General features: G+C 43.6%; 2 protein-coding genes across 2 annotated transcripts; both read right to left on the bottom strand.

Annotated features, from left to right (window-relative positions):
- Positions 1-866: 866 nt before the first annotated feature.
- On the bottom strand, positions 867-1,904 carry MAGEB17 (MAGE family member B17). The gene has a single exon (XM_032840802.1). It carries the CDS (start codon positions 1,902-1,904, stop codon positions 867-869), a length of 1,038 nt encoding a protein of 345 aa, XP_032696693.1.
- Positions 1,905-16,975: 15,071 nt separating this feature from the next.
- On the bottom strand, positions 16,976-47,197 carry GRPR (gastrin releasing peptide receptor). The gene is made up of 3 exons (XM_032840832.1): positions 46,262-47,197; positions 19,232-19,583; positions 16,976-17,677 (listed from the first exon to the last, which is right to left on the bottom strand). The coding sequence occupies exons 1-3, from the start codon at positions 46,672-46,674 to the stop codon at positions 17,288-17,290; spliced, it is 1,155 nt and encodes a 384-aa protein (XP_032696723.1). The 5' UTR covers positions 46,675-47,197; the 3' UTR covers positions 16,976-17,287.
- Between the last annotated feature and the right edge of the window lie 24,892 nt (positions 47,198-72,089).

The following is a 72,089-nucleotide window of genomic DNA, read 5'->3' as shown; positions in this document are numbered from 1 at the left end:
CATTTCAACAGCTTCAGCTAACTCTTGGTGCAGACACACTTAAAATTCCCTCCCAGAGAGGGACTGGCAGCTTCCTGGGCTCCCAGATTGCCGTGTTTCGGGAGATTGACCCTGGACTGCTTTTATGTAGAATCACTGCCCTCCTTCTGCCTTCCGTTTACTGTCCTTCAGGATTAGGAGTGTTCTCACCCTGTTCCTTATCTGATAGCTTCTCGTGGACTCTAAAATGTTACTGGCAGGGGCTGGGTCTTTGTGTACACATCCTAGAACTAGCGCGAAGCGTTCCAAAGAGCAGATGCTCCATTCGTGTCTGGTGAACAAAAGAGATGGGGAACAAGAGTTCTAATTCATGACAATTTATTTTCTCCCACATTCTTGAAAAGTATATTTAATTCTACCAAAAGAAAGAGCAAAAGAAATAAGAAAAACCAAGAATTAACCACTTTTTACTTTTTTTTTTTTTCACGATCTTGTTATCTCAACATTCTCACTGTGCGGTTCTCTTACATTTTAATGAAAATCCCTTTTCTGGTGCTATGTTTTTCTTGTACTGGATCACAGTAAGAGATGCAAGGATTTTCAATTTGTTTTACAAAATACAGAAGCATTACTCTCAAATTTGATAACCAGCAATAAACATGTGAGCCACGTTATTCATAAACTTAGATTCTGAACTTAAATAAACCTTTTTAAAAAGAACACATTGGAAAGATAAGAAAAAAAGAGGTAAACCTGTACGTTATTTATGAATAACAAGAACACAAAGAAAAGATATATTCTGCTCTCTCTGGCTCCACCTGACTCCCTGCTACATTAGGAGGTTGGCAACCCTTTCCAAGGGCAAGGTGAAGGCCTTGTCTTTGACTTCACTGAGGCTGAAGGGGGCTGCTGGAGGTGGCCTTGGAGCAGGCGCTGGCTGGGGCATCTAGGGCAGCCTTGGCCGCCAGGCTGGCCTGGGCTCGTTCTTCCTCATCTCTCAACGCTTCTTCATACCGGCTGTGGAAGGCACTGGGGACAGTATCACTGATTTTGGCCAAAAACTCCAGGACTTTCATCTTGCTGGTTTCCGCGTGGGCTCTTGAACCCCACAGGAACTCATAGCGAGGAGGATCGCTGTTGGGCACCTGGCGGTACTCCAGGTACTTTTCCTGCACCAGATCTTCGGTGATGAGCTTCCTGGGCTCCCCAAAGAGGAGGTGTCTCCTCCCAGCGTAGACCCCCAACACATTCAGGAATTCCCAAATCTCCTCCTCCGTGGCGCGGTTGCCATTCATGAAGATCACACCCAAGAGAGGCATCAGGAGCCCATTCTTGGGAAAGCCCACGCCATCACTCAGACGCCCTTCGGTGGGAAGGCCCACTTTGCTAACAAAGGCGTAAGAGTGACTGCTGGGGTCAACTTCCTTCAGCTCAAGGCCAAAGACCAGCTCCAGGCGCTCAGTGGTTTTCCTGAGGATCTCAGGGAATTGCTCCTTGTACTGTTTGTTGATAACCTTCAGCATTTCTGCCTCTGTAATGGGCTCCTTCACTTTATACTTGTACAGCAGAAAATGCACCAGCATGCCTGCCTTCTCGGTCAGAGGATCTCTGTGAGAGCTCCCAGGGGAAGGCAGGAACTGGGGGAAGCTTGGACCTTCCTCCCCTTGGCTCTTGGCACCTTCGTCAGAACTTGAGCCTGAAAGGTTTGCATCAGGACTGCCGGTGGTTCGGGCCCTCTGAGACTTTTGGGGAGGGCCTGTCGCAGGGGAGCTCAGGGGCGCACCCTCGCGAACAGGCATGGGGGACGAGGGGGACTCTTCTTCCACTGCTGCAGTGGCCTGAGCTCCCCCGAGATCCTGGCTCTCACCTCGGGCCTGCTGGCGTTTCTCACGGGCACGGAGCCTGCTCTTCTGACCTCGAGGCATGACTGTGGTTAGGAACAGCAGGCAGGAGTGTGACAGGAAGGCACCTGGTGTGGGCACCTGGAAGAGGAGGATAAAGGGGTGTGAGTCCCTTCAGCAGGGAGATGTCTTTGTGGCTTTAAATTTGCCCCACTGGAGGTGTCCTTGAGGGTGCTGCCGTAGGACCCCACAGGGCTTCTGTCCTGTCAGTCAGTCTGTCTCCTGAGGACCTGGTGGAGGAAGTCAGAGCCTGTCTTAGGCTGCAGTCTGCCAGCCCCGGCTGGGACGAAGACCCTCGCTTCTCTGTTCCTCTCTGATCCAGCTCCACTGCCCCCTAAATGTCATCTTGCCCTAACAGCTCTGCGCGTGGCTTTCCCGGTTGACACCACAGGAAGACTTTCTGCAGCCTCTCTGTCCTGGAGTGGTTTCTCCCATTGCTCACACTGGATTTTTACCTTCATTCCCAACAGGGCCTGGGACTCCTCTCTCTGCTAAACTGGGGCAACCAGTCCTTAAACCAAGGCTCTCATTTATTGAAACCCTGCAAACTGAACTCAGGGGGCACCTGAATCTGTCAGCTCTGCCCTGGGCCTCCCAGGGGTGAGGCTGGGTGCATCCCTCTCCACTGGGGGCTTGACTGGTCCCCATTCCCTCCCTCAATATCCTCACCCTGACACCTGACCCGTCCTGGGGCTCCCCCTTCAGTGGACCTGAGCCCATGCCATTCACCCAAGGTCTTTGCTTAAATGGGACCTCAGAGTTGGAAGTTCAGGGTGAATTACATCCCACCAATGCTGCTTGGGTCCTACAAAGGATGAGAAGAGGATGGGGACTCTATGGGATCCCATAGCTCTCCACTGCATCACTAGCTCAGTCCTCACCCAGAATTCTGACCTTGGCTCAGGGTTGGACTTCTGAATCCCCATTCTACTGAGCTGAGTCAACCAGACTCAGATCAAGGTCTTCTCTTCTCTGAGTCACTGAAGAGGAAGCTGGGTCACACCACATCTGGATATACCTGCCTTGAGCCTCCTGGAGCTGAAAGCATGGGTTGCTTTATGGTCTGCCCCCTCTTTTGCGGGGAGGTCCTCTCATTAGCAGTCAGGGTCCTCAATCTGGAATCCTACTGCTGGAATCCTACTGGTGTCCTCCTGCTGAACTGGGGCCACGTAGACGAGGCCTTCCTCTCCCTGGGACATTTCAAGCAGGTCAGCCCCCACTCCCGGCTCTGCTGGGACCTCTCAGAGCTGGGGGGCAAGGGCACTGGGTGGTTGTGTCAGTACATATTCAGGATCTCCACCTTCATACCTGACCAGTCCTGGAACTCTACCCTCCACTTATTAGAGTTCATGCCCTTCAGAACAAGGTCCTCTCCTTCCGAGTTCCCAAACGTAGAAGTCAGGGCGAGCCTTGGTATATCCAAGGCTGTATGGGGCCTCCGAGGGCTGACAGCAGGGGCAGGACTGTTTGGGACCCCACTGATCTAACAAAACCTGGGCCTCCTCCTACGTCTGGGTCTCTCGGCCTCACACTCAAGTCCTCACCTCCCTCCGTCGCTAGACAGGGAGCGCGGACGCACTGCATCTATCCCTGCCTGTAGCTCTAGTGGCGGATGGCCCCTCCCCCCTTATGAGGGAAAGGTCCCTTCATTAGCACTCAAGGTCGTACCAGGACTCCAGTCAGGGCCCAGGATTCTCCATGTAGCAGAACTGTTGCCACGCCCACTTCGGCCTAGGCCCTCCCCTCCGTGGTGCGCCCCACAGAAAAGCCAAATAATTTTGCCGAGCCTCCCCGTGCTGAGGCTGGCGCGGGACTTCGTGGGGCTTCCTTGGTGCTGGGCAGAGTGGTTCCTTCAGTCCACGTCCAATGCCCTAACCTTGATACCTGAGCAGTCCTGAAATTTCGCTCTCCACTAACTCGAGGTCGCGTCTGTCAGGCTAAGTTCCTCACCTTCCAGAACTTTCAAAGCGGAAGTCAGAGAAAGCCACATCCGGCCAAGCCCCCTAGGAGGTCTCTGAGGGATGTCAGCTGGGGCAGTACTACGGCAACCCAGTGATATCAACCCGAGCCGGGGACTCCTTCCTCTACCCACTTGAGTCCACCAATCTCACACCGTCCCTGAGTCCCTAGAAGAGAAAGTCGGAGTGCACCACATCTGACTACCATTGCTACGGACTCCCAGACCTGGCAGCAGGCGTGGGACTCCGGGCACCCCCCACCTCTTTTGGGTAGAGGCCCTCTCTGTAGTATTTAGGGTCCTCACCTGAATTCCGATTAGGGCTAGAACTCTCCCTCGTCATGACTTGTCACCGCTGCCTTTCTACCAAGGCCTCTGGACAGGAACGAGGAGCTCCTGGGCTGAGCACTCAGCTTCCTGCTACAAAGAACAGGGCGCTGGGAATGTGTGACCCTCTCCGCCGGCGGGGATTATCTCGTATCACTAGGTCCTCGCATTGGCTCTTGTTAGTTCTTGGGTTTCCTCCCTCTGTAGGATTGGGGCCCAGTCCCCCTAGATTAAGGGCTTCCTCGTTCTGAGGCCCTGCAGGCGGAAATGAGGGGCTTCTTCGGCCGGACAACTCTGCCTCAACCTGGGCCTCGCAGGTTGCAGGGTGGAGGTGGGGGTAGGCTCTGTGGTGTCTCCTCCGTTAGCGTGGGGGTAATTCCCTCATTGCTCCTTAAATTTCATCACCTTGACACCTGGCTAATCCTGGGACTTCACTCTCAGGAAACTTGGGGCTCTCCCTCTCAGATCAAGACCCTTATCTCCTGGGACTACAGAATTAGAAGTTGGGGTTAGCCAGATCCAGGCTTCCCATGATGGACAGCCAGGGCAGAACTCCACGGGACCCCACTCTTCTGGCCGGGTCCTCTGCTTGAAGACTATTAGAAGCTCACGCTCCCCCTTCTGCTGACCTGAGGTTGCCCTCCTTAGACCAAGGGTCTCGTGTTCCTGACAGTGCTGTAGGGTAGCAGGATACTTAGCTGCACACGCCTGCCTGGGACCCTATAGGTCTTCAAGCAGCCGCATGCCAGTCTCTGTGCGTTGTCTGTATTCTGGAATGTTAGTCTCCCCAAGTCCTCCTACATAGGGATCCTCATTTCAGCTCCTGTCTCCTTGATTAAAGGCTTTCTGGGAAATGCCATATCCGTTCAAACTCCTGAGCAGTTTCCCAGCTGTAAATTTTGCAGAAAATAGTTCCTTGCCCCAGAGTTATGAGACCTGAAGAAGCTATAGCTGAAGATAAGAGTGCTAGGGCAGGTGATGTGCTCTCACCAGCCAGAGAACTTTGGCTGTGACTTTGACTCTCTTAACTTTCTACAGGGAAAGGTCAGAGCCTCAGGATTTTTGAGCCCCCGTTCTTTAGATGTGCTGTGACAGCGCATATGGAGATGATCACCTGATTGCCAGATATTATCTCTTTTTTCTTTGTTCACACTCTTCATTTATTTTAGAATTCTTATTGCTCTGGTAGTGTGCGCCAATGCAGCAGTTTGTACACAGCCTTTTCTTCTCATTGCCTGAGATATATTTATTATTTATTTATTTACTGTAAAGATTTTATTTATTTATTTGAGAGAGAGAGAGCGCACACAAGCAGGGGGAGCAGCAGAGGGAGAGGCAGAAGCAGGCTTCCTGCCGAGCAGGGAGCCCGATGCGGGGCTCGATCCCAGGACTCTGGGGTCATGACCTGAGCCAACGGCAGACGCTTTAACTGACTGAGCCCCCAGGCGCCCCACAGATACACTTTAGAGCAGGGAGAAGAAAAGTGAATTAGGAGATACAAGGCATATTTCCTTATTAAAATGAACCCCTAAGCCGTGGACTGAGTGTGTCTCTCCCAAATTCATGTGCTCTAGTTTTAGCCCCCAGGGTGATGGTATTAGGAGGTGGGGCCTTTGGGAGGGGTTTGGGCCGTGAGGGTGGAGCCCTCAGGGATGAGAGCGGCGCTGTCCTTCAGGCGCACTGCGAAAGATCCTCGGACCCCTTCCACTGTGTGCGACAAGCAAGAAGGAGCCATCTCTGAACCAGGAAGTGAGCTCTCACCAAACACCAGATCTGCGGGCCCCTTGATCCTGGACTTCCCACCCTTCAGAACTGGGAGAAATACATCGTTGTTGTTCATAAACTACTAGTCAATGGTATTTTTGTTATAGTAGCCCAAACGGCCTGAGACATCTTAAAACAAGTGTGAGCACCTACAGTGATGTACCTTAAGGAGCTCTCAAAGGCTCACCTGTCCAGGTGACAGGTTACAGGCCAGGGAGCTCCGGTTGCTTTCACTAGTGTCCGGAGCAGGCACAGTTGTTCAGTACTGGTGAGTTATGTCAACATTAGCTGGTGCTGCTAATCAGGGTGCTTTCTTACAGTTTGGGCTTGTGAACTGGACAGCTACCTCTTACAAACACTGACCTGTGTTCAGATGCTCACACCTCATGAATCTTCTCAAAGGTGCTGACCAGCCTAGAGCATGGTAGGAGGGATGCCGTGGGCCGCTGGAAAGTTAGTCCTGGCCCAGGAACGCATTTTCACTGGTTTTTTTTTTTTTTTAAAGATTTATTTATTTATTTGACAGAGCGAGATCACAAGTAGGCAGAGGCAAGCAGAGAGAGAGGAGGAAGCAGGCTTCCCACTGAGCAGGAAGCCCGATTTGGGGCTCGATCCCAGGACCCTGGGATCATGACCTGAACCGAAGGCAGAGGCTTTAACCCACTGAGCCATCCAGGCGCCCCCTTATTTTCACTGTTGATGAGCGCCTCTGTGCACTGCAAATGGAGACTATTGGACAGTTCCGCTGGGAACGATAAGTAAGGTAAATGTTAACATTTGCCTAAAAGGCAGAATCGACAGACTTTGACTCCTCCCGCCTCATTTTGCCTTACGCAGGCTTGGGCTTGGTTGTGAGAGACTAACCACATAGACCCTGACAAAGGGAGTTTTGTGGGTGTCTATCACTGATTCAGGCACTGTGATAGACACTAGGGCTAGAGAAGCAGGGAGGGAGAGCAGGAGAGAGTGAGAGAGACTGAACGATATTTGCCCCTAAAGCGCTATTTCAGTCTTGTGCTGGGAGGTCCGCAGCCGTAGCTTTCAAGCCAAATCTAGCCCACCGACGGGTTTTGCAAATACAGATTTGTTAAAACACAGCCATATTCATTCATTTACATGTTATCTATGGCTGATTTGATGCTACAAAGAGAGGGCTGAGCAGTCTTGACAGAGCCTGTAGATCTCACAAGGCCTAAAATATTTGCTACCTGGCCCTTTACAGAAAATGTTTGTCAATCCCTGATCTAGGGGGAGAGACCAGCATTCACACAAGTAAATATGATTCAAGGCAGCTTAGGATAAAAGCTAGGACCCCCGAAGAAAGTGCTGATTGAGCACAGGTGAGCAGGAAGGCCTCACAGACTGAGCTGAGCTTTGAGGAATGGGTTGGATTCAGGCCAGCCAAGATGTAAGAGGACGTCTCAGTTGACATGGCCTTTAACGTTGTCTGCTCATTGCAATCCCTTGGGGAGCTTTGACTAGGACTGCCTGGTTCTCCCTTCCCAGAGATTCTGATGCAGTTGTTCGGGCAGGATGCTGGGCATCAGGATTTTTCTTTCATTCTTTTTTTTTTTTTCTTAAAGAGCAGGAGAGCTAGAGGAGGGGAGGGGCAAAGGGAGATGGAGAGAGAATCTTAAGCAGGTTTTGAGTTTAGATGAATGGGAGAATTTTGACAGCCATTACAAGGCAAAGGGAACACAAAAAGAGGGGAAGGATATTGCGAGAGAGCGATTTTCGTTTTGAATATAAATGACCACTTAGCATGTAAGTGGGACTGGCTTTGATTATTAGGCACCTGCACAATTTGGAGTGACCTCTTTTCTGTATTCTCTTAAACTGTGCAGCAAGGCAGAAACGTTAAGACACCAACGTTCAGGTAGGACCTAACTGGTTTTCACCCTCCATTTACAAGAGATTTTCCTTTTTCATCTGTCCAAACAGAGCCACACCCTTCTGCTTTAAAGGGACAGCAAGCAAGATTTTGCCTGCAGTCTCCATCCTGCTTCTGAGAGGGCAGGTCCACTGGAGCTTTTAACAACCTCTCCCTGATACTTTTGTTATGCCATCTGGCGGTGTCCACACATTTCCTCCAACCTTCTGGAATCTCTTTCCTCATGTGGCCTGTTTATCACTTTAGTCATCTGGGCCAAACTCTGTCCATACAGAGTGGCCAAATCCCCCAGTGTCCCCTCCTTGCTCTCCAGGGCCTGGGAGGTTATCTAGGTCTTACAGGCCTGGAGTCATCGTAGAGCTCATCACGCAGGTGCCTGGGTGGCTCAGTCATTAAGCGTCTGCCTTTGGCCCAGTCCTGGGATTGAGCCCTGCGTCGGGCTTCCTGCTCAGCCTGCTTCTCCCTCTCCCACTCCTCTTGCTTGTGTTCCCTCTCTCTCTCTCTCTCTCTCTCAAATAAATAAATAAATAATTAAAAAAAAAAAGTTTAAGGACTCATCACACAACTGATTATTTTTCCTTTCTTGTGGTCTACCAAAGAGGTCAACTAACAGTGGCACTTGTCCGAATCTGTCAAAATTAAAATGCAGAAGGCTGAAGCAGGATCCAAGACCCTGCATTTGTTTAAAAGATTTTATTTATTTATTTGAGAAAGAGAGAGAGAGTGAGCCAACACTTGTGGGGGGAGGGGCAGATGGAGAGAGAGAGAGAGAGAGAGAATCTCAAGCAGACTGCACCCAGCGCGGAGCCTGATGCAGGGCTTGATCCTACATGTCTGATTTCATGAGCTGAGCCTAAATCAAGAGTCCGACACTTATCGCACTGAGCATCCAGGTGTCCCAAGAGCCTGCATTTTTTTTTTTAAGATTATTTATTTATTTATTTATTTGACAGACAGAGATCACAAGTAGGCAGAGAGGCAGGCAGAAAGAGAGGAAGGGAAGCAGGCTCCCTGCTGAGCAGAGAGCCCGATGAGGGGCTCGATCCCAGGACCCTGGGATCATGACCTGAGCCGAAGGCAGAGGCTTTAACCCACTGAGCGCCCCAGGTACTCCGAGCCTGCATTTTTTAACAGGTGATGTCAACACTGCCGGTCCACAGACAATACTTTAAGCAGCAATATCCTGGAAAACTCCTCAGGAGTGGACCCACGAACATAGACTGTTCTAGCAAACAGCACACTGGGGAGTCAGAGCTAGTCCAGACCCTCTGAGGGACATGGAGGAGCACTGGGCTGTCACAGAAGGTGGGAAGGGACACCGGGAAACATAAATGTCATAAATGTCAAGTGACCTAGAGAAAATGCTTGACTTGTCTGATTTTTATAATATTGAACATAGTTCAGTCCATGTTCAGGGGACAAGATGCCTACTTTTGTGTCATCTTCTTAATAAGATGTTATCTAATAAGATGTTATCTGATATCTTTTGTATTAGAAGCCAAAGTTTTTCAATATTGAGCCCAGTGAACAGGAAGGAAGGTTCTCTGCCTGATGTGTTACCAGATAGCTGTGCATAGATTTCCCTTCCCTCTAGCAGAAGGGCGTGATGAACCTCTCCTCATCCATGCCATCGCCAAGCCTGTTGTTTTCATTTCTCTGAAGTCTGATGACCATGTGGAAACCCAAATCATGATGCTCTCTTTAACTTCCTGCTTGGTGAGATGTGGGGTTGTGTCTGGGCATTCTCTGGGGTATCTTCCAACTTCAATAATCCAAGACTCGAAAGAGAATATTAAATTCTCAGTATTACAATCTGTGCATCAATGAAGCCGCTTTTCTGACATAGCAGGCAGTGTGCTTACAAAGAAGTTAGAGTTTCTGATAAGAAAATTCACCTGGGCTTTGGATAGAGCTCTCAGCTATTAACATGGACCAACCTTAAATGTCAACTAGATTTTTATACCCCAGGTGTCTCAGGGATACTCGTCTGCTCATCTTCCCGTGTAACCCAGGAAAATGAGAGATGCAGGGTCTCCTTTAGGCACAATCACGAGTCACCTCTTTTAGCTATTTAAAACATTGACACGTTCAGACAGCACTGACAATTTAACGGTGGGGGATCCATCCGGAGAGCCTTCTCCCAAGATGACCCCGTGGTCGTGATCATAGACACCCCTGCACTCTGGGGCCTCCTTGGCCTGGCTGTCAGTGTGCCCCTCCAGGAACTTGTTCACTGTATCTGATAGGCGTGCTCTCCTCACCTGGAACGCAGGGAGCTTCAACAGCCCCCATTTGCAACCAACTGTGTTATCTCTTTCGTGCTTTTCTGCCCTCTGATGGCTAGGGTTATCCCAGAAAGCAGAGGTTCTCAAACTTTGGTATTTAAGGCCTAAAAAGAGTGATTTAGAGTATCTGTCAAATAATAAAAGTATATGGTCTTTATTTCTGCAATTCCACATTTAAGATGTTTTCTACAGCCACACTTGCTCATGTGTGCGATTACGTGTTATTCTTTGCAACCCGGTTCATCATAGCTAAATACTGGAAACAACCTAAGTGTTCATCAAAGGGGGACTGAATAAAAAAGTAGGAGATGCTATGCAGATAGAAGAAAGAATGGGGAAGAATGTTGTATAATGATGTGGAAAGCTCTTCAAGATAGATAGAGTGTGTAGTGAAGCATACAAGGGGCAAAACAATGCATATAATATGCTACCATTTCTGTAAAATGGTGCTGGGCTACAGGAAAACATGTATTGTATTTACTGGCAGGTGCACAAGAAGTGGCCAGTAGCATACACATCTAACAGCATAGCCACAGTGATCACCCATGGAGGGGGAGTGCTGATGGAGGCTGGGAACGGTGAGTAGCCTTGGGACTTTTCCCTGAATATGCTCTCTTATGCTTTTGATTTTGAGTCATGAGAAAAGGTTACTTATTCAAAAGTTAAATATATATCTTAAAAGTTTAATGAAACAAAACCCTTGCGTTTTGAGGAATCACCTGGGGAGCTTGTTTTAAAATGCAGATTTTTAGGCCAAACCCTCAGATGTTCCATCAGTTGGGAATTGGAGAATCTGCATTTTCCAACAAGCAGCCTGGGTGATTCTAATGTAGACGGTTCTGGAACAGAAGAGCCCGGGAGCAGATGGCCACCGACTATATCCATGCAACAGCTTTATTTTTATTGAACACTGAATACATGCATCTGTCCATTTAATAAATTATGCTTTATTATATTAAGAAATAAAACACATTTCTTACCTTCTATGACTTAAATATTCAGCTACACTGATTTGACTTCATGTCACACAGATCACATACAATGTGATAGAAGCACTGGAAACATGTCTCAAAAAACTGGAGTACAGTCATTGAGCACACTTCAGAGAATTTCACATGGTCACACAGTTAAGTTTGCACATTTAAAAGAACCTGAATCATTCATATTAGTATTGTGAATTTCTTATAAATAATTCATTAGTCTAAGGAGTCTAGGCAAAGCCAAGCCATGACATTATTTATACAAAGTACCACACCTGGAACTTGTTCTGACTTATTGAACACAGAGCACATTTTTGATGCAATAAATATTTACAAAATTTACAAAATATGAGCCTAATATTTAAAACAAAACAGAAAATGACATAAAGAAGTTTGTGCCATGTATTTTTACAACTCAGGCCTTTTCAACAAATTTTATTACCCAAAATTCTGCTGACTTAGATGCAAGAAAGGTTGTGTTTGAATCTGTTAACCCCAGGTTATGGGGGTGAGGGGGAATTTTTTTTTTTTTATCACTTTTACTTTCATAATGTTACACATTATCAGTATCGATATATCAATAGCACTGGCTAAAACTTAAGCAAAGTGATGAAAAAATACGGATTCACAACAGTCCTAAATTATATAATGTACCTTGAACACTGAAATCCCGAGGTATACCAAAATTTTCAAGCTCATCTGGGAATTAATGAGGTGTTGAATGTGTGAAGTTTTACTGTCCATTAAAATGATCCTTTTAAAAGACCATAAAATTATGCGAGTCCTGCCATGTCATTATATGGCTCTGGGAATGAATTTTAAATTTGGAGGAAAAAAGGAAATAATCTTATCTTCTAGAATGTGAGCTCAGAACGGGCAGAGAGATGATGGTATCTATGTTTTTAACAGGGCACCTAGGGCTAGGCACTCAGATGCCTAAGTGCATACCTGAGCTCATAACTTAGTCCAGGAGATATCTTTCTGTTAAAGGCTATTCTTATAGCCTGGGTCTCCAGGCTTCCAGAAGACCATCTGCTGTCATATCTTACTGTTTGGTAGGGGAGGGTGGGAATGGGGAAGGGGTTCTACCCCTTCCTGACACCTGTTCTCCAAAGAATCCGAATTCAAAGAAGGATGTCTGGATTGACTGTTCTCACTTGGGTCTCTGTATATGGCTGTTTGCCAAGGTTTTTTTTCTCCTTGGTTAGTCACCGAACCAAGTGGGAAATTCTTCCCAGGGCTTCCAGTTGCAACTGCATTGTGTCTCTGGGGGCAACCAAACGGACAGACTTCCTCGCCCACCTGCTCTGTGCTACATTTCAGCCTCTGCCTGCAGCGAGTCCTTCACTTCCGTGCTCAGAAGCACCTTCCATGCCTTTGTGTGTATCCCTGAATCAGCCTCCTGGGTAGCTCATGCCTCTGGACAAAGCTAGAGTAGGGAATGGGGCTGTGAGTTACTGTGAGCTTAATTTCTCGCATGGGCTGGATTTGGGAAGCGATGCTGAGCAGTGGAATGGACAGGGTCTTAAGGGAGATCCAGGGCCCCGTTAATACTCTGCCATTCCACTGTGCCATGTGAGGGAGGGGGGACAGGATCTCCCTGAGCCTCAGCTTCGTCATCTGGACACTCTCCAGGGTGCTCGTGAGCGAGAATGGGAATGGGCTCACACCGCATTCGGCACATCACTGGTGCCTGGTGAAGTCGAGCCCCCTCCTTTCCAGCACTTCGTGAGCCACAGAGCTCCACTGAGGTTCCACACAGATACGGTGTGTGCTGTGGCTTGTGTTTTTACTCCCCAGGCTCCCGCCCTTCGTCTCTTAGACTTCTGCTTCAGTGTCATCAGCGCTGGTCTTCGGTATCACAGAATGGCCATGAACACAGATGAAATCACATGACGGCGGACCATGTGAAATCACCCTTTTGTAGGTGGAATATGGCTCAACATCTGTAGCCTCATCGTTCTGGGTCTTTTCATGTAATCTAGATGGTCACTAGTAAATGCTATTTACAGATTTCCATAGTGAGGGATGTTAAGCAACTCTTTGGTGAGCAGGGAAGGCTTGGATAAACGTGGACATGCAATATTTTAACCAGGGGCTCTTAAACTTCTAAAAGATCAGGTAAATTCCACTGAGTGCACTTCTAATGTGGTTTCAGAAAGGTCTGTTCCTGTGCGCGATTTGTGGACTGTGCTGGGTATATTCCGCTGGCATTCATGCTCGGCCCCTACCCAACAAAAGGGTGTCTTTGAAGAACAAAGTTATGGTGAGCGAGAATGGGAATTGATATTAAAGTTATTGTGTTTGTGTTGGGGGGTGGGGGCTGGGGGCTCTGTCAGGGTGGTGGCCAAGAGGAATGACAGTCACAGGCAGGATAAACTTGAGCTTGTTAGGGCTTGGTTTCTTTGAACAGCGGACACAAAACCTGGCCCCAGGAGAGTGACTGATTTCTTTGTTTTCAGCTGTTAATCCATTTTATGAAAATTCAGCTGAACTTGAGCCAACGTGCAAAATGTGCTCCACTCCTCCCAGCAACTCAGGGTTAGTTCAGAGCCACTGTCTAACAACAGCTCCTCTGGGACCTGGATGTGAAGGGCAGAAATGGCAAGAAAGTTTGCCACCATCAATTCCCCCACCCCGCTCAAACTCACCACCATAGAAGTGAGTACCGCTCATTCCGCTCTCATACGGTCCCGGTCCCGGGGCGATCATTTCTATCTGACTTTTAGGACTTAGCCACCTTTTAGTCCACAGATTGAAGATGTCATTCAACGTGTAGTCCACAAACAAAGCTACACTCTATTCCTAGAAGACATCTGGTACAGGATAGACTCTGAAACCACTAACCACCTCTACTTTGGGTGTAAATGAAAACTAAAACTTCAGTGTGCCCGTGTCCCATGGCCAAGTTCATTTACTTCTGTTCAGCGTGCGTTTTCATAACAAGCTGAGTTTGGGTCATCTGAAGCAGCCTCTAAACTGATTCTTTACCTAAGGGTTCTCCATCCTTCAGGATGAAACCAAATTGTGTGGCAAAGAGGGAAATCCAGGGCTCGTTAATGAGGCAGAAAACCAGGTGCAGTGGGGGGAGTGAAGGCAGCCAGAAGAAGAGGGTTTGGCCATCCACATTTACGGGGACTCATCAGATCGCCAGCAGGGAGGGGTCTCATCTGCGCTAAGCGGGGAGCATCATCTCGCTGTGGAATATCGCTCCTAAAAGCCGCAGCGCCTTCCCTGCCGGTAGCAGCCGTTGGTGGGAAGGCTGCCTTGTTTATTGCTTAATCTATCACTGTTGAGCTGCCTGCCTCAGGGAGGCTCAATTTAAGATAGATTGAAAGGTAGTGTCTGTCAATTGAATAAACACAGATGGTTTTCCACAGAAAAAATTGATTTTTTTTTTCCTCGCCAAAGACATAAGCGCTAAACCTGATTATCTTTGGAAGCCAGGCGTGAAATGTCTTAGCTCCAGCCCCTGCCATGCTCTGCCCTAACAGGGAGGTGATATCACTTGGGGGCCGGGGTGTCTCTCACCATAATTTCAGGTTCTTGAGGTGGAATAAGAAGTTGCTGTCCCTAGAGAAGGGCCCGGCTCAGTCCAACCCAGTAAAAAGGTTTGGGTCTATCCATCAGTTGATTCACAGAAGTTTTACCAGTCCTGGCTCACTGGCGGGCAGAGGCCTTCTCCGACCCTTTCATTTCGGAGTCCCAGAGAGGTGGTAAGATTTGTCTCGGGACACGGAACTTAACCTAGACTTCAGTCTCCTTGCTGTCTGTGCAGAAGCTCGGGAGGAGGCCGACCGACTCAGTCTATGCCACGGTGTTCCCTGAAGGAGACATTAAGACAAGTCCTACTCCCAAAATGCCTTTGAAAGCAGGTCGATCAGAGATGCTTGAACAAGTCACACTATGCACCCAGAATGCTAGACACTGCAGCCCCTAACTAGGTACGAATCTATGGATCTTGGCTTCATACTCAAGAGTTTTGAAGAAATCCAAGGGTAAAATCGTGGAGCGCTCATTTACGATGATGGGGGCATGGAGGTTGGAGGTGAGCGGGAAGACGACCCTTTGTGCAATGAGGAGATCGACCAATATGTTTTCTTATGTGTCTTTCAGCTTTAATTCCAAGATATAATGAGCTAATGGGAGATTTTTCACACAGATGGTTCCAGTGAGCTCCCGGAAGTGACGGAATAGTCGGTCTCCTTCCGTTCCACTAACGGAAACAAGACTGTGGCATGCAGGTTGAGGGATTTCCCAAGAGGAGTTGTTGCAAAGGTAACAGAAGCCGGGCAGCTGTGAGCGGGAGGGCTGTATAAAAGGCTTTAGAGACAGAGCTAGAAACGACAACAAGACCCAAGGATGTTGGCAACAGAGGGGCCTTAATACTGACCTCTCCTGCTAGAGATGAAAACATGAGTCGAGACAAGGGAAACTGATAGGTAAACTCATAGCTAGAGACAGAGTTGGGATGCCAAGCTAAGAATCTTGGTTCTTTTCAAACTGTCCAGTGTTGTTATGGAGTACCAGGAAAGCAGGTAGGTACAGAAGTGAAGAGGTCTCACTCCAACTGACAGTTCCTTCTCACTTGGACAGAGAAAACCAGAACTAAAATCATCTTTGGATGTGAGGGATACACCTTGGGGCACATTTGCAGAATTTGGATGTAAGGGATACACCTTAGGGCACATTTTGCAGAATGTGGGTTAACATGTTTGCCATCTATCAGAATCAGCCCTTTCCTGGAGTCAAGAAAAACTTGGTTCAGGGTTTCCAAAGTAAGATTGTCAAATTTCTTTGCTCAGAAAAATAATAAGATTTCAGTCCAGTATTTTTCTGCACATGACCTTTTCATAAATGCTCCTCTTAACTAGAAACTTAATGTATCTGTAGTGTTTTACAACTCTTTCTGAAAGCTAAGCCCTCTGTAAATTACTTAGACATATTCAAACAGAAATATATATTACATAAATTTTATTCATTTCCTCCCACAGATTTTAGGTAAGCATATGTTAAATGTAAACATGTTTCTGTTTCCACTGAGATGTGATCCCCCTTTTTTTTTTTACATAAGAAACTACTGCTTCAGTGTAGCAGACAAGGACAGCCAAATCTAAGTAAATACATTTGGCTGAAAACCTGTATACCAAAAGTGAATATTACACTTCATGTATTTGTAAATGATGCATTGAAAGCATGACCAAATTCTTCCCCACAAGGACTTCTCTTTTATGGTAGAACTAACTATACCATGGCTCTGAGTTAGAATTCAGAGTCTGAGATATCAATCCATAGCCTCGCGTGGATCTTGGTATATGTGTCTATATGTATGGTTGTGTTTTTGCCTTAAAATGATGTGTTGAGTGTTTCTCCGATGTCCCCAGTAACATCTTTTAAAAACAGTCAACACTCAGGGATTTGTTTTAAACTGGCTTCCAGTGTTACCAGTTTGGGAATGGTCCCTCCTACACGGGACTTTTTCACAGGGTTGGCTTTCATGTTAGGTGTGTAAAAAACAGTTCCTTGCTTTGTGATTATAAATATTCCTGAAAAATTACTCAAATCATATTTTTAAAGCACTAGTTTCTGCTTCAAAAAACGATAAGGTAGTCTTTCACTTCACTTTTAAAAGTGAACATTTAATACATAATTGTTCTGCTATATAAATCTGGTGGTTCATATAGTTTCTATGACTTAATTGGCCATACTCGTATATCAGGGCTTGATGCTTAAGATAATAATTTCTCGGGCGCCTGGGTGGCTCAGTGGGTTAATCTGGCTTCAGCTCAGGTCATGATCCCAGGGTCCTGGGATCGAGCCCCACATTGGGCTCTCTGCTCTGCAGAGAGCCTGCTTCCTCCTCTCTCTCTCTGCCTGCCTCTCTGCCTACTTGTGATCTCTGTCTGTCAAATAAATAAATAAAATCTTAAAAAAAAAAAAAGATAATTTCTTATTCCCTTTTCTAAAAAGGGACAGTTGGCTCAACATCAGAAGAACATTCAGAAGTTGAAATGGAAAATATAAGCCTTGATGGGCCTTTCAAACACCACAGCAATCCATTTGGGCTTCTCTGCAACTTGCCTACAAATTCATAGCCTTTCGAAGGGTCTTTGGAGGGTATAGAGACAACAACAGATGTAAGGGGTTCTTTACTAGCCATTAAGCAAAAGCAGGGCCCCCGGGTGCCATGGTCAAGGATCAGCCTAGACGTACCCTTCATGACAGATGTTTCCGTTGATGAGGCTGAAGGTGGCCACAGAGGGGTTGGTGCTCTTGAAGGAGGTCATGCACGTGGTACTTCTGCCAGTGCTGTGAGAGCGGGTCATCAGGCCAGGCCGACAGCAGAGGAGCTGGGTGTTGAATTGTTTCCTGAAACTCTTGCTCAGCATGTAGAGGGCGAAAGGGTTCACACAGGAGTTGGTGAAGGCCAGGAGGCGGGCGCAGATGCTGGTGATGAAGTGGAGCATGGAGGTGTCCACCTCAGAGTAGTGGTAGGAGCGGTACAGGTAGATGATGTGGTTGGGGAGCCAGCAGAAGGCAAAGAGGCCCACGAACACCAGCACTGTTTTGGCGAGGCGCTTCCGGGATTCAATCTAAGGAGTGAGTCACACACACGGAGACAGAGGGACCAAGGGACAGTGTGGGATGAATGCAGAGAGACAAAGATGCAGACAGAGAAAAAAATAGGGAAAAAGAATCGGGGGAATAGAAAGCCACAGAAAAAGAGTTCAGTGGGAGAAAGAGGACAGGAGAAAATCCGGTAAAATGAGAGAAAAGCAACAGAAACAGACGGAGAAAAGGGGGGAAAGTCAGAAACACAGAGATGGAAAAGCCAGGAAGTAGAAACCCATGAAGTAGAATATAGTTAGAATGTGCCACTGAGAACAGATCTTTAAACAAAGTTGATTACATGCTTGAATGGATTGCACAATGAAATTTTAGTAAGTGACCTCTTTTTCCTCAGGAGAGCCCTGGTACAGTTTATCAGCCATATGACTTCATGTCTTTCTTGGCTCCACAGTTAATCATTTCTTATTTCCTCTGATGCTCAAAAAAGCAGCCAGCTTTGTTCTTTCTCATTGGCCAAGCCAAAATAACTTCCTATTATTATTTTTTTCCTATTATTATTATTTTTTAATTTCAAGTTGTTTCTGGGCTATACGATATAGGAAGGTTCTTAGAACTTTTTGTTCCCAGCACCCTCTGCTAATTACTACAAGGGGAAACATCTTTCTCGTTTAAGCATTTGAGGTACAACGGATGTTCACTATTGAGAGGTCTTTCAAATATAGAGACAGTTTCACTGAGAACTGCCACTCTCTCCTCATAATGGAGGGGGAAAAAAAGAGGGGTACTTTAAAGGGTAAAGCCACCAGCTGAGTCAGCTGTACATTTAAACGGATGGGGAGTCTTTCTGCTTTTTCTATCATAAATACCACATGATCTACATTTTGACGAGAAAGCAAGAACTGACAAAGTGGAGAAAGCTGGAGCCCCTGGTTTCTGCTATTCATACCTCAAGTTTGACATTATGCGGTGTTACGGGGAATGGGGAGGGAGTCTAACATGTATGGAGGGCACTCTGCATTCTGTGCTCCAGGTCACACAGCCTCACAATCCAGGGGTTATCACCCTATATCATGGGTAAGAGAACTGAGGGCCAGAGTGTGTAAGCAAGTTAGTCATTAAGTTTGGATTTGAACCCAAATCGATGTGAGCCTATCTTAATCAAACTACTTCTGTTTCTTCAACCAGCCTCATTTTCCTGTTCCCTCTGATTTGTCCCCATGTGGTAACCGTCTTCCTATCCAAAGACATTGACTGGAGTTTAAAGAAGTCACATCCCTAGGAGTCTCAATATTTTATTTTGTTAACAATATTTATTCAGTTGTTTCTCAAAAAGAAGCCCACATTTCAACTCTTCCAGATTCTCAACACCTCCCTAGCTTAGGTCTTTAGTAAGAAAACAAGATTATAAAGAACGCCTGAATTCCTGGGCTTCTGTGACTAGGAGTTTCCATTTACCATCGCCCACCTCCTCTAATTACAGAATCAGGTGACGTGACCACCTAAATAATGTGGTTGTCCGTGGAGTGCAAAGGGGACCAAAGCCCTGAAGAGGAAGTGAATCAATCCTAAACACTCACCTGCTTCTTGACATGTATATTCCCTTCCACAGGCAGATTGTAAGCACTCTGGATCAGATTTCTAGCAATGAAGTAGTAGTAGACAGAGATAATCGACAGTGGGATGATGTAGAAGACCAAGAAGGAAGCCATGGAGTGAATTTTGGGGTGCAGCTCATTAGAGTGTGGGTATGGGGCACAGCTAATGAAGGTCTGGTTGGTGCTTTCCTCATGGAAGGGATGTAGATCAGAAAACACAGCCTCCGGGATGGCCAGAAGCATGGAGATAATCCAGATCAATGCAGCTTTGAGGCAGATCTTCATCAGAGCGTGAGAGGCCTGGATATCCATTGGTCGGACGATGGCTTTGTACCTGGGGCAGAAAAGAGCCAATGTCATGTATCAGTTGCCTAATATTATTGTGGATGCTGGGCCTGGGACTAGGGTGAGGCAAGCCAGGCAGCTGGGTGCAGTATTTAAGGGTGTGCTCGCTCTCAAGTTCATGCAAGTGCTGACTCTGTATTCATACAACCGTGACAACAAGTGCCTCCTTGGCAGAGGCAGAGAGTGAGTGAGGAATCAGGGTGCAGCAAAGAGTGGTAACCCAATGGAAGTTTAATCAACACAGAAGCAAGTAGAAACAAGTGTTCCCCCATCACTAAAGTCCATCACATAAAAGAGTATCAGTGGTAGAACCAGTTTTAACACAAGCTACCCATTAGGCTGGTATAGGGTGACCAGCTGTCCTGGTTTGCTGGGACTGAGAGATTTCCCAAGATGTAGGACTTTCAGTGCTAAACTTGGGAAATTTCCAGGCAAATTAAGGTGGTTGGTCACTTTCCCTGGTGTAGACCTTGTCAGGTCTGCATCAGAGTCTGAAAGCTCTCTACCATCCAATATTACTTCCTTCCCTTTGACTTTCACAGGTATTACTCCCCAATAAATTTTTGTCCGCCTGGTTCCATCTCAGTGTCTGCTTCCCTGAGCACTCAGTTTAAAATGGGGCACATATAGCACAGAACCCAGGAGGGACCTAAATACTCCAAGAGAAGATGAGACTGAAAGGAGAGCAGGGGAAGATTAATTTGACAATTACAGGGATGCTCCTGGTATAACTTTTTCCGTGGGCTGTTTGTTCTGCACCCTTTGAAAAAGCAAAGAGGTATATGTAAATACTCAGTGACTTCAGGTTTCCTAAACTGCGTTTGAATACTCAAAATGAAGGCTTTGCTGAAAACCAAACACAAACAAAACCCCCCAACCTTCTTGCCCCTGTGTCCTTCTTTATATTTTTAAAAGATTTTTATTTACTTATTTTAGAGAGAAAGAAAGAGTGCAAGCAGGGGGAGAGCATAAGGAGAGGAGAGGGAATCTCAAGCAGACTCCGTGCTGAGTGTAGAAACTGACTCAGGGTTTGATCCCTTGACTCTGAGATCATGACCTGCGCCAAAACCAAGGGTCAGATGCTTAACCCACTGAGCCACCCAGGTGCCAGGTGCCTGCTGTGTCCTTCATTAAACATGCTTGTTACTAATTTCTATGATTTAAGAAGAGAAATGAAAGGAGTGAGGCATCTGGGTGGCTCAGTCGGTTAAGCCTCTGCCTTCGGCTCAGGTCATGATCCTGGGGTCTGGGGATCAAGCCCCGCATCGGGCTCCTTGCTAAGCAGGGAACCTGCTTCCCCACTGCTTGTGCGCACACTCTCTCTTACAAATAAATAAATAAAACCTTAAAAAAAAAGAAAAGGAGCTTCAGCTTTCCTGAGAAGCATTCTTAAACTCAGGAGGGACCGTGGGAAGAAACGGGAACACATCCTTCAGAGCCAGGACTAGGATAAGGAGAGCAAGGTACTCCCTCCAGGGAACGGGGAGTGAGTTATTAAGAGGTTAGTTTGAGAAAAATAACGTGGCCTATACACTGGGCTCAGAGAGGCCTATGGTTGTCTAATTGTCCCTGACTAGGGGAGTGGCACATGTAATATAGGAGATCAGGTGTTTGCAATTCATTATCGCTGTAGACCTAAGTCACAGTCTCCAAATGGATTTATCAGACATAGAAGCAATTATTTGTATTCTCGATTTCTTTATCTAGCTCTCTGTTCCCAGCTCAGATAGAGAGGGCTCTTATTTCATGGGTACCCCCAGCACTCCTAAACAATACTATAGTCCTGCTTCAGTGTACCTCAGTTTGCTTTTTCCATTCACAGACTATATTAGTTCATTTTAAAAAAGATGTTATTTATTATTTTGAAAGAGAATGAGAGAGAGAGCCTGAGATGGGGGAGGGTCAGAGGGAGAAGCAGACTCCCTGCTGAGCAGGGAGCCTAATGCAGGACTGGATTCTGGAACTCCAGGATCATGACCGGAGCCAAAGGCAGTTGCTTAACCAACTGAGCCACCCAGGTGCCCCTGTATTAGTTCATCTAAAACAATTACAGAAAAACATAAAAATTTCAGAGGAAGTTTTATTTTCTTTTGGCACTTTCTCTACTCACTAGTCATCTCAAACATTTTTGTTTCTAGTTTAGAATGTAGGCAAGGAATTTATCTTTAATTAAAGGTATGTCAACATTTTTAGCCAAAGATGTATACGACCAAAGCTATCTCTGATAGATCAATTATAGATAAAGTAGTAATTATGACTTCTATCTGCATTTTCTGGCAGAAAGCAGTCATAAGTACTATTAGGTCTCCAAGTGAAGATGATTGACTTCTGCATGAGTGACTCACTTCTGCGTGAGGCAGAAACCAGGGTGAATGGCTTACCTCCTTTTCCCTTGGGAATCTTGTACTCCCAAGTGCAAATGCCATGGGAATTGTTGATCTGCTATTTCAAATTCACAACTTTTAAAACACAAAAGATGGTATAGGGATGCCTAGGTGGCTCAGTTGTTAAGTGTCTGCCTTCGGCTCGGATCATGATCCCGGGGTCCTGGGATGGGCCCCACATCTGGCTCCTTGCTCTGTGGGGAGCCTGCCTCTCCCTCTCCCTTTACTTGCTACTCCACCTGCTTGTGCTCGCTTGCTCTCTCTGTCCAAAAATAAATAAATAAATAAAAATTCTTTTTAAAAAAGATAGTATAAGAATATTACTTTTCTAGTTTTGCCATAAAAATAATTTGAATCTAAATAAGCCTCTATATCTGTGTACCAGTTTTCAGAAAATGTGGGGATAAAAGAATCTGCTAAATGATGAAGATACAGTCAAATCCCAAACTGGAAAATTCTACAGAAATGACTCCATTTTTTCCCCCAACAAATATATGGCATAAAAAAGGAGAAAAAGAATTTTTAAAAAGGAAGGAGGATGTTTATAGACCTACTGGGATGTGTAATACATACTAAGTGCAATGTGTAGGCTCCTGTTGGATTTTGATTCAAACCAAACAACCATATAAAAAGATATCTTTGAGATTATTGAAGAAAATCAAATATAGATTTACTACTGGTAATATCAAAAAGTTATTTTTAATGTACTGGGTGTGATAATGGTATTGTGCTTCTATGTTTTTTAAAAAGACATTATTTGTTGGGATGCCTGGGTGGCTCAGTGGGTTAAGCCTCTGCCTTCAGCTTAGGTCATGATCTCAGGGTCCTGGGATGGAGCTCCGCATCGGGCTCTCTGCTCAGCAGGGAGCCTGCTTCCCCCCCTCTCTCTCTTCCTGCCTCTCTGCCTACTTGTGATCTCTGTCTGTCAAATAAATAAATAAAATCTTAATTAAAAAAAGACATTATTTGTAAAAAGCACACCCTAAAATATTACCATGAATATATTTACAGTGAAATAATATAGTGTCTAGGAATTGCTTTTAAATATCCAGATACATTTCTGTATCACTTGTGCAATTAAAAAGCAAGTAAAAATGCACTGCAATTTTCTGTTAATGGCATATTCATAAAATATCAAAAGTAATTAAATAAATCTCATTTACTAAGCTCTTGCTTTATGCCAAGCAGAGAATAGCATCCACATTATCTCATTTATGTTTCAGACAACAGATGGGTGCCATGATCCCCATTGTCCACGTGACAAACTGAGGCTCACTTTCAGAAGTGGTAGAGTCAGCATTCAGTTGAGGACCAACTCCTTTCAGGATATCATAGCTCTTTCAGAAGAAAGCTCCGGGTAAATCCTTCTTAGAAGCGGAGAAACAAACCAGAAGTTTCCCAAATGGGTATGGAACACACCAAAGGTTCCCTGGAAGTCTTATGGTTCTACAGAGCATGGGACATGTCAGTCTGTTTCTTCTTCTGGTTTAGATAGCTCTCCCCAGAGCGCCCAATGCAGGGAGACACCACTGGGGTGGGGGCGGGGGTGGTGGTTCTTATTTAGGAGTGATGGCTGGTTGGACTGGGGTGGATACTTCATCTAAACCAGCCAGTGAACTGCCTGACCAGCTACTAAAGAGCCTTTCTCTTAAGCATTTAAACTGGAAAAAAAAAAAAAAAAAAAGAAAGAAAGAAAGAAAGGAAAAAAAAAGAGAGAGAGAGAGGATGTAGTTAGTCAATAACAGATGCTGGAAATAAAAGATTTTGATGTCAAGAAAGGGAGTGGGCATATTTTAACCATGTGCAAGATAATAAGCAGAGTAGGTAGATTGAGAGAAAGAGAAAGAATGAGGCACACTTGAAAGAAGCTGATGGGGAGCCTGGGTGGCTCAGTCGGTTAAGCGTCCAACTCTTGATTTCGACTCAGGACATGATCTCAGGGTTGTGAGGTTGAGCCCCAAATAAGGCTCCTTGCTGAGTGTGGAGTCTGCTTAAGATTCTTTCTCTCCCAAGGGGCACCTGGGTGGCACAGTCAGTTGAGCGTTTGACTTTTGGTTTTGGCTCAGGTCATGATCTCAGGATTGTGAGATTGAGTCCTGTGTTGGGCTCCGCACTCGGTGTGGAGTCCGTCTGAGACATTCTCCCTCCCTCTCACTCTGCTCCTCCTCCTCTCCCCAAAAAAGAAAAGAAAAAAGAAGCTGAGATGATGTGGCTCTAAGTCAAATGGAGGACCCCTGGTTCCTGGCCCATGAACTGCTTATGAATGTACAAGAGGTCTCCTGTTACAGTCTTAAACTCTACCATTTCCTTTTCACTTGAGTTAGTTTGAGTGGCTTCTGTTCTTTGTCAACGCAAGAGCCTTATCTAGAGCAGTTAGACATGATGGACATTTAAAGTTATCATCAGATTTATTTCCAGCATCATTTTGCATGCATTATCCCCCACTTGCTGCCCTCTGAAAGAATGAGCTATCAACCTTAATTGTACCCAAGAGATGAACTAGTCTATGGTCTGTTCCTAAATTGTCTGTCACTCTCCTGCCTTCCTCCTTTCTTTCTGCCCAGTCCCGGAGTCTTCATTCATCAGAATCCTATCCTTCCAGATTCCAGCTGATAAGTACCATCTTGATGAAGCTTTTGCTGCCCAATCTAGGCTTCCATAATTCCTTGTTCTTTCTCCTAACCTGTTTAATTTTATGACAGGATTATTGATTTTTTTTTTCATTTTATGTTTACTAGGCACCATCTTAAATTCTTTGCTAGCTTTCCATGGGTATGTCTTTTCTACCTGATTTCCTAATAAATGTCCTGAGCTTAGAAACTTAAACATCTGTTCCTCTACTTCTGTCACTAAAAATGCTCCAGGTTCCTTGTTCTACGTACCATTTAATTCAAAGTAGAGGCTCAGTGCATACTTGCTAATTAATTAATAATCTCTGTCTTGCAGGTGTGTCTCTTATTCCCAACTTCTCAAAAATAAGAGTAGATTCACTTTTACATATTGAGTAAGAATCATTCTTCTACAGACTGACAGATTCACTCCTCTGATACCATGGGGCTCGAGACAGTTGCTTCCACTCCTAAAAACAGCTGTGCTTCGTTTTTCTTACGCAAACATCAGAAAGGTCAGAAACTTTCCGTGTCATAAGATTAAAGTCTCAAAGAGATTTTTGGCAAGTAGCAGGAGTGGACTCCCACACCCAGGGTTAGAAACCTTTGCCCACAGAAGCATATGTCTTTTATTCAAATATGGGCAGTGTGTTTATTTTTAAGAATGTGGCATTTCAGCCCTCCTTTGTCCATAATTACCTACTGAAGTCTGTAGGAATTGTTGAACAACAATATTTTAAAATCTCCTGAGGAGCGGACTGAAGGGAAGAGAAAAGTAAAGGAATCAAATGGTCTGGGTCATTGGCACATTGTCAGCATTTAAATTAGAATCCTAACACTTAATCAGATTTGATGAGGCTATTGAACATCAGCTTTATTTTGTCCTGAGAATAACGTCAGGAAGTTTTCTGAAGAAATGTGAGGCGATTATTAGCTGACTTGTAAAATGACCATAATCCCGAGCAACGGCATCTTATCTCCCTTTGAGCTATTACTCTGCCAGTGCAGAACTTGCTGGTCCTTGGTGCACAGCCAACCATTATCTTTAAGTGTATAACACATTATAGTTATCCTTTTCTGTTCTCTCCAGGCCAAATAGCTCCAATGCTCTTTTTTCACTCCTTCTTGATATACGCTGGTTCTCTCTGGCCTCTAATGTGGACTTGGGAGCAGAGATCTGGTTCCTAATGGTGATACTACCAAGTAGCTTTACGGTCTTGGACAAATCATAGACTCTGCACTTTAGTATTCTCATCCCTCCACAGGAGACGGTGACGGTAGTCTTCAATGTAATAACTGATTCTGGCAAAAATGATAAAACCACTGAAGGAGAGGTTTTAGGGGAACGGGATATTCACATAGACTCGAAGAGTCTCCCCATGGACTACTAGCTAATTGCAACGAGGAAAATGTACCTTTATGTTGGGGAGATCCAGAAGTCACTCCTCTCACCAGGTGGCCAAACCCGGGGTGAACTTATCTACTAGTTAGAGTAGGCACAGGCCTATGGCCCACGATACGTTTAGGGGTTTAGGAAAGTGTTTCAATTTCTTTTGGAAGTAAAAGAAAGAAAGATGAATATAATCCATCTTGGATTATATTTATCTTTATGCCGAGACAATTAGAAAATATAGTTATTCATTTTTTTTTAATGGAGAAAGGGTCCTGTGAAGGTCAAAGTGCCAAGGGCCCATGAAATTCGTAATATGGCCTTGATTAAATTTAGCATCACCGATAATGGGACCATCTGAGATCATGTGCCTCCTCATAAAATGCAATGGGAGGAACACAACATTGCCTATGCAGTTATCTTGCCCCAAATTTTTAACCTGAATCTATATATGAGGAAATAATCAGACAAATCCAATTCTAGCACCTTCTACAAGATAAGTTGCTTAGATTCATCAAAACAGTCAACATCATTTTTTAGAAGAATATAGGGGAGCTACGGTTAACACCTTAAAGGAAATACAAGAGATATGACAAGTAATCCTTTTCATAATATGTACATACAGCGAATTATGCATCTTAAACGTATACAATGTTATGTGTCACTTGTATCTCAATAGGACTGGAAGAAAAGAAATATAACAAACAAATGCAATGCGTATGCCTTAATTTGATCCTGGATTTTTTAAAAAAAGTAGTAACTTCTGGGGCGCCTGGGTGGCTCAGAGGGTTAAAGCCTCTGCCTTCGGCTCAGGTCATGATCCCAGGGTCCAGGGATTGAGCCCCACATCGGGCTCTCTGCTCTGCGGAGAGCCTGCTTCCTCCTCTCTCTCTGCCTCCCTCCCTGCCTACTTGTGATCTCTCTCTCTGTCAACTAAATAAATAAAATCTTTTAAAAAGAAAAGAAAAAAGAAAAAAGTAGTAACCTCTTTTTTTTGAAAGTGGGGGAAATGTGATTACATATTACTTATGTAATGTTATGCATGTATGTATAACATTACTTATGTAATATTCTTTAATACATAGATCATATTAAGGAATTCATTGTTAATTTCGTTAGGTGTGATAATGGTATTGGGGCTCTGCAAAAGACTGTCTGTGTTCTTAGGGAATGTACACTAAAATACTCAGGATATCTGCACCTTACTTTCCAGAGTTCAACAAAATAAAACAAAACAAACAAATGTGTGTGCACATGCATGCATGCACACACACACGTACATACCACACACACTGGATTGCCAAGAACAAAGTCTAGGAAATGTTAATGGTTGAATTTGGGCGGCTATTATACAGAAGTTCATAAACAAGGGAGAAAACATGCTAAAATACAGAATTTTAAAATGATAAACTAGAAAAAAGAGATAAACTCACAGTAAAATAACAAATTCAAAATAATGTGTTAGGGGCACCTGGGTGGCTCAGCTCAGGTCTTATCTCAGGGTTGTGAGTTCAAGCCCGGTGCTGGGCTCCACGCTGGGCGTGAAACCTACTTACATAGAAAAAAAAATAATGGGTTATATAATTTATTCTGTTTTACTAACTGTCAACCTGTTTGTCGTCAGAAAAACTTTATTGTAATTCTAATGTGCTTGAATGTGTCATATCTGATTAGTGCCTGTACCAGGAAGGAGGGAACGATCTTCTTTGTTATATTCATATTGTTGTTTTGGGCTTGCAATTTTAGTATCGTTGACAATCTGTGGGGTTTTGTTTTGCTCTCTTTTGTTTTGCGGGAATATTTTAAAGCTGCTTATCCATTTGGGGATGTTAGTTTAATTAAAAGTAGATCATGCCAAAACCCAGCAATCTGGAAAGCCTCTCCAAAACCCGAAAGTGCGGGGGAGAAGAAGGTGCCATGGTTGACCCTTCTATATGCTGGGCCTTGTACTCCTGCTGCCTGAGCTGCGCGTGATAAGGGATCCTCTGATGTGGACTCAGGGAGACAGCCTCAATTTCAAGAGTACATATTTCTAATGTTTAATTCATCTTTGTTATTAAATAAAAATCAGTATAAATAGACGTTTTGATACCTTCCTCCCTTATCTGTTAAAGCAGGTTGCGCCTCTGCTGAAGGACATGAACCCCACTTTGCAGTCCTCACAGATGAGAGTTCCCTTATAAATGTCAGTGTCTCTTCCAAAAGGGTAACTTTAAGATTTTCAGAGCCTGTCCTGTGTCTGCTGTTTCTTAAAAAAATAATCAGCCTAAAATAAACCTAACGCCAAAAGGGCACATTTTGAAGTGGCAAATTCTGCCCTCCGGCTGGTATTGAAATTAAAAGAGAAGAGCAAAAAAATTATTAGAATGTCCATTCCCCACCTGCTCCATCCATGGTGAAAACATGGTGGTTCGAGGCAGAGACAAAATTCCTTTCTTCCTTGAGTCTGTTACACGGGCTCTCCGGCCGCTCTCACTGCCATGTGCACACCCTCAAGTTCGCTGTGGCCTGGGCCTAGAGTCAGGTCTGAGCTCGTTCATCAAGTCAGAGGCCGTTCAGATGAGACTTGGGAGCCAAGCTGAAAGTGGCATCAGGGAAACACTGAAATCCAGAGGCTGGCACGGGGCTAGAGAAAGGGGGGCTGACACGGAGAAAGTTCAGAACTGCAGGAGCTGTTTTTGGGCTACAAGGGATGCAGAGGCTGAGGTCTAACACGGAAAGAGAGCTGCAGATAATTGTTGGACATCTCATGGTGCCGTGGCAGAAGGAGTTGGGAAAATATGGACGCTTAGGGCCCAAATGAGTTTCAGCAGGATGACCTAATTCCAAAGCTCCGTGCTAATCCTATAAGGGAATTTGTCAGAAGGGGTATAAGCAGGATGAAACGTTACAGTTGCCGGGGGTTTGTTTCAAATGACAAAGGAGAACAGTCACCTAGTGCGGTTTCAGTCGCCGTACACACATCCTGGCACAAGCTGTTCGTAGGCCATTCCTTAAAAAGTGTTACGGAGGGAAGAACATATATTTATAACTTGTTAAACTGTTTCAGTAATTTATAAGCCCAAAAGTTTGAAGAACGTTTATAAATCCCACTTGCGAGTTGTAGTTAGACATGGCCTGCATTAGCTCAACTGAGTACAGAGAAGCTAGAGAACAGGGAGGACTCACAAAGAAGAGAAAAATTACCTGTGCTCTAAGGCAGAAGGTAAAATAGACTCGGGGCAATAAACTGTCTTCAAAAATGGTCATTCACGGCCCAATAGGCCCCGAGACAAGGATTTAGGGGGAAGTAGTTTGTTTGAGGGGGGGATCCCAGGAAGCACAGGGAGAGAATGGAAGGGACTAGAAGCCAATGAAGGGTGCCATTCTGGGCAGCTGGAGCACAGGCCTGCTGGGGACACCCTGAGAGACTGGCGGGCCCATTCCAGAACTGTGCCACCAAGGCATGAGGAGGCTGAGGTGTTTCTCACAGACTCCCTTCCCTCTTTGGTTGAGAATCGTCCTCCATTGTTCATTCTGGAGCACTCCCGCCTGCTTCAAACCCTCCCATGGCCAGGTATCACTCTTGGTCCGAGAAAAACAGCAAGTCCGGGTCTGTAAGGGACCTCCAGGGAGTGCGAGGGATATGGGTGGGCCACCAACAGCAACCACGATGCAAATTCTTCTCCCGGTCCCATCAGTTTACCAAATGCATACACAGAAAATGAAATATCAGAGAGAATGCTGGTTTTTTAATATATTTCAAATTATTGGAGATAAAAAAAGAATTTCTAAGTTATCTCAATAAAATGCATTATCTTTTTTTTTTTTTTCCAAAACAGGAATTATTATTAAAGCTCAAAAATAGCATCATGGGATATGACTCATTGTATCTAAGTATAAAAATTTAATGGCACTATATTTAAATAACCTTTTATGAGAGGCTTCATACAGGGTGAAATGTTGACCTAACTTTGTAGCTTCTTGGGTCCTCTGGCCCAGAAGGTTGATCCTGACGGTGTTAGCAAGGTACCCCTGGGTGGTAAAGGAGCCCGAGACAGTGAGACAGAGGGACCGGAGGGAGACTGGGAGGCCTGGCTTCTACACCCACTTCCATAATTTGCTATTTTTGCATAAGCATGCTGTCTCAGTTTCCTTTATTTTATTTTATACTATTTCTTTAACAAAAACTTGTATGAGACTATGTGCCTGATATCTCTCTTAACACTTTTCAGGAATTAACTTTCTGAATCCCTTATAATGACGCAAGGAAGTAGGTACTACAGTGGTCATCGTCTTCTTTACAGATGGAGAATCAGCTGCCCAAGATGAACTAGGTCACCGGAGCTCACACAGCCAGCAGGTGGCAGAGCGCAGGTTTCAACAGAGGTCCTGGGCCCAGACCTTAAACCATGAGACTTTCAGATCTCCATCTCCTAACTACTGATATCAACCTTACTTGCTATAACGAGGAACTAAATGAGGTGTTTCAAAAGCACTTTGGAAACTAGGAAGCACGATTTAAATAAAAGGCTATCGCATTCCATGAAAAGAAATGACTATCCCGGGACACCTGGTTGAGATTTCAACAACATCCCCTCAGCTCCGTTATGAACAGAAATAACAATCATGCTAATGGTACACTCACGTTTTTGACTAGGAATTCTAACATTTCATAAAGAAGTCAATACCTTACCTCATTTCATCATTATAAAAATTATATTTAATATATCACCGGAATCTGTGATATATTAAAAGTAAATATCCTTGTCCCCATTTTAAGATCAGAAAACCGAGACCGTAGAGTGATTTGCCCAAAGTCACACAGTTGACAATGAGAAGAGCCAGGACTCCCAGCTCAGACATCATTTCAAATTTAGTGCTTTTGAACTTGTCCTCACTATGAATAGTGCTACACTAAATGCGACCTCCAAAAATTAACAATAAAAGAAAGAGCAAAGAAAAAAATACAATGAAGGAAAGGACAGTGATTATTTAATAGGGCATTTCAGATTGGGAATATGAAAAAAATCCTGGGGGTGCATGGTGGTGATAGTTATACAACCATGTGAATGTACCACAGAATGCCACAGAACTGAGCACTTAAAAGTGATCAAAATAGTCAGTTTTATGTTATGTATATTTTACCACAATACACTTAGGAAGGAAGGAAGGAGGAGGGGAGGGAAGGCAGGAAGGAAGAAAAATTTAGAAGTTTGTCACCAGGCAACTTCGGGGGCATCTTAATTAAGAACCAATTGAAAAAGTTTGCTTTGAGTCAGCAAAGCTATCATCAAAGAAAATGGTCTAGACAGTGCATCTGAATGACTTTTTTCAGTTAAAAATTTTAGTATAAAAGTGCTAACAGCCTTCTCCCAAGACATCTGCCATGACCCAAACACTTCCTATTTCTCTAACCATTTCAAGCCCAGACACATCCCTGGATGTATTGAGGAAATTATTCTCCCTGAGAACAATTCTCCTTTTATATAATTTTAAAGGGCCTTGCTTACAAGAGAAGAATTTAGAGGAGGCAGCCCTGTGCATGAAGGTGAAACCATCTGGAGGAGGCTGGGAGAAGTGCAGCATCTGGTCACATCTTTACTTCTGCCAGGAGCAACAGGAACCCTCTGTCCCCCCACCCCCCGCCATGCCCACCAACCAAGCGAGCTGGGATCTGGGAAGCCTGGAGTTAAACTCTCTACTCAAAAAACCTCTCTACTTTTCTTCATTTAGACAACTGTTAGTATCCAGTGGACCCAGGGCATGCTGGAAAAGACACATATCTTAAAGACTTAAAGACTCTCAAGTTTTTTATTCGAAAGCAAATGCGCATGACTTGACAGTACCTCATACTTTAAAGCACCACAGAGCTGTGTGATTCATCTCGTATTGTTTTTTTCAGATCCCCTAGGATAGTCCATCCTGGCTAACTGGACAGGGGTCGTGGATTCCCCTAGGTTCTACTTTGATATTGTAACAGTGATTTAATGGGACGGGTAGGTAGCTGTCCTTGTGGTGAACATAGCATAATGTAGAAACATGCCAAATCACGAAGCTGTATGCCTGAAACTAATGTAACATTGTGTGTCAAGTCTACTCAGAAAACATATAGTAAAGACTCACTGCTTAATGACCACGTCAGCAAGCATGCACACACTTCTACATCAGGAGAGCAAACCAAGGATCTATGGGTCAACTCTGTCCCTCTGCCCATTTTCGTATGGCCCACGAGCTAAGAGTAGTTTCTGTTTTTGTTTTAAAGATTTTATTTATTTATTTATTTATTTATTTATTTATTTGACAGAGCTAGACACAGCGAGAGAGGGAACACAAGCAGGGGGAATGGGAGAGGGAGAGCCCAATGCGCTGAGCAGGGAGCCCGTCATGGGGCTTGATCCCAGGACCCCGGGATCATGACCTGAGCCGAAGGCAGATGCTTAACGACTGAGCCACCCAGGTACCCCAGGCTAAGACTAGTTTTTATATTTTAAATGGTTGGGAAATGGTCAAAAGAAGAATCACATTTTGTGACATGTGAAAAGTACATGAAATTCAAACTTCAGGGTCAGTTGGTAAGGTTTCACAGCAACACAGCTATGCCCATTTTCTTACATAACATCTAGAGCTGATTTCATGGTATAATGACAGTGTCGAGTGGTTGCGACAGAGACCTTATGGCCCACAAAGCTGAAAATATTATAGGGCCTCTTGACAAAAAATGTTTACTGGTCCCCAGCCTGTGTGCACTGAATGCGTGAACACGGCTAGCATTTCTATTGTTCTCTGCCTGTTTATACGAAAATTGCTGTTTCCTTCTTTAATGGAGGAGAGAATCTGTCTTCATTTTACACAGCACTCTGCCTGTTAGGCTTATTAGTTTGTGATAATAAGACAACAGGCCACTGACCTTTGCCGTTGGTCTTCCAGTGCTAAACGCTCATTGTCCAGGATGCTTCGTCAATTTATCGGCACAGGTAAGTGCTAATTTAGTACCTCGGGCTCTCCTTGGCACTATGGACATAAAAATCCTTGACCACAAAGGACTTAAAATCTGTTTGGGGAAGCAAGCTAGGCCCAGGTAAAGCCCTAAAAGAACAGAATGATATTTAACATATTACATTCCCCTTCGTGAGGCGCTCTTAGAACAGACGATGGTGGGGGGGGTCAGTCTGCGAAGTGCTTTTATCATGGTGCAGATATGTGAGTACATGTTTAATGACAAACCTGTTTTCTGTATAATTATGGAATTTAAAACTTACAAGTCATTAAGTCCCATTCCCTTCATATTACAGAATGGGAAACTAGTGCCCACAGAGGTCCCACGGTTGGTTAGCTGAGAACCAAGACTTGAACCTACGTCTCTGGATCCCCTAGTTAGTTATATTTGACTATCGCTCTTCAGTCTCAGGTCTTTTTAAAGCACCAGTAAAGAATACTTTAAATATTTACTATGCTTATCTTCATCCTGTGGTACTTGTTTCCCTCAAACCATCATTTCAACCTTCAATTGCACCTCTGCTGAAAAACGTAGGAAAGAAAAGATGTCAAATTCTGATTTTTCTATTCTTCTGTAGTGTTTCTGATCATTTAAAGTAGGAGGGGAGGCTTCTACTGCATGGCTCAGTCATTTGAGCGTCCGACTCTTGATTACAACTCAGGTAGTGATCTAACGGTCATGGGATCAAGTCCAACTTCGGGCTCCGCACTCGACAGGGAGTCTGCTTCTCTCCCTTTCCCGCTGCCCGTCTCCTGGCTTGACCACACATGCACACACACACGTGCTCTCTCTCTTTCTCCAATAAATAAATAAATCTTTTTATTTTATTTTATTTATTTATTTGACAGAGAGATCACAAGTAGGCAGAGAGGCAGGCGGGGGGTGGGGGGGAAGTGGGCTCCCTGCTGAGCAGAGAGCTGGATGCGGGGCTGGATCCCAGGACCCTGAAATCATGACCTGAGCCGAAGGCAGAGGCTTAACCCACTGAGCCACCCAGGTGCCCCTAAATAAATCTTAAAAAAAAAGTAGAAGGGGAAAAGAATAAATAATAATGAAATTCTTAAAAATCTGTTTTGATTGACATTTATTTAAAAAGAAGCATTTCCCATAGGCTCTCAAGGAGAAACTACTGTAATTTTGTTCTTACATAATTTTGTATTATTTTTTAATTGTGTCTAACATATTTCTCAGAGGCCCAACCCTGCTATAATGAAACTGTCTGATAATTAAACAAAACACAACAAACAAAAAATACCACCAAAGGGGGAAAAAAAGAAACCTTGAAAAGCTTGAAGTCGACCTGTAGTCATTCTATTTATATGTAGACAGCATAAAGAAATAAGTGAGTCACATGAACATATTATTATTGTCACAATACGTTCTTCTCACGCTGGAAATAACTTTCTTTCTGTGATGCACTTCGCATTTTCTTCCTGCTTTGTTCCTATGTACCTTTAGCTATTCCCACTGGCCAACTGGTCTGAGTACAATACAGAAAAAGAAAATAAAGAAGTAAAGTTTAAAGAAATGTACCTCAGGAACATTTTGGCTCTTTCCTTGCCGTGAAATTTTAGCTGTTACCAATCACTGCATAACTCAATGTCGGCTCTAGCTCTTGCTTATGGGGCCTAAGAGTCCTGACTTAGTTGAAAGGTCCCAGAGGTTTGGAGGTACCTCCACCACTTGGCAGTGTCCACTGCTGCGGGCCTCAGCCGAGAGTCCCGACTTACTCACTTTGAAGTTAGCCAGAGCTCACTTCTCCGAATCTAAACTGCTAAGACAATGTGAGGCTGTGGGTGCTGGTCCCACAGGCCCGACTGGGGAGTTCTGCACTCTTCTTTAGAGGATCTGGGATATGAATAGCTTCGAGGGCAGCAGATCAGGTCTTTAAGAGAGGTGGGATGGGATTTTCCACTTCTGATGATGGCAAAGCAGCTTGTTGCTGAGTAACTCTCCTAAAATGAAAAGTTAGAAGATCTCTTTGAAAACATCAGAAAAATACCAAGGCAGTGAGGATGTGAGGGGCCAAAATCCTGGAAAGAAGGGATGCATAAAGAGATGAAGCTATTAGTACCATTTTCCCCGTAAGGCATTTACCAAGTTGCAAACAGCAGCAGAGAAATAAAGTTGAGCAGAGCTTCTAGCATTTTTAGGAGGAAGGAGGACAGTCAATGGAGTTCAAGGCCCGCCAAGGAGAGGAGGCCAGGTAAACGCTCCAAGCACTCAGTTCGTATTCCCAAAAGGGGAACACCTTAGTAGGATGGGTGAACTAATTCTTGCAAAACCAAAGCCCGGCCTCTAATCTGCTCAGTCCCTGATTGGGTCAGATATACTGCCACCTCTGATGATCTGCAAGAAGCAAAAGCTAATCTTTTCTGGAAGATGATAATATCCAGAGCCTCAAATTATTTACAGTTCTTCATCTACAAAAATCAGGTAGTCAAACAAAATTGCCTTGTATACCAGGAGGCAAAACAAAATGGCCAATAAACAAGAGAAGAAAATTTGTAATAGAAACCGGCTTATAGAGCTTCTGCATGTTAGAATTAACCAGATAGGGATTTTAAAATATATTGGGACTCGTTCAAGAAATTAGATGACAAAATGGAACCAAATGGAAAGACTAGACACAGCTGAAGAGAGGATTCATGAGTGAAAATGGCCACAGTGAAGAACAATGAGAAAAGAAGAAAGGAAAATGCAGTAAAACATAGGAAATTTATGGGACATGGTGAAGGAGATTGTGTTTAAAACAGTTTCTAGAAACAGAGGCCTGACCCTAGGATGACATTTTCTGCCTCAGTAAAAGCAAAAAACAAGCAAAGGAGGAAGAAAATTTGAAAAGCTTAAAGTTCACCTGTAGTAGTCTGTTAATACCTAGACAGCATAAAAAAGGAGAGGAAAAAGAGAATGTGACAGAAGCAATATTTGAAGTTGTAATGGTTGAGAGCTTGACAATACTGGCTAAAATCTGCAAATCACAGATTTAAGAAAGGCTATGACTCTCAAGCAGGAAAAATACAAAGAAAACCACAGCTAAGTGCATCATGGTAATGCTGCTGAAAACCAAAGATAAAAAAATCTTAAAATCATTCAAAGAGCAGCAAGTCTATAATTCTAAAGAAGCACCAACAAAACTGACATCTGTCATCATAGTGGAAGTCCACGTACAATAAATGCAGTGTCAAAGCGTGAAGGCTCAGAAGTACTGGCCTAGAATTCTATGCCCAGTGAAAATCTCCTCCCCAACTGACATCAAAGAAAGGCATTCTCATACACACCAAACCAGAAAATGTATCCCCATTAGATTTACACTCAGTAAAATACTGAAGGGCATTCTTTGGGCAGAAGTAAAATGATCTCAGGTGAAGTCAGAGTTGCAGGAAGAAACAGAGAACAGCAGGAAAGGTAAATACAGGAATAAATTAAAATCTAAAGGTAAATATGTGAGTAAATGTAAAGTATGTGTAAACAATGAACACAATGAGTTGTGGGTTTTAAAATACAAAGAGAATTAAAATATAAAAAACCATAACTCCCTCCACCCTACCTCCCACAAAAGGCAAGAGGGAATTAAAGTGTCCTGGGGTGCCCGGGTGGCTCAGTGGGTTAAAGCCTCTGCCTTCCGCTTGGGTCATGATCCCAGGGTCCTGGGATCGAGCCCCGCATCGGGCTCTCTGCTCTGCGGGGAGCCTGCTTCCCTTCCTCTCTCTGCCTGCCTCTCTGCCTACTTGTGATCTCTCTCTGTCAAGTAAATAAATAAAATCTTAAAAAAAAAAAAAAAAGAATTAAAGTGTCCTTCCACTGCAATCTTTGAATTGTCCTGAAAGTAGGAAAGTACTAATTTATAGCAAATTCTAGTAAGTGAAGGATACATGTTTGTAAACTCTAGGGTAGCCCCTGAAAGAATACTAAGAAGAGAATATATAATTAAATTCATGGGGAGGTGTAGAATAATTAAAATATTTCACTAATTTAAAAGAAGGCAAGAAGAAAGGGAGGATAATGAGACAGGTGAGACCAATAACAATCAAATAATACAACATGGAAGATTTAAATCCAAATATATCAGCAAAGTCGAATCTACCAGAGTGTCTGTGTTTATAGGACAGAAACCTGTAGCCAAGTTACAAAGAGCAAAGACATTTGTGTGAAATGACTCATGTTATGCATATCCTCAAAATGCCAACATTGATGAGGAAAACTTAAAACTTATAATGCAATGGCATTCATGGCAAACAGGTTAATGGATATTAATTAAATGAGCTCTTAAGATTACTCAAGGCACAAAATTTTAAATACTGTGAAACTGTATAGCCCATATAGGAAAGAAATTTGATAGTGGGTTTCTCAAATAATCTTAATCATTATACAATAATCCTAAATAATACTAAACATATATGACATAACCAGTAATGACTTATGGAGCTGAAAGAAACTTTTCTAACTTCTTAATAATAAGCCCATTTTAATCAACCATGCTACAAGTCTGACTCATCTTTCTCATGTCTCTACAGAAAAGGATATCACCAAACCATTGCCATTTTAAGAGGAGACAAATGAGGATGAACCCAAAATACTTAAGAAAACAAGCGTGATGGTCATGTGTCAGGCAATGAATAATAGATAATATGTTATTTTTCTGGATTTTGTGATGTTTGTAGAATTTATCAACTTATTTACATTTTTAACACTGTGATTTCTAAATCTAATATTTTTCTATATCTTTTAAAACAGCCACATTTCTACCTAACTTTGCATTCATAATTTTACTTGTTTTTTCTTAAAAAGCATCCTCCGGGGCACCTGTGTGACTCAGTTATTCAGCGTCTGCCTTGGGCTCAGGTCATGATCCCAGGGTCCTGGGATCGAGCCCCACATTGGGCTCCCTGCTCGGCGGGGAGCCTGCTTCTCCCTCTGCCCACCCCCTCCCCGCGTTGGCTCTCTTGGGGAAAAAAAAAAAAAAGTCATCCTCCAAATAGTTCCCATAAAACCTGGATAAGGTCTTTTCATCTAGAGTTGGGATGACTGTTCTGCTGCAGTCATTCTGTTAACCATCAAAGGAGATGAATATAGGGGCACCTGGGTGGCTCAGTGGATTAAACAACTGTCTTTGGCTCAGGTCATGATCCCAGGGTCCTGGATCGAGCCCTGCATCGGGCTCCCTGCTCAGTGGGGAGCCTGTTTCTCCCTCTCCCTCTGATTGCTGCTCCCCTTGCCTGTGCTCTCCTGCTGTCTGTCAAACAAATAAATAAAATCTTCCCCCAAAAAAAAAAAAAAAAGGCGGAGATGAACATGATTCACAAACCATAATCCAGCCTTTCAGGTTCTCTCAGTAGGACCTACCAGAATTCATTCATTTCTTTACTCCTTCCTTCATGTTTCCATCCACTCATGTATTCAACACTTACCAAGCCTCTACTGCAGGTTAGGGATGGTTTTAGTATCAGAGAATATGCTACTGAATGAGATAGCCTCCCATTTTGGGGAGGGTTCTATTTCTAGTGGTAGAAGACAGAAAATAAACAAGTGAGCAAATAAATGAACAAAATAATTCTCAAGAAAATAATACTGGATGATATTTACCTAACAAAAATGAAGACATTCATCCATACAAAATCCTATGTGAACATTGATGACAACTTTATTCATAATCACCCAAACTCAAAAACAACCCTAATGCCAGCTGACTGAAGGAGAGATAAACCAACTGGTATACCCACGCAGTGGAACACTACCCAGCAACAAGTAGGAATGGGTTCCTGATACACACAACAATGGGAGCTGAAAGAAGCCAGACTTAAACAACTATACACCGTATTATGTCATTCATACGCTATTTTGGAAAAGATCAGTGGTTTTCGGGAGCTGAGGGTGAAGGAAGGGGACAGACCACACAAGGACATGATAGTATCTGGGGTGATGGATGTTCTGCATCTGGACTCTAGTGGTGGTGGTTACCTACTGCATAAGTTTGTCAAAATTCAGAGAAATGTACACCTAAAAGTTTACTGTACATAAGTTACACCTCAATCAACCTGAAAAAGGAAACTGGATGATGGAGTAGTGTTGGTCATTCCTTTAGAATGAATGGCCAATGAAGACCTTCCTTAGAAAGTGATATTTATTTATTTTTTTAGAAGGCGCAGAGGGGCAGGGGGAGAGGGAGAGAGAATCCCAAGCAGACTCCAAGCCTGTACAGACCCCAACGTCGGGCTCAATCTCACGACCCTGAGATCATGACCTGAGCCGAAATCAAGCGTCAGGCTCTTAACTGACTCAGCCACGAAGACACCCCTATAGTGGGGCACCTGGGTGGCTCAGTGGGTTAAAGCCTCTGCCTTCAGCTCAGGTCATGGTCCCACGGTCCTGGGATCGAGCCCCGCATCGGGCTCCCTGCTCAGCGGGGAGCCTGCTTCCTCCTCTCTCTCTCTCTCTGCCTGCCTCTCTGCCTACTTGTAATCTGTCAAACAAAAAAAAAAATTAAAAAAAAAAGACACCCCTATAGAAAGTGATATTTAATGTGTAAAATGAAATAGCAGCCTCTTAGAGGTTCCTAGACAAATCAGATCATTTCAGGTAGCAGCAAATATCAGATACTAATCAGCAGAATTTCAAAGATGACTATAAGAAACAAAATCCCTTGTTCCATGACTGGGAGGTAGAAAGAGAGGAATGGAGAATTTTTTTTCTTTTATTCTGCAGAACATGTGTTTTAATTGAGAGAATTTATGCAAACCCTACACACCAGGAGGATTTACAAGTGCAAAAATGCTAATTTAGTCTATTTTTCAAAGGATGTTATTGACAAGCACAGTTCAAAAAACCTCACCAGGAAGCCATTTCAGGCTGTTCAGTATGTTTCACGATCAAGTTTGTGCTTTTTTTCCTTTCTGCCTCCATGCATATTAAGTTGCCAGGAATGATACTTAATTAATCACACGTAACTTTAACACTTTCGAAGATAATGTGTGAGAGACAAGGTCAAAATCCTTTTTTGCCCTTCTGTCCACAGCACTCCAGTTGAGAGAGCCTTGCTGGGAAACCCCACTTCCGCTGCACCTGCCCTCTGGGCACCCCAGAGTCGGCCAGCATCCGTGGCAGATCCATCACCCTGAGGAAACACAAGATGAGTTTCCTTCCAGAGAGGCAGTATGCCTCAGAACAATCATACTATCGAGAAGTGACGAACTGGTGACTCATGTAAGCCCCTCCAACAGAGGGACTTTCTGGAAAAGATGCTTTACAAGAAATTAAATTGTCCTCTCTTGTGCGAAAGCGTCCATCTCCTTGAAATCAATGAAGCTGGGCCTCTAGAACATTAGAGGAGCCTCTGGCATCACTGGGGTGACCTCCTTAGGAGGGCACCACTTTGGGGCTACTCAGGTTATCCTCCCTCAGAACAGTTTGGTTTGGAATCAGAAGTTCCCACTGTCCAGGGAAGGGAAATGGAATCAGACTGTGTTTTGATGGTGCATAAAGAAAAGCTTCCAGTTCCCCTGAACGCACTAGGACTTAAAATGAGGAGAGCAGGATTACAGTATGACTGTATTCTGAATCTGCTGTGACAAGGCCAAATTCCATCTTTTGGTCTCTGCCAAACAAGGGTTTGAATTTTAAGATGACTTCTACTTGTCACTGCTCAAACATCAACCAAGCTATGGTTATCGTCCTCTTACTTGATGTACCGTAGGCCCGGGTGTCATAGAAGGCACAGACCCCAAGGAGCTTCCCACATGATTAAGGATATAGAAAACACATCTACACAAAGGACCCAGTAATACAATGCGGGACCAATTGGGTATTTCATAGTACAGGCAAAAACATCTTGAGAATGGAAAAATCAGTGAAAGCAAAAGATCAGGGAATGCTTCATAGAGGAGAAGTGACCTGAACTGTGCTTTGAATGATTCATAGGATTTGGATAGAGGGAGGGAATGGAAGCCAGCTCTTAAGGAGAGGGAAATAAAGTCAGAGAGGGGAGAAGTCAGAAGGCACATGTGGAAGCAATGAGAAGAGTTTAGCTAGAGGGGGCCTGGGTGGTTTAGTCGGTTAAGTGTCCGACCCTTGATTTCTGCTCCATGATCTCAGGGTTGTGGGATCAAGCCCCCTATTGTTGGGCTCCATGCTGGGTATCGAGCCTGCTTAAGATTCTCTCTCCTTTTCCCTCTGCCCCTCCTCGGCGCCCCACCCCCACCCCGATCGCACACCTGTGCTCTGTCTTTCTCTCTAAAAATTAAAAAAAAAAAAAAGGATTTTAGCTACAACAGCGTTTGTTCTGGCAAGCCTTGGGATAGGAAGATAGAAAGACAGACTGGCAGATGGAAGAGGGCCCAGCAAAAGAAAATGGAAGGATCAGAGAGAAGTTCGTAAAGCAGACCTGGAAGTTGAACCACACATGTATTCTTCAGAAGGTCTCAAACCCTCATCAGTGGGATGCCCCAAATCCCCCAAGTCTGTGACTGGGATTGTATTAGGCTGCCTGGTTTCTCCCCTCTTCATTTTTGGTATCTTCTAATAGAAGATATTTGACAGACAGGAATAGCCCGTGCAGCTAGTTCAACTAGTTCTGTCCAACAGAACTCTCTGCCATGATGGAAATGTCCTGTATCTGCACTGTCCAGTAGAGTCACATGTGGTTACTGAGCCTTTGACACGTGGCTGGTGTGACTGGAGAACAGAATTTTTTGTTTTACTTGGTTAGGGGCTAAGATGCTGGACCATGAAGCCTAAGATGGCAGGAAAGGCCGAAAGTCCATTAGCTCATAAATGCCTTGCAATTAATTCAAACAATCTATACTTCAAGAAGTTTATGTAAATGCAACTCTTTCCTGTTTCTTTATACATTGCCAATCACAAGGTAGGGGAAGATATATGAATAGTGTTTTCCATGAAATCAAGGAAGGATCACAATTATAGTGTAACTCCTCTATCCATCTGCCTTTAAGATTCATTCGGCCAGTTCCATTCCAGCAGAACCTGAAGCAGGCACAATATAACTTGGGCATTATATGCTGTCAACATTACATCTAGTTTTAAACTTTACATTTATTGGAAAAGAAAACACAAATTCTCCCAACCCTTCTCCAGTTGAGGGCCCAATTTTGGTCTTAAACTCCATTTACATAACACTGAGGCACCCAGTATGGAAATGGGCATCTCATAGGAAAGACCAGTATGTAAAAAGTATATCCATCCATCCAATCATTGTCCATCCTTCTACCCATCCACTCATCCAACCACCTGTCTTTTCAGCTGTCTGTCCATCCTCACATCGTCATCCCCTGAATGCATTCACGGAAAGGTTTTTCTCACATTGACTCAAACAGGGAGAGCTTCATAGAGAGGAAGAGATAAGCTGGTGACTGTATGAGACATTTTAAAGAATATGCTTTCCGATGAATTCTGAAAAAGGAGAAGAAGAAGAATGAGAAGAAAAGTATGGTTTGAGAACGAGAAGAAGAAAGTATGATTAAAAGTAATTAATCAATCAATGTTTACTGATCACACACTTGGTGCCAAGGAATCATGTGAGGCACTGTGGAAGATAGAGGAATATATAAGAAATTTCCACCCTCGGCATTCTTTTTTTTTTTTTTTTTAAGATTTTATTTGACAGAGAGAGAGTGGGTGCACACAAGCAGGGGGAACAGCAGGCAGAGGGAGAGAGAGAAGCAGGCCCCCCACTGAAGAGGGAGCTCGATGTGGCGCTCGATCTCAGGACCCTGGAATCATGACCTGAGCTGAAGGCAGAGGCTTAACCGACAGAGCCATCCAGGCGCCCCTGCCCTCAGCATTAATAACCTACTTGAAAAGTTAATGCGGTGAATATACGAAAGGCTAAAAAGAGACAAATGAGTGAAATACTTCCAAAGAGCAAAATGAAAGAAGTCATAAGTTAATTCATGTCTCAGATAATAAGCTTTATGTTTGGGGGAGTGCTAGGAACTCGGGGCTAGAATGGTCCAACTTAGGGTTTTAAGGAGGAAGACTGAACCATATTCTGAATGACAGGCAAGATGATAGATAAGAAAACATTTGGAGGGACCTTAGAAATAATCGAGCTCAACTCTCTTTACAGATGATTCAACTTAAGGTCAGAGAGCTAAGTGACTCAATCCGACTCCTTTCAACGGGGAGTAATGGCAGCAAATAGCCTAAAATGCAGGACCACTGATGCTCATTCCAAGCCCGTAGGTCACCTGGGGAGTAGCATCTTCCATGCAGGGAAGGAGAAAGTGTTCTGGAGAGTGGGCGGGACACAGCATCAGCAAAGGAAGCAGAGCCAGGAATTTAGTATGAGGTATGAGGACATTGGTGCATGTCTAGGGGAGGAAAGCATGGAAGGAGAGGGCGAGCAGGGACCGGAAGTGAGGGGCTTGAATGTAAATCTGCAATTAGTCAACTGTGTGAGACCCAGCGTTCTGGTTTCTGCGACTGCCTTGAAGTCTCCCTCTGACACGGTGGCAGCAGCATAAACGTTTCTAGAAAACTGTTATTCCCTGCATAGTAACAAAGATTCAAGTTGGTCTGCGGGGAGGGAGGACTGCAGCGGGGAGGTGGGGATGAATCCCGGCACTGCAGGTGAACCTACGGGGGCAGGGAGGCCTGACTCCGCGGCCCTTCCCACCTCGGCACCCCTGAGGCTGTAGATTGAGGGTGGGGACTGTAGATTGAGGCTGGTTCATCCTTCTACCACCCCGTCAACTACAGACTAGCACTTTAGGAAACTCTTTGACGAAGCTTACTAAACAAATATGTACCCCCTATGATCCAGCAGGTCCATTCCCCGGCTCAAACCCAAGAGAAATAAACACGTATGTTCCCCAAAAGTCGTGAATAAGAGCACCCAGGGTGCGTTATTACGGAAACAACCCAATGTCCATCAGTATTCGAATGGATACAGAAACGGAGGCATACTCCTACAGCAGAATACCACACAAGAGTTAAGAAGAAACCATTGCCCTGCGCACCCACACAGTTGACCCTCTCAGACATGATGAGCATAAGAACCATGATGCCCTTTATATGCAGTTAAAGAACGGACAAAAATAATCTGTGTTAACTGAACTCCGAAGAGTGACTGCTCCTTTCTGGGGCTGGGCATTCACTGGAACAAGGCACAGAAGAAACTCCTGGGCGGCCGGAAGTGGACTGTATCTCCATCTGGGTGGTGGTTATGTGGTTACGAAGACATAAGTAAAAACCCCATTGAGCTATACACTTGTTCACTTTACTGTATATAGATAGTAACTTGTTGAGAAAAAAGGAGTATGTGTGTCTCTGTGATTGCCCTGCCATCCTCATGAGGTTACTGTAAGACCCCGATAGCTTTTAAAAATGAGATTCAACAGGTAAGTACAGGCTTACATGATTTAACTAGCTCAGTACTTACTCTTGTCGAAATTGATTACATGCACTACCTGTGACTCACGGGACTCGTCAGCTTTTTGAAACCTCAGCGAAGCACAGAAGGTTAGGTACAGGGAAGCTTCTAGTAGGGGAAGGACACGCAGGAACTCTAAACTTGCTGGGAACACACGGGAGCTGGCAAAGGCTGCAACCGGGCTTTGGAAAGAGCCTTTCTGCCCACCGGGAACTCGGTCTGCTCGGCAACTCGGGAAGGGGTCCCCTGCAGCTGCCTCTTTACATTCCGCAGCCTCGCCTTCCTCTCCGTCCCCCCACCCTGCCCCAGGAAGCCCATAAACACCCTCTACACCACTGTACCCACCAGTCCAGAGTCCAGAATCTTACCCTCCCATCAGGAAAATTCACCGCTATCCTGAGATGCCCTTAGCGTCTGTGGAATGAGCCACGGACCTTCTGCCTGCTCCAGAGTCCGCCTGGCCCGGGACAACCGGCGAGGCTGCCTGTGGCCACGAGTACCTGGTGGGCCAAAGTTCGGGGTCAGCCAGCTGGGAATGGAGGAGGCCCCTCTGGCCGGTTCGATGTGCAAACCTTGCCTCAGGGCTCTCATTTTTCCATCTTTGAAAATGAACAGTGTACTTCAGGCAGCTAACTATAAACATGTGTCTATAAATACTGATAACACTATCTTTATTCGGCCGTTACTTGACAAAGCCAGATCACGGGGGGACTGTTTGCTCCTCTATAAAATGAAAATCCACTACCGTCTGTGTTAAAATGTGGGAGTTTTCTTCAGAGCATAAACTTTCGAGAGCTGCTTCTATGCCTTTCCTGGTACGTGCTCAAATCCTCATACGTCTTTAACGGCATCACATACAGAACATTTTCGAATCAAAGCTTAAGAGTCTCTGGTTCATTGTTCTAGTTTTTCTTAATTTGACCGTATGCCCTGTGATGTTTCTGGAGTCTATACATTACTGGGTCCAGTTTCTAGAGCTCAGAAGCACGTTAGATCCAGGCAGCCATGTGTGCCAACAACCTGCACATATTTGCCAACTGGTTCACTCAAGCAAGTGTTTTTTACAAAATAGATGCTTGGTACATGCTCGAGGGATGATTATGAATCTTTAAGAATGAATAAATGTGAATTTTTAACCCACACGTTCACACAAGAAATGCAGTTCACACATACGAGTGTTGCCCAGAAAGAAATGCTGGACTCCCTCCCCTACCGACCACCCTCCCCAAAGGCACTGTATGTGCAAGTACATCAATAAAGATATTAAAATTCAAAATCAAACTTGAATGGAACTTTCTCAAGGGGGAAAAAAATCCACATAATGCTCGATTTCACTGAAGGGACACTTAACAAAAACCAGCTTTCTGGTTACAGAGAGCCAAATACAGAATCAGCTATGAGAAAAGTTAAATGGTCTGAGGAAACTAAATTTCAAAGAAATGCTGCTTATTTTCTCCTCTTGTTTATTTCTGAAAGAATATTTTGAGGCAGAAATTCGGTGGGACTTTTCTGTTCTCTGAAGCCTTTGAATTACTTCTAAGAAATGTTTGCCTGGGGTGTAAACTCTATTAGGTGTGATTTTTTTTTTTTTTCTCACCAATTAATTTTGCAGGGAGGGAGAGGGTAGGAAAAAGCAATGCTAAACCGATTTGTCTCCAGAAAATACATGTCAATCTTATGCTCAGAGGTTTTTTTTTTTTCATTTGTCCCCTTTTGTCCCACGACCCCCTCACATTCCTTTCTTAAGCCGACATGTCAAACTCAAGAAGGAATCCCCACAACGACGTGCCTGGAAGGGCATCCGAGTTCAAGAGAAACTTCCCTCTGTGCAAACAGCTCTGCCTGCCCCAAGCGGGTGGGCCCATTTCCCAAGGCATCTGCTACCCTCAGAGGGAGGGTGACTTTGCTCCAGAACTCACCTGTCCGCCGAGAGGGCCGTGAGCGTGAAGACAGACACCCCCACCGAGGTGAGCTGTATGAACGGGATGAGTTTGCAGCCAATCCTGCCGAACAGCCATCTGTCGGCCAGGTACCGGCTGGCGTCCACGGGAGCGCACGTTACCAGGAGGAGCAGGTCTCCCAAGGCCAGACTGGAGATGAACAGGTTGGGCACATTCCGCATGGCCTTCACTGTACAGAAGATCTTGATCAGCGTGACGTTGCCGATGAGGCCTATCAGGATGATGACCCCGTAGACGGCCGGGATGACATAGAAGACCCCTGGGTGGAACCAGTCGTCGTTCACGGGTACATCTGCACTGTGATTGGAGACGTTGCAGTACAAGAAGTGCTCCACTTCCAAGTTCAAAAGCAAGCAATCATTCAGAGCCATCCTCTGGGTTCCTTCCCAACCGAAAAGGGCTCTCAGATGCCGTTGCTTAACTCTGATTTTGTAGTTGGGCAAAGATGAGGCTAAAATCTAGGCTGGGCTCTTTATCTTCCTTGACACAGATACTCTGAGGACACATGCACTGTGGCATTCGGAAGGGTCTGGCGCTATTTGGATGCTGGTCCTGCTCTGGTCCTCACATGGCCAACGGAATACATGTCTAAATTCAGTAAGTTGCAACCAAACGACAACAAAAAGTCAGCCGGAATTAAACCCACTCTGTATCAACTCCTTCTACCTCCATTCTAGGCTGAGTCTCTCTGGCTGCAGTTCACTAGGAACTTTGGGCCGGCTCTTTTCATACGGCATGTCCTATCCTTCCTGATATTTCGAACCTGAAGGTTTAAAGTGGGTAGAAAAAAAACTGCACTGAGAAGCCGTCCGATCCTCTAGGCAGGATGCTCTGCTCGTCACTGACTTCACCAGCAAACAGCAGCGGCGCTGAGCCGGGGGCTCTGCGGGGGAACCGGGGCTACTTATAGACAGAGAATGCCAGCCCCCTGCTGGACACTTCCATCACTGCCCGGCAGCCGGCTCTCCCCAGACGGGAACCGGCCCGCAGACCCCATCCCGCAGATGTCCTGGGCCTCTCTATTTCAGATGTGGCCCCCTCTGAAAGGCACCGCAAACCTTGCTCATGCTGAGCCCATGAACTCAGATAGAACTCACAGCCCCATTTCTCATCTCTTCCAGTACGTTAGAATGGCATGTTCAAGTTGCTATAAAATGCGGTCTGTGTCTGAATTAAATGCACACGGACGCACGCGGAATGCCCAGGTGGGAGCTGTCCCACCAGCCCTCCCCAGGGCTCTTTGAAGGCGGGCGGCCGCTGAGGGAAGAAAACTGGGCATGGGATTTGTGCCTTAAACCTTCAGGAACTGACATCTGGGAGGGCCGAAGCTGAACACACACACACACACACACACACACACGCTTTTCCCCACAGGCCGTTATTGTTCCCTTTACCAGGGAGAAATAAAATCGAGAGCTGGCTGCATTCTCAAATCTCAAAGATCAGTAGTCTTTTCCAGAAAAATGGGATTTTTCTCACTGGACCTAAAAATTACATCAACTGGCATTTTGATGCAGTTACTCACAATTTTTTATCGAGTGCCTGCCATGTTTTGTAGCAACTTTCCTCTTATGCCCTGAGTGGGAAATGAACTGAAAAGGGCTTACAGATAGAATACCAAGGAATGGGGGAATGCTAAGATATAACTCAGAGTGGCCTGGGGGCCAGAAAAGGCTCTGCCAAGGAGGTACCGAGTTCTGAGTTTGGACCTTTAGTCAACAACTCACACAGACGTGATGAGGGTTTATCTTCAAGACTTCGGAGGAGCCTGCTCTCCCAGGAATATCACAGGAAGCCAGTTACTGATGGGTTCTGCCATTGAAGGTTTGGCTTTTTGGGATCCATAAGGAGTAGAGAAGCTTGCACTTAGCACCAGGCCAGAGGCCACCCAAAAAGCCTCCAAGCTTGTTGTCATGGTAATTTCCAACGGCCCGTGACAACACTGAGATGGCTGCCACGCTCTTCCACAAATCCAAAGGGCCTGTGCTCCCCTCAGCCAGCCGTAGAGAGTCTGACTGCGCAGGCCTGGAGTGGGAAGAGCTGCTCAGGGGAGATCACCGGTAATGAGTCAATAACCACGAGCCTGGTAGTGTTGATTCCTTGTTAGCACTATCCCTTCATAATGCTCTATATGGCTTCTGGGCTTCGATCTGGCCTTCTTCACCTACCGCCCTGGCAACTGACGTAGGCAAATTAAATGACTTGGTGTCTTCAACTTCAAGCTCCTAATCTGAAAAGAGGGGATAATTTGTGAAGTTCACTGAAAATATCCATGTTAAGATTTCACAGCGTTTGGCACATAGGAAGTGCTCAATTAATATTAGCTGCTCTTGCTATAAAGCTGTTGTTATTGTTGTGATTGAGAGAGATTAGTGTTGTGGTTTTACTCTGGAAAAGCCCAATAAAGTCAGAAGAGGGATCGACCTTGCATTAATTGGCGAGTCAGCAGCTCCTCCATTTACTTGAAAGACATCGATCCCACGTCTGCCAGTTTTCAGGCACCACGCAAGAGCCTGAGAAAAAGAATATGAAGATACAGGTTCTTACAAGATCCGTCATGATCCCAGCTACTCTAGCTCATAGTCACAGGACCTGGTTTCAAAGAATAATGCAAGAAGGGTTTTCATATAGATTTTGCAAATGCTTCTGTTTGTTTTATACTGAATTAATAACTTTGCTTCTTGCAATTGCTATGGTGGCTTTCTTCTCTGGTCATTTACCTTTCTTCCTCTCAATGATAATGACTGCTTCTGGCATTGTTTTTGGTCATCATCACTGGAGGGATAGCCTCGTGTGAATTACACCAAAACTCAGAGGAATTCACCACTTGTGGACTGGGAGAATTAGTGAGATGTCAGACCACCCAGGGTTGTCCTGAAGATTTCAAAACTGGCACCTGGCTATAATATTATATTAAACCAGCTATCTTTGGGCCTTTTGACCTTCTGAAAAATTCCTTGAGTATTGTTTTAACAGAAATAAACTCCATCTTAAAAAAAAAAAAAAGTGGCAGCAATTCAGAACCCATTCCCTTCCCAGAATGAAGCCACTACCTTTTCTCCAGAGGTGACATTTGATCTTAAAGGTTGAGTGACTGTGTGGCAGGACCTCCTGAACAAAGAAAATAGTATGTGCCTAGAACAGAGGCATAAGAGAAAGAGCATGGCAGTGGGCAGGGGACAGGTTTAGGTCCAGGAAAGTCACCTGGATTAGAAGAAAGGGGTTGATGAATGAGCTAGAGGCAGGTTTGGGTGACGTCATGATAGATCATGTATTCTTGTTAGGCTTGGTCCAGAGAGCCTATTTTTGGTTTAGAAAGAGGACTCCTGGAGGGGCGCCTGGGTGGCTCAGTCAGTTAAGCATCTGCCTTCAGCTTAAGTCATGATCCCGCAGTCCTGGGATCAAGCCCCGCACCAGGATCCCTGCTCCATGGAAAGTCTGCTCCTCTCTCCCGCTCTGCCTCCCGTGCCCCCTCTGTGTGGTCTCTAGCTGTATCTCTCTGTGTCAAATAAATAAATAAAATCTTTTTAAAAAGGAGGACTCCTGGATGTTGTTTCTCTGTCTTTAGACATCCCAGGATGCTGAGTCGTGCCTTACTTCTTAATTCCACCTGAGCCAGAAGTGTTTCTTCCCAAGTAAGTTAAGCGGATGCTGGTAGATTCTGATTTCTCACAGCTGGTGTTAGCCTTATGTGTTCCGTGGCACTGTAGGCTGTTCTAATCCTATTTTAGGAGTAAAGATGTACTGAGATACAACACCTCATGTTTTCCTGGAACAAGGATGTTTACAAAAGCTAATTAGAAAATTTTGATGTCATTTCAACTAATTAGCTGTAATGACTCTCTCCATCCCTACCATTATGTGTCACCTTCTGGCAGATCACCAGACATACTCAGACATTTGCTTAGCATTTCATTTAATGGTGAACATGAGATGCTTTTGATTTATGAAAATAACACAGAACAAATATAAGACAAAGTCCCTGTCCCTGGGGACTTGTTTCCAGATAGGACTGAAGTGTGACTCAGCATCCTTTCTTATATGTCAGGACAGGGTGTCACTTCTATTTCAGTCAAGAGAGTCACATTTTCCATTCTTCCAGAAAAGTGCATTTCCCATGGGACTTGAATATGGGGGTGGAGGCAGTGACTTGGTAGAATTGGGGAGGACGCTTGGACTTGACAGGGCTAAAGAGAGTGGAGACAGTCTCTTCCTACTAGCTGTGCATGTAGCTTTGTCTTCCAGTAGCTGGCATTCTTGGTGGAATGACAATGAACATACACAGATAAGACAGAGTAATTCTAGAGTGGGTAGAATTTACAGGTGGAGCCAGAGTAAAGAGGAGGGAATGCTTTGGGTCTTTTGAAGAGACAGCCTGCCTGGAACAAAGGTTTGGAGGGGACTAATTAATGAGAAATAAAGGAGATTGGATCTGCTGGGGAAGACTCTATTTAAGACTTCAGTTTGGACTTTAGTCTGTAAGACACTGGTTCTTAAAAAATCATTAAGACTGCCTGGGGTACTTCTTAAAAATATAGATTCTGAGACCCTACCCAAGACCTACTGAGTCAGAATCTTTAGAGGTGAAACACAAGAATCAGTATTTTTCATGACCTCTGCAGGGGATTTGAGCACTGTCCTATGCTGGAGACCAATGATGCTGGCGGTGTGAGATCCAGAAAGCCTGGCAATCAGACAGCACTTGTGTTTTCCCCTTTGTGGAGGAAGAAGGTGAGTGAGGAAGCACATTTAGGAGAGGGTTGCTGTGAGCCCTTGCTACTGAGTGTGGCCCTGGAGCCAGCAGCATTGGTATTACCCAGGAGCTCGTTAGAAATACAGAGCCTCAGGCACTGCCCCAGCCCTCCTGGATCAGAATCTGCATTTTAACAAGATCCTCAGGTTTTCATGTGGACATTGTAATAGTCTGAGAAGTGATGATCTACATGTCAGGGAGATATGGCAGAAAGCGTTAATTTAAGAAACCAGGGCAGGAAGTGGGGACAGATAGGAAACTGGAATCTCAAATTCAGAAGGGAGCCAGCAATTGGACCAATCTGAAGCTACTGAAGAGCCACAGAACTGAGGCTTTTTGATGTCCCTGATAATGGCTGGAAACCGTGCCAGACTGAGCGGCAGATGAGCTCTTTTTGACACAATACAGGGGCAAGAAGGTCATTACAAATATAAGGGAAATAGGCAACAAAAAAGCCAAAGCTGGTGAATTTTTCTCGATAGGCTCATGACTCATAGAATAAAGAACAAGGGCAAGGAAGAAGCTACTGTGGAGAAAAATGCTAAATCTGGTTTTAAGTATACTGAGTTCACTAGCTGAACAAGGGAACGTAAGGAAGTCAACAGGAATGATAACTGAAGTCAAGTCAAAGAGGTAAATAATTAAGAGGACTTCCTGAGAACTAGCAAACTGAATGTCAAATAGTACAAATGTATAGAAAAGGACTTGCCAAGAATCAAGTAAAGTCAGGGTTCAAGGACAAGGTCATGTGGTGAAAGTCAGTGGGTACCGAACATAACTTCAATGTCATTCAGTGGCAGCACCACGGAGAAGCTGCTGAAAGTTGCAGCAACCCTTGCTTGAGAAGAATCAGAGATGGCACATTTTAGTGCGGCAGCAAGAACAAAAGAGACAGGTGACTATATCCAGATCCTGAAATGTTGGGATCATTTCAAGTTCCCTTCTCTTTTCTTAGCATTCTGTGACTTTTCATGGGGCTTGGAAACTTGGAAGAGCAATGGGGGGAGTCTTCTGAAAGAAAGCCAAGTTTCACTTTGAGCCACATGAAACTGTGGGAGGAAATGCGGTTTCCCAGAGAAAGCCTAGGGTAGAAAATCAAACTTCCAGTCAGAGTCACGTCTAAGAGGGCACCTGGCGTGGTAGTTTGAAAATATATCTATCAGTTCTTGGTACTTTTTCCCTCAAGAGGTAAAGATTAACTTCCCTCCCCATGAGTGTGAGCTGCACTTAGGGACTGGCCTCTAACAAACAGAAGGAGGCAGCAATGATAGTGTGTCCCTTCCAAAATTAGATGACAAAGGATGTTGCAGCTTCCTCTGTGCATGCTCTCCAAATCACTTCTCTGAAGGAAGTCAGCCACCGTGTCATGAGGACAGTCAAATGGCTCTATGGATAGGTGCATTGGGTGAGGAACTGAGGCCTCCTGTCTACGGCTATGTGAGTCTTGGAATTGGATCCTCCAGCCCCAGTCAAGCCTTCAGATGACTGCAGCCCTGGCTGCCATCTTGACTGCAACCTCCAGAGATGCTTAGAGCCAGAACCACCCAGTCAAGCTACAGCCAAATTCCTGACCCATGGAGACTGTGAGTTAATACATGTTTTTCCTTTTACTCCACTGTGTTATAGTCATTTGTTATGCAGCAATAGGTAATACCTGGTAAGCAGAATGGAGGAAGAAGGTGAGAAAAGAAAAACACCAAAAAGATAAAACAAAACAAAACAGAAAAGAAATACCAGAGAAGGCAAGTGCTAGAAACCTGAATTGAACCTTGAGTGGTGAGGCAGAGTATGAGGGGGGAAAAAAGTATGATTGAATCTAGGAAAGTTATGGAGACTAAAATCCACTTGTTATTCAGTAACACCAAAGCTGCTTTTCTGGATGAAATAGATGGATTTTTAAAATATTGTGAATGAGCTGATCTTTCTTATGTAGCCACCATATACCTGGAAATTAGACAACTAATATTCCATTCCCCTCTTTGCTCAGTGAGCTTGGGCAAATCAAATTAATTCAATGAACATTATTCGCCACCAAACTATTCTGTGCCATTAATTCTCCCTCCATTAGATACAGGGGCATTCTCCCCTTACCTATAACTCCAGGATGACCTGAGGTATTAGTACCACCCAGTGGCACCCAATGCAGTGGAGAGTGGCAGCTTCCTTCAGTGGCAGCTTCCTTCTACCCTCAGTCATCTCTCTTTCCAGCTATTTCTTCATTTCTTCCAGGAGAATCCAATCAGTATAGCCCCCAAATCCCCAAAACACATCCCTGTATTATCCCCACCCCCCCATAACAGATCTGATGAGATAAACATTACTGGGTGGGATTCCTTTTTAAATATTTTATTTTGAAATAACTTTAGGTTTACAGAAATTTGCAATAATGGTATGAAGAGTTCCCATATACCCTTCCCCCAGTTTCCTCTATTGTCGATGTCTACAAAACTAAGAAATTAGCATGGGTACAGTAAGACTATCTGAACTACAGACTTTATTCAGATCGCACCAGTCTATCACTGTTATTCTCTGTTCCAGGATCCAGTTCAAGATGCCACACTCTATTCAGTCCTTAGGATTCTTTAGTTTCCTCTTTTCTGTGACACTTTCTCCAGCTTTCTTGTTTCTCATGACCTTGACACTTTTGAAGAGCACTCATGAGTCAGGTATTGTGTAGAGCATACCTCCATTTGGGTTTGTCTGATGTCTTTTCATTATAAGACAGGAAAGAGAAACCACAGAGAGTAGGTGCTCTTCTCATCACATTATATCTGAGAGTATGTCTTTGTTGCTGCTGTAACAAATTACCATGAATTTAGTGGCTAAAAGTGACAGAAATTTATCCTCTTATCATTATGAAGGCCAGAAGTCTGAAATGAGTCTTACAGGGCTAAAATCAATGTTGGCAGGCCTGCTTCCTTTGGAAGGCTCCAGGGAGCATTGTTCCTTGTTTCTGCCAGCCTCTGGAGGCTCCCAGCATTCTTTGGCAGTGGAGTGCAGTGGTACAGCTCTCCAGTCTCTACTTCTGTCATCACGTTGCGTTCTCTTCTTCCATAGTCAGATCTCTCTCTGCCTCCCTCTTATAAGGCAAGCAGTGGGAGCGGCAGGCAGAGGGAGAGAAGAAGCAGATTCCCAGTGAGCAGGGAGCCCAATGCAGGAGTTGATCCCAGGATCCCAGGATCATGATCTGAGCCAAAGGCAGACACAACCAACTGAGCCACTCAGCGCCCCTATAAGGACTCTTAAGATTACATCGGGCTCACCCAGATAATCCAGGATAATTTCCCCATCGCAACTGCAACTGCAAAGTCCCTTTTGTCACATAAGGTTTGCCATATAACACAGTCACGGGATCCAGGGATCGGAACCTGGATATCATCGGGGGCCATTATTCAGCCTACCATAGGCTATGTGATATCTACATGACTTATCAGTGGTGATGTTAACCTTGATCACTTAGTTAAGGTGGTACTTATCAGGATTCTCCACTGTAGAGCTCTTATTTGCGGGGAAAGGTTCCTTTTGGTGACCAGAAGTATGACTGTGCTCAGATCTGAAGTAATGATGTTGATACCATGTAGCCGTTCAACACCACTTACGTGAAGCGTCCTACCCCACCAGACCCAGTTCGAGGCCCTGCAATGGTCCCTATTCTCAGGGAGCCAACTGCCTAATGAGGACAACATTTTCAATTTCTTAAAGAAAGCTAATTTGTAAACATAAACAAGCTTTCCTTTTAAATAATCTGGACACTGCTTGGGTGATGACCTTTGATTATAGAGAGTTTTAGGTCATGTGAAAATGGTAACTAATTTTCTTATTGTTTCTGAAATACAGTTGGACTTTCTATGACTATTTCCCACTATTACAAGCTCCCTTGGATTTTCTTCCTGAAGATGGAGTATTATCTCAAAGGCAAACCAATAAAAATGCCATCAGGTTTCTCATGAGAAAGACTAGTTTTTATTATGTTTCCAGCCAGCTTTATGGGACAGAAAAAGTTGGGATGCACCCCCAGACTCTGGGTACTCGCATAACTAAAGTGAATTTCCACCCCTCACATTTCACCCTTTTTCTTTGGCCTATAAAATGATACACCATGTTCTTCTCTAAGGAAGATGCGAGGAAACAGGATTATCCATAGATTTTTCTCCAGACGCCACTGTAGCTCTTCAAACGCAGAGTGGTTCGATGGGAACTCATCACCCAGCATAAAAACTCGGTTATTTTTACTGCTTGAAGGAAGTTCGCCTTAAATTAACTCCAAGTCATGTCTGAAATATATATGCCACCCCAGGTTCTTCAAGTCACGTACTCATGAAATAGAACTGAGAAGCACATAGGAGTTTATCAGTCACATACTGCAGAATTCAAACTTCCCCTTGACCTACCACAATGTATCAGAGGCAGAGGCTTATTCAAACTGCTTATTAGCTGCCTGGCTTTGATGAGATCACTTTTAAATTCTCTATGCTTCCATGTTTCTTCATATAGAAAAGGGATTTAGATGGCATTAAAGTTTTCCAGCTTTATCTCAGGGAGTTGTTGTGGATTCAAATGAAGTAACAAATAGGAAGGCACTTAGTAAGGTATAAATTCCTAAACAATTTCAAGTTACTGCATAGTAAATTACTGGTAATTTTTGAGGTGTGATAATAGTATTCTAGTTATGTTTTTTTTAAGTCCATATCTTTTAGAGCAGGGATGGGGCAGCTTATCAAACTTTTTCTTAGAGGGCAAATAGTAAATATTTTGGGCTTATGTCCCATAGGGTCTCTGGAAAATGGCAACGGACAAGAGGTAAGTGAATGGGCATGGCTGCATTCCAGTAAACCTCACTGATAAAAAAGGAAGTTGATCCATGGGCCAGAGTTTGTGAACTTCTGTTTCAAAGAAACTTACTCAGATACTTAGGGATGAAATGATACGATAGCCTGGATTTGCTTCAAAATCATATGGGAAGTGGAGAAGTGGTTTGGGGTAAAAATGAAAACAGGACCGGCCCCAAGATGATAATGATAGATGTAGGGTACGGGGCAGCTCGTGTTATGCATGTGTCTGTTTTCTTTAGGTTTTAAATCCTCCACTGTTAAAAGCTTGTACAATGTCTAAAACATAATCTAGGACTGACAGGATTAATAATGCCAACCAAGTAACTCTGCACATGTCTTTGAGGCCTTGGCTTGAGGCATACATTGGAGCTTTCCAGAAGGTTGGCAGCATCATTCCGGCCATTCAGATATGCTTTTCTTTTAGTCTACATCAATCTGGGGGCCCAAGATTGAAGTGCCATGGAGCACCCATGATTTGGGATGGAACTGACTTCAGATTGGCCAGTGGATGGTCAGCCTACGAAAACACCTCTTCAGTGCAGTGGGAAAAGGGACTGAATTGCCTTTTTTTTTACTACCTTCTCTCTCTGTCATCCTTTCCCATTCCTCCCCACAGCTGTATTAATGCATTTTAAATTCTGCTTCTGTCCTACAAAAGCTGAAAGAGTGCGATCCATTTTTAGTCCGAATTCTTTTCCAAGTAGATGTAATAAGGGGGCTCTCTATCATGGGGTCAGAGAAACTAGATATGGCTTTGCCCACATCTCTATTTTCCTATATGAGTTATATGAGCTCAAATGATTATTCTAGACCCTTATGCAAAAATTCTAGAGACTGCCTTCTCATACTTCAATGACAACTAACACTCCACTCCTCCCCCCAACTCGAAAGCTACTATACCAGCATTCACCTTTTTGTTTCTTTTAGCCAGTTTTCCTTTCCTTTTCCTTACTTTACTAAATTAATAATAATTAATAATAATCCTTAAATTCCTTAAGTTGCTAGTTAATGAGTGATCCTGGATTTATGGGAAGGAGTGAGGACAGAAGATATGTAATAGAGCTAACAGTGATTCGGATGCTTTTTACAGATGAGGACACAAGCTAAGAGAAGGGGAAGCAATTTGCCTGAACTTACATGAGCTAGGAAGTGTGTTCTGTTAACTGGGTACTTAAGCATGCCTCTCAGGGGACAAAGGGTAGAACTAAAGAGACTTCAAGGTTCTCCTAGGAGGTGAAATTGACAGATAGGAAGAAGGAAAAAGTCTGCTGAAATACAAGTGAGTAGAAACTAGGGATAAAAAATTAGGGAGCTGAAAAACAAATGGGAAAAAACACAGAGTCCAGCAGCTGTGGTTTCTATTTCTTCCTCAGCAATGGCGTCTTGTATTTTTTGTTTTCCTGTTTTTCTTTTTGTTTTGTTTTGTTTTGCCTCTAGGGACATAAACAGGATGCTCAGTTCCTGTCTCGTGACTTCAGGCACATTTCTTTAATATCAAAGTAATTTAACATGTAGAGAGAAGGGATTCTGCTCACTGGTTCCCAGTCGTGAAAGGACCTCAACTGTGCTCACTCTTTCAGTAAATGAAATGAAACATCTTTATGGAAACATAAAACAAATTATGCACCATTTTTCTGAAGGCACTGCTATGCTTCCGGATGACTATTTTTTTTAAGATTTTAATTTTAAGTAAACTCTAGACTCAACATGGGGCTCAGACTTACAACCCTGAGATCAAGAGTCACATGCTCTACTGACTGAGACAGCCAGGCGCCCCCTGGTTGACTCTTCACAACCATGAACATTTGCCATTTCTGATCCCATGGCAAAGAAGCTACTTGTAAGATCAGAGCAAGACTTGATGTGTTGTTTTTTTATTTCCCCCTCACACACCCTCATCCCTGCCCTAATTCCACTTCTGTATCCTTTTGCCAACAGTGAGGATGTCCTTTCAAAAGGAATAGCCCTGCTGTTCTACTGCAATGAGAAAGACCTCATTCCAATCATCCAAACATACAATCCTCTTCGTTCACTTGGAAGCTCCACGTTTGATGATTATGATTGACAACAGTCTTTCTCTTTGGGGTCTGTATCATCATTGGAATCAATTTTGAAAATATGGGAACCTTGCCTTTAAAAAGAGATTGGCCAGACCCCCACCCCCACCCCTGCTGTGAGGCTGCCTACTGGGTGATGCCTCATTAAGGCCGTAGTAAAGGAAGCCTGGTTGTCAAGCATCCAAAAAATAAAAGAATAGAAAGTTAATAGCTCTGAGCAGGTTGTAGTACATGATGATGTTTATGGGCTTCTAAAGCCCAGAAGAGACTCAGTGTTTGCTTGAGACTCAGTGACTTCGAATGGTCAGAGGAGCAGAACTCAATTAACAAGTTTTAAAGACCTTCAATTAAAAACTCACTGAGGTGCAAACAATCAGATCAGAGAATGAATGAGAAGAGATAGCTCAGAAGCAACACACACTGTACTCTGGGAAGAAAAATGCTTTCTACCCTTTCTCAAAAATGAGGATATTCAAAAAGCAGGGCTAACGTTCTTAGACGCAGCTGCAGCCCAGCCTAACCTGGACCATTTGCCCCTGAAATTCTCACTCTAAGCTTGGGGTCCTTTCAAGAGTATTTGTGCGTGGGGAGATGTGCAGCAAGGGGACGGGAGTTATTACTAGCATCTGCTGACTATTCACTGTGTGAATAAATGCCTCCTTCTCTTTTGATTGTCACCCCCATTACGTAGGTATGTACCATTATTCGTCCCATCTTAAAGAGGAGGGAACCAAAGTCCAGAGAGATTTTTATTTCTTAATTTTCTTTTTTAATTTTTAAGATTTTATTTATTTGTTTGACGAGAGAGAGACAGCGAGAGAGGGAACACAAGCACAGGGAGTGGGAGAGGGAGAAGAAGCAGGCTTCCCGCCGAGCAGGGAGCAGGGAGCCCAATGTGGGGCTGGATCCCAGCACCCTGGAATCATGATCTGAGCCGAAGGCAGATGCTTTATGATTGAGCCACCAAGGTATCCTGCAGAGAGATTTTTACAATTTACCTAAGATCAGTGCTAAAGCCAGATTTCAAACTCAGGCCATCTGCCCTGGAGTCCATGCTTGTAATACCATGTTAGTTCCATGGGATTTCTAGATAAGAATTCATGCTATCTGGAATCAAATATTTCTTTGATTTCAAATAGAACTCCCTCTCCCTTTCTTAGCTGAGGAAACTGAGACCCAGAGAGGTTAAGAGATGGTTGAGTGGGGGTCAGTCAGAAATCAGGTCTGCTGTGAGCTTACCTGTTTCTCTTCTTCCATCTCCCGTCCACGGTGTTGTCCTAGGAGACATTTCATCGGAAGAACTATGGTAGCCATGGAGAAGCACTTCTCAGGTCTTCCTTCCAGACAAAATGTATTGTTCAACTATAAGGAGTACAGTTAGCTGAGGACCTCCAGCACTTAATCGCCTTCAAGACCCACTTTAACTTCTGAGCTGGGGCCACGGAGCGGAGCCTGATCCGGATGCTCAACAGGCCTGGTGGGGGGAAGAGAGACAGGGAAAGAGTCTTTGCTTCTGCCATTGATAAAGTTAATTCTGCAGATTTCCCAGGACCCTCTTGTCTTCCATTGCCTTTATGTTCCTGTCTCCGGAGTTTCCTCTCCTTTTTACTCCTTGATTCTCTGAAATGTGAAGTAGACAACTATAATTGTTATGGCTCCTGGGTTCAAGCAGTTGATGTTACTAGGATCTGCAGATTGGGGAGTGGAGGACAAACCTAGGCCAATTTTTCTCTGTTTAAAGCTTTCTTCCTAGCTCTCACTGCTATGTGTCCACGTATGCACCCTGATGTGGTGAGAGCAAAAAGTGTGGGTCTGAGCCATGTTTAATTGGTAACAACTGTGCAACTCTCAGTACTATTTCCCCCGTATATGAAATGTGCCACCTTGGGCTAGATTCACAACTTTAGTATATTTTTATTTTGTCGTTTAGAAAATAGGAATAATAATCTCTAATTCAGAAAGTAGTTGTGAAAATTAAATGACACATAGCAGTGCTCAATGAACAGTAGTTCCCTTTCTCAGGATCACTGTCAAATTTTGTGTTTGACCTTCATAGTCCACTCCATTATAGTCTCTTGAGCCATATATATATTTTTAAAATATTTTATTTATTTATTTTGACAGAGATCACAAGTAGGCAGAGAGGCAGGCAGAGAGAGAAGGGGGGACGTAGGCTCCCTGCTGAGCAGAGAGCCTGATGTGGGGCTCTATCCCAGGATTCTGGGATCATGACCTGAGCTGAAGGCAGGGGCTTAACCCACTGAGCCACCCAGGTGCCCTTCTTGAGCCATATTTATATAAAATTAGCTAATTCCCACATTTTATGGGGATACTTGATTTTTCACTATAAGCATGCTGCCTTTATGTGACTATAGAATATAAAATACATTATATATAATAAAAATTCGATGTCATAATCAATATACTTATTTTTTTGGACAGACAAATCAAATGATTTGATAGGGAGAATGATTTGATGTGTAAAACTGACTGGGAGAAGCAGATCTTATTGGTTACTAGGAGATTTTGTTCTAATTCATGGTAAGATGAGAAGGGATGTAAGAGTTCTAATAAGGCATGGAATGGTAAAAGGATTGTTAATTGGAGGTAATTTATGACTATGAGGGACTAAAATATCAGGAAAAATGGGTTTTCAAACTGCTGTAACATTTATTCACACATCCACTCACTCATCTGTGTACCTCTTCATCTACCCACCCATCAGTTACCTGTCCTCCATCCAATGCGTCGATATTTTTACCCATCCATCAGCTTGTTATCTAGCCATTCATCTACCCATGCATCCCTGCTTCCGTTCACCAACCCATTCGAATAATCCATTCAAGGTAGTTAACACTGCAGTGTATAGAAGCCTGTGTAAGAAACGGTCTGTACCATATGAGAACTTCCCATTTAATAGGGAGAAAAGAAAGGAGGGGGAAATGAGATAAACGTTTGCAAAAGTTGTAGGATAAGTCCGCAGATGTCTCAAGCAGGAGAAATGACATCTGACAGAGGAGAAAGACAAATTTCTTCAACGGAGGAGATAGAATTATTTTGGGTTTTGAAGATTCTTGAAGAATTAGTAGGATACCATAAAGAGAAAAGAGAGTGCATCTTGGGCCAAGAAGGTGGTAGAGAGAGCAAGTCATAACTCCGGGAATGGTTAATATATTGCTTTAGCCAGATGATAGTGATAGAAGATTAAACCTGAAAGGCATGTTGGGTGGGTGGGTGGGGAACAAGGAAGGTCTACAATAAAGGTCTGAGAAATTTCATATATTCTTGGTAACCACGTAAGGACACAGAGATGTTTAAGTAGTAGACTGATATAGTCAAAGTTGCATGTGCGAAATATTTTTTAATGAATTTCAATTTTCAAGTAGCTATATAAGTAGCTAAAATATAATAAACTAGAGATTCCAAAACTTCCTCAGTTCACGGTACTCTGTGTCTCTGTAGTTTCTTTCATGGGATTTCTAGGCCAAAAGAAACACCTAACAATTCCATTTGTTAAGTAACTAAGTCCAAGTAACTTATTGAATATTTATATCCTAACAATTTAGCAGCCATTGGAAAAAAATAATGCATATAAATAATTTTCAAAAAATTTCAGTCTTCAATAACCACAGTTACTTCCCAGCGGGATGTGTGCACCTACTGGGCACTGTACAATTTCTCAAACCTTGGAATCAGATCAGCTACCACCTCCCCCATTTTCTGTTCTGCATTGATTTTCATTTGGTATTTGGTTTTTACCACAACAACTGCTGAACACCAGGTTTACAAAGACATCATGTTGTCAAAAGTAATGTCACCAGATCTAACCTCAAGCTTGTCGTTTGCATAGTGTCCAAAAGATGTTGTATAGCTCCGAGTTTCCCTCAAAAATGTAAAATATCCTGCTGATCTCACTCTTGGGTTTGTATCCAAAGGAAAAGAAATCAGTATTTCAAAGAGATATCTGCACTGCCATGTTTACTGCAGCATTACTCACAAGAATGAAGCTATAGAAACAATCTAAAAGTCCTTTCACAGGAAAATGGATAAAGAAAATGTGATTATATATAATGCATATACACACTACATATGCACACCAGCACGCATACACATACATACAACAAAATATGACTTGGCCGTAAAACAGAGGGAAAGCCTGCTAGTTGTGACAAAATGGATGAAACTGGGAGCTATTCTGCTAAGTGAAATAAGCCAGGTAGTGAAAGACAAATACTATACGGTACCATTTATATGTAGAACAAAAAAAAAAAAAAAAGAGAGAGAGAGAGAGAGAGAGGCTAATTTCATAGAAACAGAGAATAGAAAGGTAGTTGCCAGGGGCCTTGGGATGGGGGAAATGGAGGGATGTTGGTCAAAGGGTACAAACTTCCAGTTACGAGTAGGTTTGGAGGATCTAATATACAGCCTGATGACTATAGTTAATAAATGGTACTGTAGACTTGAAAGTTGTGGAGAATAGATATTCTCACCACTCACACACAAACATACAGGAAAGAGTTAACTATGTGAGGTGATGAATGCGTTAATTCTCTTGATCTCTGTAATCATGCTACAATGTATATGTATATCAAATCATCACACTGTACACTTTAAATATATGCAATTACATTTGGCAATTAATCCTCAATAAAGCTGGAAACAAACAGACAAACACATAACTAGAATATCCTGCTGCACTCATAGTGAATTTCCCGCAGTGCTCCAGAGTACCTCAGTGCATGACTTAGGAATTCAAAATTTAATTGCCAGGTGCTGTTCCTACGCATTTTATATACACTGTTTCATTTAATCCTCACAATGCCCCATTTTTCAGATGGTTAAACCTAGGTCCAGAGCTGAAAAGTGATGAAACTGCCCATTAATCCTATGTAGCACCTCTATTAATACATATAAGAGGACACTGTGCTTACATGCTTCAGCCCATCTTCTCCCAAACTGACTCTAAAGAACCCAAGAGTAGGGACCATATCCTACATATATTTGTATTCCCAGTGTCCACAGTATTCTACCTGATGCTGTTATCAGGCTGTAATGTGTTTCTTGGTCTTAATCCGATTGGTTTCATTTCCCTAGAAGCAGGCCTGGAGACATGAATTTTAGGGCAAATAATTTATTTGTGAGATAATTAAGGAAGTTCTGGCAGATGAGTGGGGATGTGTGTCAGGGAAGGGAAAGAAGAAATAAAGTGTACACTACCAAACACACTGGGAAGTCTGGGACCCATGTAGAACACATGGCTCAGAATGATCTTACTGGAGGGGCAAGGGAGCCGGGGTATTTACACACCAATTCAGACTGCTAGGGGAGTTGGAGGGTATTAATTTCTTGGCCTGCCTTGTGAATTGTCAGAGAGGGCTTCAGTGGCCAGAGACAATTCTCAGGGAAAGAGATGAGATTTTGTCAGCTAGAAATCAGACCTGTCCACTAAAATGGTAAGACCCAGGTAGATATGGGTGAGGTATAGACAGTAACTGCTTCACTGGTAGTCTGGGATAGGACTTAAGTACTTTTCCACATGGGTGAATCAGAATACCTGGGAAGCATGTACAGTTTGTAAAGCCATATTTAATAGATGATTTTATATTTAGAAAATAAAAACAAATTTTTTTTTGCTTTTATCTCTTTGGTGGATATATAGAGAAGATAGTAACTTTTAAGAGTTCAGCGTAAAAGCATACCATTGAGATAGATGAGTCTCAAAAGAGTTTTTTAGTTTAAAATGTTTGAGAAGGGCTAAACCAGATCCCTCATGGCAAAGTGGTACTGAAGGAGGAAAGCATTTGCTAATGTGCACTTTCCATTTTGTTTTTCTAGCCAAAGGGAAAGAAGGCTCAGATCTCTCAACTGAAACAGAAAGCTGAGATTTAAATCCCCATTTCATCTACATCTTTAGGGCCATGTTGAAAGTTTATCTCAACAAAGAAAAAAAAATGACCTTTGGGAATATTTACAAGCATTTAGCAGAAAGACTCAGTTTCTAAGTGCATTCTCAGCAAAATTAAATGGGTTTGCCATGTTCCAATTCAACTTAGCTATGCCCCATGAAACTGAGAAGTTTTCTATAAATTGCATTTTAGAAACCATTTAAAAATGTCAAGTAATAATCTCTAAGGGAGAAAAAAATAAGAGAATTACAAAGCAAGTCACTAAAACCAGCTATTTATCATTAATTTCCTTTTCCTAATGGAAATGATGGACTCACGCCTTTGCTGAATTCCATTTTGGGTGACAATTTTTTTTTATGATAAGCTGTGGGCTCATTCTTCAAACAAAATATGTGAAAACAATCTGAGTTTAGGCCTTAACTGTGATTCAGATATGTCTGGTGAATTTATATCTATAAACTGATTTGCATAAACACCCTTGGCTGAGTGAAGAGAAAGTTGCTCTGTGTCACCTTAGGGAAGAGTCAAAAATGGTCCTTTGAACACAGGTCCCTGGTCTGGCTCTGTATACTCATGTCTGAACTCTCTGGAGAAACAGAATAACAGCAAAAACTTAGGAACCCATCTGCATGAGAAAGTCTGAAAGGTCCAGGATGCACTGTACTGTCACTCTACTGAGGATGTGGAAGAAGACTGCAGGGAACACAGTGTCATGTCAGCAACTCGAGGAGTCACAGCTCTGGGGCACCTGGGTGTCCCTGAGAGGCTGGCTGTGATGATAACTAGCACCAAGCCACAGATGTTCTTGAGGGGCTTGAGGGGGCAGATGAGAAGGCTTCTCCTGAGCCACCAGAAAGGATTTTGCAAAACCAGTGAAATCTGAACTTTTCTTCCTAACGTGACCACTTTAGTACCCACAGGCTGGAGAAACTTGGGTTGGCAATGAATGAAAACAGTACCACACTGAACATGCATCAATGTTCATGCCTTTGCAGACAGTGATTACGGGAACGTATGAATGGCTTTTAATGATGTGAACAGAAAATAGAAAAAAACTATATAATATAAATGTAACCCGTTAGGCAGTGTTGTATCATTTTGATAATTTACATTTCCAGAGAGATATTTTAAATATATCTATTGTATGCTCCACTGAGTGCCTTCCTGGTTACTGGAAAAAGCCCTGGATGGGTCAGGGGTGGGTCAGGAGACCTAAATTCTAGTGTCTTGAATGAGCCATTGTGTAGCTCTTTGACCACAGGCAAATTTTGCATGGATGACTAAATGGTTGGCTCTATCTCTCTATCACTTCCTCAGTCCATACCCTTGGCAGGGCCTTATCATGGCCAGAGAATATTTCCCTGCCCCATGACTTTGGGCTTGGCTGTGTGACTGATGTTGGCCAATAACATGGGGTTAGAAATAATAATCTTTCAATTCCAAGTCTGGGCCTTAAAAACCTCCTGTGCATCTACTCGCTTTCTTGCGCCTCTACCATAACCAAAGGACAACCTCCTCAAGGTGGCTACTGGTTCAAGGAAGGTGAGAGTCATTTGGAGTAAACCCAGGGACCTAAAATGTGAAAACAGAACTACTCTGGCCACAAGAAACCTCCATCAGCCAAACTCTGAATAAGTGAATGCCCAGAAATGCATTAGCTAAATGCATGTTTACTGCAAGCTGCTAAGAGCCTGTACTTGTTTGTTATGCAGCCATCATTGACTGATACATCTTGCAATCTCTCTGGGCTTCAGTTCCCTCATCTGTGAAGTATATAACCTCAGGTCTCTTCTAGTTTTAACTTTTTCCCTAAAATAAACTTCTCTTTGTTTCTCTATAGTTAAATATTTTTATCTTTTCTTGTACTTCTAAAGTGCATTGATTTCAGGGAGTGCTGCTTCCCTGGCTGGATATGTCAGGTCTGTGTTAATAAAACTCACTGGGCAATACAAAGTCTTTCAACCATGTAGCTAAAGAGCCACATGAAATGTGCAGAGAGTGAGCCCAAGATACACAGTATACATTTAATTTCTGACCTTCAGAGTAAAAGTTTCAGAAAGAGTGCCTTGTTTCTTTATTGACTGAAAAGAAGTACATCTCCTGGATAGACAGGTGTGAGGGGAAGAAAACTCAGCATCTCCCAGACTCCTCGGAAGCATTTACACTTTTGGCTTATAGAACTCCAACCAAAAGCTTCAGTCAAGGCTTACCTTTGGGGACCAGCAATCATTAGCCTCCTCTCTGGTAAGGTATTTCTCTACTCATTTTTTATAACAGATTCTTGACTATACCATATGATTTAGTCACAGGGCAAAATAACAGTATTCAACCTCTTTCTATAGAAAGTTAACTTTCCCCTTTGTTTTTCTTCCTTTTTTTTTTTTTTTCTGCATTAGAAGTATCCATAAAAAACTACTTCACCACTAACACTGCTACTACAGGTAGAATGCAGACACAGAGCCTCCAGGCTAATAAGTTTTAAGTTGCTAAAGATTTGGTTTACCAACCTTTACTAAGAAAAAAAAGAGAGAGAGAGGTACATGCATGTGGGTGTGTAGGTATGTGTGTTGGGGGTGTATGTGTGTGATAAATAGGTAAATAGGGTATAGGGCTCTGCTGAACCCTGGAAGAAGTAGGGGTGGAACAAGATATTGGGTGTGGTAGGCTGAAAATGTCCCCCCAAAATATATCAGGTTCTAATCTCTGAAACCTATAAATGTTACCTTATACAGAAATAAGATCTTTGCAGATGTGGTTAAGAATCCTGAGATGGAGAGATTATCCAGGATTACCAGGGTGGGCACTAAATGCAGTCATATGTGTCTGTATAAGAGGAAAGTAGAGGGAAACTTGACAGACAAAAGAAGAGAAGGCAATGTAGCCATAGAGGCAGAGACTGGAGTTACAGAGCCACAAACCATGGAAGCCAGCCGCCACCAGAAGCCAGAAGAGGCAAGGAATGGACCATCCCTAGAGCCTCCTGAGGGAGTCTAGCCTTGCTGACACCTTGATTTCATCCCAATGACACTGTCAATATCCTTAGGTCAAGCCTATCTGCAAAGATCCTGCTTCCAGATACAGTAATACCTCCCTCCCTCTTCCCCCACCCCACACCAACCTCCTACTGCCCAAGCAGATGCTAAATTGGGGAATGAGATAATGGCTTCTCCTCATTGTAGCCTCCCCATTCTCTATGAATGGTTTTATTCCTCCCATGGCTTCCCATGTGAAAGAAAAAAAATAGTTTTATATAGTCATATGATATATGATATATATATTAATATGATATGTATTATACAGAGAATACTACATATAGTCTATACATAATCTATACATTATAGTGATTAAGTCATATTTTCCAAGACAAGTTTAAGAATATATGCATATATATTCATCAACAAGCAGAACTTTCAATGCAAAGATAGATAGAGTGATATTTTTCCTTTTTTGGAGAACCACTACCCATGTCCTAGCCTAGAGACACTAAGGAAATCCAGTGTAATCTGACTTTTCTCATTGTCCCAGTAGCTCTAACACTGCCCAGAAGCCCATTCAGTTCTTCCTGGTTTGTGTAAGGAAGATTACAGTCCAGGCTGATCTTCTCTCTCTCCCTAAGTGTTAGAAGGCACAGAGAGTCTTGAGGCTGTCCCCAAATCTAGCAGTCTGTTTGATAATCACTCCTCCTCGGCTGCTAAGCACTTCTGAGAAAGGAGGAGATCAGTCTCTGACAGAACCAGCTACTGTGTTATGGATTTATTCTCTTACCCCCTTTAAGTGCTCAAATAAACCTTGGATGCAAAAAAAGACTTGTCAGGGGTTATAGAGAAAGCTCTATAAGCTATAAGTTGTCAATAAAACTCTATTGAATTCACTCTCTCATTCTTCTGCTTGTCTTTAAAATCCCCAATTGATTTTTTTCCCCCAATTCACAGTGTCACCCAGCTAGGGCTGTTTCTAATTGTAGGCAGGGAGTTCTCAACAAAATAGCAATTATTTGGTGCTGCTTTTGCAAAGTCAGCAAGTATATCGCACAAAAGTCCACCCCCAATCTTCTGGGAAGGCATGCGCATGATTTCTTAGCCAAATTCATTTCTCTTGCTCACTCCATTTTGGTTGTGCACCTGCAATCTGATTGTGCACTATAATAACTCAGTTGTGCTTAATCTGATGATACCTGACTGAAAATGAAAAGTAGTATTGATATGATATACTGAAGGATCTGTAAGAGGAAACTTGGAAATTCTAGCAGACTATGTTAGTTTCAGTGCAGTTTCTTTGCCTTATCACTGTTGTTAATTATAAATCCATTTTGAGAAGATGCCTGGAGCAGTCAGAGAGATTGCATTGAAAACTTATATTAGAGGGGTGCCTGGCTGGCTCAGTTGGTTAAGCCTCTACTGAGGATGTGGAAGAAGACTGCAGGGAACACAGTGTCATGTCAGCAACTCGAGGAGTCACAGTTCTGGGGCACCTGGGTGTCCCTGAGAGGCTGGCTGTGATGATAACTAGCACCATTTGCTTATTACTAATTGTCCTGGGATCGAGCCCCACATCATCGTGTTCTCGGCTCATCGGGGAGCCTGCTTCCCCCTACCCCACCCCCTCTGCTTGCCTCTCTGCCCACTTGTGATCTCTGTCTGTCAAATAATTAAATAAAATCTTAAAAAAAAAAAAAAAACATTTATTAGAAAGTGTGGTAGCCAGCCTCCAAGACAACTTTCAGTGAATAGAACTGACCCGTATAACTAACTGGATATTGTGAAACTGGCAGAGTGTGATCTTTTAAGCGAGGTCATCAGAAACACTGCTGTCTTTGATTACTTGCTCTAGGGAACCTAGCTGCCATGCCATGAGGACACTCAGCAGCCTTGTGGAGAGGTCTACATGGCAAGAGGCTCATGAGAAAGCCACCTTAGAAGTGGATCCTCCAGCCCCTGTCAAACCATCAGATGACTCCATCCCAGCTAGAGTTCGGCTGATCTTGGCTGGGCACGGCTCCAGGACATGGGTTCAGTTCATCTCTGCTTCACACATCTCTCACCCTCCTTAGACCAGCAGCTTACCCAAGGCCTGCTCTTCTTATGGCTATGGCAGAAGCGCAACAGTGCAAGCAGAAGGAAACACATCTTAAGACCTAGATTATGGCTGTCACTTCTGCCCATATCCCATTGGCCAAAGCAAGTCTCATGGCCAAGCCCAACATTAGTAGGGAAAGGAAATATACTCCTCCCATGAAGTTTTGGGGAAATGGGTAAAAGGAATGAATACAGGCTAACAACAGCCTAATCTTCAGGTTGCGTTTTGGTTTTCTTCTTGTCTGTATACATTTATTCTTCTTATCCCACTGTAGACAAACACAAACTTATGTTTCACAATTTACAAAGTTGATTACATGTATTATAAGGCTTCGCTTTCTATCACTTTGCTGACATCATATTTTTCCCTTTGGTCCATCAGGCTATCATATTAAAACATTATGGGGGTAGCGAGGCATATACCAGGGAGGGGGGTGTCATTTGGGAATGCATTTAACAGTAAGTAGCTGAAATTCAGCTTCTAGTTGCCAAAGCAAATAGTTTATTTTCTCGTGACAAACTGTTCGAAAGTATATAATCTTGGGTGAATTACATCATCAGACACCCAGTTCTTTCTACTCCATGGATGAAATAAGTTACATTGGCTTTTGCCATCATGATTGTAAGATGTCTGGTGCAACTCTACATGTCAAGCGTATATTCCAAGCAGAGAGAAAGGACAGAGGACTGTGGCAGCTGACAGTCTCCCCTTGCATTCAGAAAGCAAAACTTTCCCAGAAAAGCCCCCAGTAGATGCCCACTTATATCTCATTTGAAAATGAAAATAAGGTTTCCAGCTTTATAGCCTTTAAAACAAAAGAAGGCAAGGGTGGAAGCCATTGAAAAGGGGTGTTGAGACAATCTATAGTACCTACCACAAGAGGACACACATGATCCCCATACCCAACCACCCCTACCTATCCCTAAGCAATCTTTACCTTCATGTATCCACTTGTAACAAGCACAAAATATACATCCGATGGGTACCCCCTTACTAAACAAAAACCTTGCCCTGGGGCCTCTGTTCCGCTTAGGAATTTACCCATCTGAGGTTTTCTTTTTTTTTTTTTATAAAGATTTTATTTATTTATTTGACTGTCAGAGATTGCACGTAGGCAGAGAGGCAGGCAGAGAGAGAGGAAGGGAAGCAGGCTCCCTGCTGAGCAGAGAGCCCGATGCGGGGCTCAATCCTAGGACCCTGAGATCATGACCTGAGCCGAAGGCAGAGGCATTAACCCACTGAGCCACCCAGGCACCCCCCATCTGAGGTTTTTATCAGGCCACACAGAAATTGATCCTGAGTTTTCTGGATTACTTTAAAAGTTCTGATATTCTCAATCAATGCTATATCTTTTAGTGATTTGAAAAAAAAATTCTAGGAAAAGCTATTATTTTAACATTGTGTCCTTAGGTAGGTTACTTAACTACTCTGGGCTTAGTTTTTTTCTTTAATAACTATCTTGTAGGGTTGCTGTAAAGATAATATATATGTCTGAAAAAAGGGGCACCTGGGTGGCTCAGTCAGTTAAGCATCTGCCTTTGGATCAGGTCATGATCCCAGCATCCTGGGATCAAGCCCCACATTGGGCTCTCTGCTCAGTGGGAGCCTGCTTCTCCCTCTGCCCCTCTCCTCAACTTGTACTCTCTCTCTGGCTCTCTCATTCTTGAATAAATAAACTAAATCTTTAAGAAAGGAAAAGAAAAGAAAAGAACAAAACTTCACAATTTGCCCGGCATATACAAGTTGAGTTTTGTTACTTACAGCCAAACACATTCCTAATTGGTATACTCCTTATGCTTTCAGCATCACCATCTATCACAGTGGTTTTTTTATTATTATTTTATTTATTTATTTGAGAGAGAGAGAGCATGAGCAGGGAGAGGGGAAGAGGCAGAGGGAGAAGTAGACTCCCTGCTGATCAGGGAGCCCAACATGGGGCTCAGTCCCAGGACCCTGAGATCACGACCTGAGCCGAAGGCAGAGGCTTAACCCACTGAGCCACCCAGGCGCCCTATCACAGTGTTTTGATGTAATACTCCGATGAACCAAAGGGGTAAAATATACTTGTCACAGAGGGAATACATTGTGAAGTTTTATAATTAGCAGCTGATACAATTATCATTATTTGTTCTAGGATACTTCAACTCATTCTGATTATACAGTTCACCCTCATTTAAATATTTGGTAACTTTGCAAACGATTTCAAAGAATGAAAAGGCTACCAATAATATGTCTGGAACTGTACCCAGTATTGCTTTCATCAGGCTGCTAAATCTGCATCATTATTATGTGGCAGGTTTCTGCACTGGTCTAATTAAGAGGATGAGTGGATGGGACTCTTTAAAATATGAAGGGAAAATGGAGAGCAATATAAGAATATTTTGCCTGAGGTATAACCTGTAGACCACATGGAAACTGTTTTCTTCCTTCCTTTCCTGTCCCTTCATCACTAAGGCTCATCTCTACTCCTCCTTAGGATGGAGGTAGGGCATTGGGAAAGAGCAAGACAGTTTCTGTCTGCACCATGTTCTTATTCCTCAAATTCTCTGGTTGTAACCCTCACACATGTTATTTTCCACTCACTGCTCTCATTGGGATTCAGGCCCAACCACTCAGCTAAAAAGTTAACTAGATCAATTATCAATTAAGAATATTCAGTCATTAATTGCATGTGATATTAACCCACATGAACAGGCACATGACCTGTTACAAACTCATTGGGTGGTTGAGTGTTCATGTTGAATTTCCCTTGACTTCACACACTAGAAGTAATCATAGGTTCTCTCCCTTCATTCATAAAAGATGAACCCCAGCAATGTGGGGGTGAAGAGAAAGCTGCCATCAAAACTATTCAAAGGAAGTGGTTCTTCCTATTGTTTAATAACTGATGATTACTTTGAATGTGAGAGGGCTTAAGTTTAATAACAGCTCTCAAGTTAAAGGTGTCATTTAAAAATTTTCATTCTGCACATACTGCCCTGTTCAGATTAATTTTCATAACCTCAGTAAATAGGAGTGTGGATACCTCTTCTGTTCTTTGGCTAACTGAGAAGAAAGCGATAATGGTGGTGTCTCAACAAAAGAAAGAACAATTGGGACACTTCAGTAAGGTTTACCTAGACCCTGGATTTGCTTAAATCATCATAAAAGATCAGGGCTTAA

Source organism: Lontra canadensis, unplaced genomic scaffold, assembly GCF_010015895.1.
Source record: "Lontra canadensis isolate GAN:19392208 unplaced genomic scaffold, GSC_riverotter_1.0 scaffold116, whole genome shotgun sequence".
Taxonomy (NCBI): domain Eukaryota; kingdom Metazoa; phylum Chordata; class Mammalia; order Carnivora; family Mustelidae; genus Lontra; species Lontra canadensis.
The sequence above is the reverse complement of the archived record's forward strand: the minus strand, read 5'-3'. Positions and strand labels throughout refer to the sequence as shown.

Bases quoted from the DNA above. Each gene is read 5' to 3' on its own strand.
- MAGEB17 (XM_032840802.1), bottom strand. From the start codon at position 1,904: ATGCCTCGAGGTCAGAAGAGCAGGCTCCGTGCCCGTGAGAAACGCCAG.
- GRPR (XM_032840832.1), bottom strand. From the start codon at position 46,674: ATGGCTCTGAATGATTGCTTGCTTTTGAACTTGGAAGTGGAGCACTTC. The intron at 19,584-46,261 runs GTGAGTTCTGGA...TTTCTGCCCCAG, and splicing joins ACGGCCCTCTCGGCGGACAG to GTACAAAGCCATCGTCCGAC. The intron at 17,678-19,231 runs GTGAGTGTTTAG...CTCACTCCTTAG, and splicing joins ATATACATGTCAAGAAGCAG to ATTGAATCCCGGAAGCGCCT.